General features: G+C 44.6%; 1 protein-coding gene and 1 long non-coding RNA gene across 2 annotated transcripts; both read left to right on the top strand.

Moving 5' to 3' along the window:
• The first annotated feature begins 21323 nt into the window (after positions 1–21323).
• Positions 21324–25171, top strand: LOC142771346 (uncharacterized). The gene is made up of 3 exons (XR_012885874.1): positions 21324–21435; positions 24470–24505; positions 25155–25171. It is a non-coding gene; the product is annotated as an uncharacterized LOC142771346 (long non-coding RNA).
• A 1646-nt stretch (positions 25172–26817) lies between these two features.
• LOC142772270 (uncharacterized) lies at positions 26818–51068 on the top strand. The gene is made up of 7 exons (XM_075874469.1): positions 26818–27038; positions 34714–34870; positions 37158–37270; positions 43602–43740; positions 45253–45420; positions 47332–47454; positions 50874–51068. Exons 1-7 carry the CDS (start codon positions 26818–26820, stop codon positions 51066–51068), a joined length of 1116 nt encoding a protein of 371 aa, XP_075730584.1.
• Positions 51069–72089: the final 21021 nt, after the last annotated feature.

Genomic DNA, 72089 nt, shown 5'->3' with positions numbered 1-72089 from the left:
TGCGTAATGGAAGCTGTCTAAAGTGATTCCACTTCTTAAAAAGCAGGAAAAAGGATTCGCCTTGGAAAATGTAAGGCCGATATCAATCACGTCAAATCTGGTTAAGCTAATCGAAAGAGTTTTGAATGCCCGGGTAATGAAATATATTAATAATAACGCAATATTAAACCCCAGTCAAATTGGTTTTAGATCCGGTTGCTCAATATGGTGTGCGCATGTTGATTTAGAGAGCCGAATACAACTGGCTCGGCGTCGGCGCCAATACTGTGCTTTAGTTACTTTAGATTTGGCTAAAGCGTACGATAGGGTTGAGCATTCAATTTTATTAAAACATATGGCATATCACCACATTCCCAACTACATCACTGCGTGGGTGTCGGAGTTTTTAAGAGGGAGAGAATATTACTGCTTTAAAGTTGGGTACTCATCAAATAGATATAAGCAGACACGTGGCGTACCACAGGGGGCTGTCCTGTTGCCAGTTTTATTTAACATTTTCTTAAGCTCCATTCCATCAACTAAGGATATTCAGTTATATGTGTACGCGGACGATATTGCTTTCTTCGCAAGTAATACCGACCTTCAATCATTATACGAGAGTCTACAAAATTATCTCCATATGATAGAAAGATGGCTTAAAAATATTCATATGACCCTGAACGTAAAGAAAAGTGTGCTCCTTGCATTCTCTTTTCTGCAGCCTATCAACATCTCGTTAATGTACAGTAATGAGCTCATTCCGCAGGCGAATTCCCTTAAATATTTGGGCATCATATATAATGACACATTAAATTGGAGAAGTCACATTGATGATGTGTACTCCAAGGCAACACGGGCCATGGGGTGGCTACGGAAGCTTGCAAACCGTAAAGCGGGTTTAAGAAGAGATGTGCTAATAATGATTTATAAACTTTATGTGCGGCCCATCATGGAATTCGGATGTGTACTATTTTCTGGCAGCGCAGCCTATAAAATGAGACCCCTAATACTGCTGGAAAGAGAAGCGTTGCGTTTGTGTCTGGGTCTACCAAAGTTTGTTGCAAATAACGTGTTGTATATGGAAGCTCGCCTACCTTCTCTGCTAAATAGGTTTAAAATTCTTACTGTGCAAGCATTCTTAAAGATATACAGTTCACACCAAAGACTCTCATTTTACGTTTTCATTCAAGAACCGACTTTATTTTTCGAAACCCATTGGTCGCGACTACACATCCCGCAAATAGTATTTGCACAAGCGCTACTAAAGCAACTGAATGTAAAAATTAGACATATTGGTCCAATACACAACCTAAAGTCAATGCTTAGCATACAATTCGATGATATATTTCCTCATAACGCGAAACAATTGGCATATAGGTATTTAAATGACCAGTTAGCAGATTATCTAGCCCACCTAGAGATAAGCAATATCATAGCGACTGATGCATCTGTGTCAAAAGAAAAGGCTGGGGTTGGCATCTTCTCTCCTTCTTTGGACTGGTCTTTTTCGATTCGACTCCCAGATTATACCCCGGTATTCATGGCAGAATTATTGGCCATTGTTCTTGCCCTACGCAAATTACCCTCAAGCGAATCATTAGCAGTTATAATTACAGATTCGCTATCAGTTTGTAATGCACTTTCTACGGCAGTAAATTCAGAGCTGATGAATACGTTTCGGCATTTAGTACCGAATAACGTTAAAAAACTGCATTTGCTATGGGTACCAGGCCACCGCGGATTATATTTGAACGAAATGGCGGACTCTTTAGCAGCAGTATCCCTGGGTGGGCCCACCATCCCAATTTTGCCAGATACGGCTTACGTAACCGCGCTAAGGTTCCGAAATGCTTGCCTGCAATGGGGAAAAGGTAATTTGGATAAATTTAAAGATTTCGAGCATTTGAGCTATTGCTGCAATAAACAGTGGTGTGTATCTCGCCAGTTAGAGGTCACTTATACCAGATTGCGCTGTGCAGTTCCACAACTAAATTATTACCTTAATAAAGCTCAGCTCAAGGAGTCACCGCTATGCATTTGGTGCAACGAAATTGAAACAATTGAACATTTCTTTTTATTCTGTCATCGTTATTCTTATCAGAGAAAAAGATTTTTAGTAGCCCCATTACAAAAGCTAGGAATACAAGTAAATTTACCAGTAATTTTATCGCTTGGCGGAACTTCATTTGGTTACTGCCACAGGGATGTATGCTCCGCTGTGTTTGATTACATCAACGCAACTAAAAGATTACCATGCTAGTCAACCACTACCTTTTCAGATCTTTAGTTTATAATTCGTAGTTATGTCTTTTAAAAACAAAAGATGGTTTGACCGCTTGCTCAGCACACATTTTTGTTTTTTGGTAGTATTATTTTAAGCTACTTTTTCAGATTGGCTCCATTTTCAGTTTAGTTTCATTTAAGTATCCTGCCGCCCGGTTCTTGGCCCATCCCCCTTTGTGGGTAAGCGCCATTCATCAAAGGTCATCAGCATCAGCATCAGCATCAGTTATGTATTGATCTCCGTTAGTTTACAGCGCGTACACCCGGTGTTTTCTTATCAATCACGTATATTAGGTGCAGGGTAGCAAACCGAATGTGCGTCTGGTTAACCTCCCTGCCTTTCCTTGCATCTTTATCTCTCTCTATATATGTATTAGGTGAGATACCCACCTCTCGGCATTTACGCTGTCGCATGGCATCGAAGGTCATTACGCTGTCGCAATCGAAGGTCATTTAGAGAGCCTCTCAAAATTCAAAGAATGGGCGTTTATTCGATCATGGTGTTTTTCGCTTTTTCGGAAAAAATCGCGACACCAGCAATCCGTTCAGATGACGTCACGAGGAAATAAGCTGTCGATATTTCCGCCTATGACTGACATCACTTGTTAATTGTCTTTTACGTTTCTTTGACACTGTCGCGCGCCCTTTTTAGTTGTCTCGCTTGACTATCGTTAACTATAAATTGATTTTAATTTATTTGAGTGACTAAATCGAGTGCGTTTACCACTAAATCAACTGCGCTTACCACTAAATCAAGCGCGTTTAAACAGCGGCGTTTATTTTCGTGTATCACTCTGCTCATTGTTTTGTCTGATCTTGGAAACCATGCAGAACAACATTTACCATTGCATTGCGCACTCTTAAAAAAAAGTAGTGCTATTTACTAACTTTTCAGGCAGTAAAGTGCTGCCAACGCATTCGCTCGCCAAGAAGTAACTGAAGGTAGTAGACCACAGACATTTACTACCTAAGAAGCCTTCTGAGCCTAATCTGTGGTCTACTACCTGCAGCTACTACATAGGTAGCGAATGCGTTGGCAGCCCTTTACTGCCTGAAAAGTTAGTAAATTGCACTACCTTTTTTAAGAGTGCTTGCTATAAATGCATGCAGTTGCGCTTCTTCTGTTTTGCTACCAGGTTGGCACAGCCTTTTCCGGCGGCTACTCAGTCTTGAGCCATGTCCCCCAAGGCTATGTGTAACCATCTTGCCTTGAATGAACCAAAGAACAAAACCTTACCGATATAACAGCACGTAGACGAAAAAGCGCGAATCTCGATAGCCTCAACGCTGTATGCCGTCATACTAATAATAATAATTGTAGTGGTTCGACGTTTCAAAACCAAGATATGGTTATGAGGGAGAACCTAGGGGAGGGCTGCACCAATTCTGACAACTTGGGGTTCTTTACCGTGTGCCTGAAGTCAAGTACACGGGCCTCAAACAGTTTTGCCTCCACCGAAAATACACCTGCTGCGGCCGGGATTTGATATCGTGATTTGGGTCAGTACGTAGTGCCGACATTGTGCGTGCGTTTTACGGAAAATTCAGCGCCGGCCATGACATTGCCTGTCAAGGTGAGAAACTGCACATATCAGAATCGCGGTGCTTTAGGGACTTTTTATACGTATAACATTATACTGAACGGCTGTCAGCTACAACGATGCATGCAGACACGTGTTGTGAGCTGCAAAACTGTGACAAGATGTGTGATTTTTCAAACAGCTTTGCGAACAAAGATACACGTACAGACCTCTTCAGGTCCTTGGACCCTGGATCACACATCACACCAACTGTAAGTGGACCTGGCACCCATTCGACACCTTGTTGGGATGTGATAATGCTCCTTGAGAACAGTGCTGACTGTTTATTGTTCAGCTCGACCGCTTCCGCGCTAGGCCTAACCGCCGGCCTAGTATGAGTGGAGGCGCCCAGCGCGACGCGGCCAGCGTCGCAGCGGGCGTCGCTGCTGGAGGCGACGCCGCTCGCTCATGGCGTGCTCTACATGCTGACCTTCGTCCCACTGGTTCATCGGCTGACACCTGCGCAGCGGATCTGAAGAAACCATCTTCATGGGAGCCTAAACCTCCACCACTGCCCGATGCGGACTACAAGGTGATTCTTCGGATACGCGGGGGTCTCGACTGTACCAAGTTGCACCCCTGTGTCTTACGACAACTCGTTCTCAAAGCAGTTGGACTTCCCATCAGCAGCCCTGATCAAATCAGGGTCAATCCCACCAGTCACACAGTGCTCGTGAGTACGTCAAGCATGGACCGAGCAGATTTATACCACAACATCCGGACCTTAAAGTTCAACGGAGTCCCCTACGAAGTCGTCACCCACGTTGCCGACCCTGTAGATTCTTGTCGTGGAAGGTTTCATCTCCCTCTGGATTACGCTGACGAGGAAATCCTTCCAACCCTCCAAAGATGTAATCCAGCCATGACCATTGGGGCCGCTCGCCGACTGAGCACCACCGAAACCATCTTGGTTGTTTTCCGTGGCACGCACGTCCCTTTTTACATCAACTACGAAGGCTGCACGCTTCGCTGCCGCCCATTCCGACTGAAGGTGGAAGCCTGCACCCGTTGCCGAAAAATTGGACATCGCCAGGATGTCTGCCCCTCTACTCCCGATGCAATCTGTCACAAGTGCGGACTGAAGGATTCCTCAATGGACCATGAATGTGAACCCGTCTGTGTCGTGTGTGGTGGAGCTCACATCACCGGTTCCCCATTGTGCAAACAGCGTTACAAGACTAAGACACCTAAATACCAGACACCTAAGCCCTCAGAAGTTCCATCATCCCGGACACCGAGCCTTAATCGCTCGCAAGAGCGTGGCCCACAGCGGGGTCGCAGCAAGAGCAAGAGGCGGGGCCCAAACTCGACTCCCAAAGAACTTGACTTCCCGACCCAGTCAACGAACCCCCATTCCACCAGTCATCTGCCAAACCCATTAAAGGTAAGCTGGGCACAGGCAGCTTCCTCTAACTGCTCCTTATCTCAAAACATTAGCCTAGAAAAAGTTCTAGCTGAAAACGCTAGCCTCAAGGCAGAAATTCAAAAGTTAAAGCTCGGGCTACAATCCCGAATGCCCCTTAGCAATCTTTCGCAGCATTCCGAACCACGATCTTTCATTCCTGCTCAATCGCCCCCTGCTGTTGAACCCACGATACCTCTTCCTCCTACTGACATGGACACTACAATGCCTCGAGACACCTCCCAGCTGCCACCCTCAAATAAGCGCAAAACCCCTGCCACACCACGCGAAGAAGAATCTCTCAGCGACACAGTTCTAACTCTTAACGATAGGATAAACGCCCTCGAAAATAAAACACAGAAGAAATTCGCCGTCATTGAAAGTAAGATTTCTCACATAGAGAGCAGATTCACAGCTCAGGAGACGGGCCAAGCTGCCATAAATGACAAACTTGACAAGTTTCTAGATTTTGTACAAACTCAAATGCAGCAGACCACTGCATGGATTGCGGCCGTCACGGCCAATAATCCAAATATAGCCGTACCCGCCTTCTCTCCTACACCCCCTCCCGACAATGGCTGCAAACCCTAATCGCTCGAACTTTGTAGTATGGCAATGGAACTGCAGGGGGTTCCGCAAAAAGAAAGCGACTCTTCAACAATATTTGGCCTCCTGCCCCAAACCCCCTGCAGTCATTGCCCTACAAGAGACCCACGGAAACATAACTTTTCCCGGTTACAGTGTACACCAAACTAAATCTCTAAATTCTCCCGATACTGCAATATTAACGCAAAAACATTTGACGGTAACTCACTCTAATTTCGACGGCGTCGATGTGGAGCACAACTTTTTGGAGGTCCTTCCTTGTAAAACTCAAGAATCGCCTTTATACGTATTAAACGTCTATAGTAGGCCACAGGCGAAACACCATCGCTTCAATACTCTCTTTGCCCGAGCCATTGCGGCCGCGAAACATCACCCTCTCCTAATACTTGGTGATTTTAATGCACCAAATCAAGTATGGGGCCACTCTGTTTCTACACCCAAGGGTAGGGCTTTGTGGGTTCACATACAGGATCACCGCCTCACCCTCCACAACAATATAGACATGCCCACTAGATTAGGTAATAGTGTAGCTAAAGATACATCTCCCGATCTTACACTCAGCCATCGCGTTCACTTTGTCACATGGACCAACCTGAACATTAACTTCGGTAGTGACCACTACATTATTCAAACTACCATACACTTCCGACACAAACCTTTAGCTCCCAAGCGCCTGAGCCTTATTAACTGGAACAAGTTTCGCGAGGCCCGTCACTGCTCGGCGCCTACTGAGATAGATGATATCTCGGAATGGGTACAGCAATTGCACACTGACACAAAAACGCATACCACCATGTTACCACCTGATACGCCTTTTACAATAGTTGACACCCGACTTCTTCACATGTGGGAAGCTAAGCAATCTCTCCTCAAACGCTGGAAGAAGAGGCGACACAATCGCCGACTGAGACTGAGAATTGCGAGACTCGATTTGCAAATTCAGGACTATGCCATACAGCTTGCTTGTCAACAATGGACCCAGAAATGCGAAAGCATGCATGGCCACCTAGACAGCAAGATGACATGGCAGCTCCTGCGGCATTTATTAGACCCTACCATATCACGTACCGCAAATAATCATCACATTAACAAACTACTTCACTCGCACAAAGGTAACTTAAACACTCTTTTTAATGATCTTCGCGACAAACACCTACCCAGCGCGTATCGATACGATGCACCTGACTATATCGGACAACCAAATGATGATCTCAGTAGCCCCATAACGGAGGCTGAGGTTAGACACGCGCTTGCGAACCTTCGCACCTCATCTGCACCAGGCCCTGACCTCGTCAATAATAAACTTCTCCGCAACTTAGATGAAAACTCAATTATAGCCCTCACTAAATTTTTTAACCACTGCTTCGACACTTCTACCTTGCCGGCTGCGTGGAAGGACGCCAGAGTTATTTTCATACCAAAACCTGGTAAGCCCATAAACACAGCCAACCTACGTCCGATTTCCCTCACTTCATGCATCGGAAAAACACTTGAACATGTAATCCTCAACCGCCTTAGCAAATTTATAGAAGAACACAACTTATACCCTCACGAAATGATAGGCTTCCGTAAATCCCTTTCCAGTCAAGATGTCATGCTTCGACTGAAGCATGACATCATTATCCCTAACTCTAGCCTCGATACTCAAGCAATTCTCAGTCTCGATCTCCATGGGGCTTTTAACAACGTCAGCCACACTGCCATATTGAGTGAACTGAGCGCTATAGGCGTTGGTAAAAAGATTCATGATTACATATCTGCGTTCCTTTCGAACCGTACGGCAACTATTTACATTGGGTCTGAACACTCTTGTTCTTACTCCTTGGGGAGTTTCGGCACACCTCAAGGATCAGTGTTATCACCTTTCCTTTTTAACATCGCGATGATGCCGCTGGCTCGAACGCTGAGATCCATATCAGATCTCAAATTTTCACTTTATGCAGATGATATTACCCTCTGGATGACAGGCGGCTCCGATGGTCACATTCAGGAAACTCTGCAGACTGCTGCTGACAGGGTGGTGGTTTGTGCGGGTAACATGAATCTGACCTGTTCACCCACTAAATCTGAACTGCTCCTCCTTCCTGCCCATCGGGGCTCGGAAAAGCACATCTCTGATATACAAATAACACTGAACAATACACCCGTGCCTAAAGTTGACAGACTCAGGGTGCTTGGACTACACATACAACGAAATCGACTAAACACACACACCATTAAAGCACTTCAAACAACTGTGGACCACACTCTACGCCTTATAGGCAGGATATCTAATAAGCATGGCGGGCTACGAGAGGCAGAGCTCCTCCGCCTCATCCAAGCCTTCGTCCTCAATAAAGTGACTTATTCTCTCCCTTATCTGTTCCTTCTGAGAAGAGAACAAAATAACGTAGACACTTTGTTACGTAAAATCTACAAATTCGCTCTCGGAGTCCCCATTCGAACGTCCACCGCACGGCTCATGGAGACAGGCACATTGAACACCTTAACTGAACTTATTGAAGCACACTTAACTTCACAATATGCTCGTCTTTCCAACACACAGACCGGAAGATACATACTCGATACCCTCAGTATCAGGCCAACTCCAACCACTAACGCCAAACACACTATTCCGCGTGAAATACACAAGAATCTACTCATTCCGCCGCTCCCTAAAAACATGCACCCTGTGCACCACGAGCAACGTCGACGACAGCGTGCAAAAACTCTCGAAAAACGATTTTCTACTTCTAAAGAAGTGCTCTACGTTGACGCTGCCGAATACAGTACTCGTCCTTTTTTCGCCCTCTCAGTTGTGAATTCGCTAGGTCAGATATCTGCTGCTGCTTCTATTTCTGCTTCCTCTTCTGAGGAGGCGGAAGAAGCAGCCATAGCTCTGGCCCTTACAGTTCCAAATTATTCACTTATTATTAGTGATTCAAAAACTGCCATCTACAATTTTGGAGCGGGTAGGGTGTCCAAAACAGCCCTCTCCCTCCTTTTGGCCCATCCCCCGCAACAAGACACGGCTTTAATATGGACTCCCGCGCACGCGGGCCTTGCCGGTAACGAGGCGGCTCACGCCAGCGCCCGAGGATTTACGTTCCGGGCGCAGGCGCTGGAAGAGCCAGGCCCCGTTTCGACAACGGCACCGTTTGCTGCGCGGGATCGCCTTTTAACATTTCACGACATCTGTAGTCACTACCGCCTTGGTCGTTTATCCTTACCGCCGCTAACGTCGAAATCCATACGAAGGCGCGAAGTACTGTGGCGACAGCTGCAGACTCACACCTTTCCTTCTCCTTACATTCTTCACCTCATGTACCCTTCTCTTTACCCGTCCTCCTCCTGTAAATATTGCTCCGCACAGAAAGCAAATCTTAATCATATCATGTGGGGGTGCCCTAAGCACCCCCCTCCACCGTCCCTTCGAAAACTAATTAGTAATGAGGAGCAGTGGGAGGCTGCCATGCGCAGCTTGAAACCCGACGTCCAGGAGGCCATCCTGGGTTGGGCAGAGAGGGTTGCGGAGGACTATCGAGCGTAGCAATCTCTCCTCATCTCTCTTCCATTGCACCTTTCCTTTACAAAGGAAAAATAAAGTTTATACCTACCTACCTACACGTACAGTCACGCACAATACTAGTCGCAACACGTCTTCTTTACTCAAAATCGTGCCAGCACTGCGAAATGGTGCCTCCACAGAAATAAAAAGGTGAATCGAACGCTCTCAATTTGTGCTACCTTCTGAACCCATATAACAGTTGGCGGTGCAGCGGTTCAAGCTCGGGGTCAGTTTTGCAACATAGAGCGTGTTGCAGGTCGTATCGAGCAAGAGTGCACGTGTAGGGTTCACAACTGACAAGTTAGCACGAAGTAGGTCACGCACGCAAGTTTGTTTAAACCAGACTTGTTTGGATTGAAACTGCTGCATGCTTAAAACGCACCTGACAGTTGCTGCTACGTGCACTGAACGCGCTTTCTTGTATGCGGAGGTTATTGGAAGGGCAACGGTTTTCTGACGCGCCACTTCATGCTTTGTTGCATATGCGTTGTGCGCACTTAGTTATTGCGTGCGTTCTGCTTAAATAACGCCCGCACCAACTGCGTCATGCTTGTTTAACAGGCGAGTGTAAGTGATTGGAAGATAAAAATTCCGTTTCATCGTTATTTTCAGCAACTTTTTACGAAATTTAGGTGCACTTTTACGATAATCTGTGCTGTTCAACCTCTGCCTTTCCAAACGAGACTAGCACTACTAAAATAAATTAGAAAATCAATTATATCGTACATTTCAATTTTTTCTAAGGATATGTATGAGACTATGGTGATCTCAACTGTATACTGTATACTCTCAAAACCTAGTCAAGCTAATTTGAACATCGCAGGAAAATCCTTGATTTTATTTTCATACCTACTCAAGCATGCTTCTTTTTTTCCTTTTTTTTTGTTCTTGAAGGTGAAGAACATGATGAAGACGACGCTTTCGGTAAGCGTTCGCCTTGAAATACTTTAACTGTATATTTAGGAGTTCCGATAGCTGCAGAATAGATAGATACAATTAGCTACTTCGCGAAATCTTTCCACACAAGAACATTCTCTGGCATCTCGTTTCGCAAGGCGAAACATTCGTGCTAAAGGCAATCAAAGTACATATGGCACCTTGAGCTATACAGCATTGAACAATCAAGCTTTCGATCCACATTTTGAGGAACTTTAAAAAATGAGGCAACATCAGTAGCATTTGCTGCACAATCTTAATACAAAAATATCTGTTTTATGTAACGAAAACCCGATATGATAATCGGAGACGTCGCATTGGAGGGCTTCCGAAATTTTGATCACGGGGGCTCATTCACGTGCACTCACGTCGCACAGCGCACGGGCCTATACTATTTCGCCTTCATCAAAATACGACCGCCACTGCCGCCAAGGAACCAGCAACTGTTGGGTCAGTAGCCGGGCACCGTAGTCTTTGTACCACCGACGTGCACTGCACAACTTTATTACATGTCGATCATAAATCTTGTAGGTCCCAGTAAGGCATACACCGTTTCCTCATTCAGGTGCAATGCCGTGGAAGCCATCAACACTTTTCGATGCGTTCGTATACCAATAAATAGTTCAGTTATTTTACAAATTTAGTCATGCGCTGTGCATTAGAAATAAACTAACCCCATTATTTATACGTTTGTCAATACATGTCTTTCTCGATTTTCGATCGCTTCCTTTTATACCCTGATCTCCGTGATTAGTTCCGGTAGCACGCTGATGCCGGAATCTTTGAGGTCATGTTGAAAAAGACTTAGTTCAAGTGCGAAGCACTTCGGCAAACGCAAAATGCTGGCCGACCTTCCAGCCTATGACTCATAAGTGAAACTGCAATTTGTCAAATGCAGCTACAATGAAAGTTACTCAAATGTTTCATTGCTCCACTGGTAATTTAGTGAACAAGCTAGCCAGGCATATTTTTAGTAGACGCGAAGCAGGTCTTCGATTCACGTTGACAACGCCGTACGTACGTGCGTCAGTACGAATGCGCCACAGCGCGTTTCCCTGGCCGCAGGTGTTGGAGCTGAACGTCACGTCACAGCTGCGCGTTGATGTCACGCTCCTCTCGCACGCTTCTCTCACAGGTGTGCGTTGACGTCACACCCCCTCTCACCCAACGGACGCTCACCGCAGCGTCCGCAGCGGCCGGCTCTTCTACCTACTCGCAACACACTTCTCTCTCGCTTCACCGTCTCCATTGCCCGTAACGCTGGACCGCACATCGAGTGGAAACACCTTTTCGGATCTTTTGTCTACGATGAAACTAACGCCAAACCCAACCATGTTTTTGCGTATCTAACAAAAATTCACTTAAGTAAACGCTACACCAAGTTTCGCTTCAAACCGTTGAACCTTCAATAGTTGAAATTAAAAAAAAAAGAGGAATTGGACATTGGCCGGACGCGTATGGCATCTGCAGTGTAACCGCTGGTCCTTAAGGGTAGCTGACTGCATTTCAACAGAAGATAAACGCATGAGCGGGAGGAAAATAATTGAGATTGGGCCGATGGAATTAAGAAGCTTTTTCATTATAACGTGGCAGCTGAAAGCAGAAGACCGAGTTGATCTGCGAAAGAGAGGACAGGCATTTGCCCTACACGGGGCACAGTCAGGATGATGGTGATAATTTTGATAATGATGTTGAACCATAGCTGCTAGCAATGCAAAACAGGATACGTACTCTGAGCATGTCGATGATTTGCAGATGAACAACCCGACGAACGCCCACTCTCCGAACGTAAGCATTCTGTCACATGCAAATTTGTTATCCAACAATCTATATACGGTAAGTATATACGTGTGTCTCTTTTTCTTGTTTCTGCAGCGGCATCGTAAGTACAGAGCGATGCGATGGCGGCTTCATTCTATCTATTACTTCTTGCGGATAATATCTTGGACAAAAACATGTTGCTCATTCATGTGAAGGGAATAATTTGCTAAAAGTTTAAGAATTTTGAAGTGAAAAGGAAACTAGCGCAAGTTAGGCAAAGGCGCATTGCTGAAAACAATGGCAGTACAATGACAGAGCAAGCAGAGAATGCTTATTGGAACGGGAGGATTATTGCAAAAGAGAAAAAAAAAAGATCAGAAGACAACAAGAGGTGCGTAACATATTAACACCATCTCCCACTAAAGGGAACCTTGAGTAGCATGCGGAGTGGCGCATGGGTCGACTTGAATTACCGTTCATCACGGACACATTGCCCGATGTTAACTCGTCCGTGCAAGCAGAGCACACCATGAATTCGCGGTAGTTACTGTTGATGTCACTCGTACAAAAATGTTAACACCACGCGAGTTCATCGCCACGCCATGCGTGATCACGTGGGTTCATTGCTCCTCTGCACAGTCTCGTACACCGACGCCATCGCGCGATTGCGTAGAGATGGTAATGGGAGACCACAGTCACTAACGCGGGCCCGAACTCACCAGTGCGTGAGTGCGTTCTGGCAGTGCTTGGGCCAGCTGCGCAGTAATGGTGGACACGCGCACCAAACTGAGCTGAAATCTTACGCTTCTTCGCATCTAACAAAATCAGTGCTCATTGCAGTAAAAGCTTTCGATGATTTGCCACCAACTGTTCCTCACTTTTAGGGGCGAAGCTCCTTAAGGCGTGGGCTGTGCGTCCCCTGTATGCAGCCACCTCTCGTTTAGTTCTTGCAGTGTCCACTAGATGGCGGTACCGTCTCCCGTATGTCGCCTCCTCTCGTTTAGTTCTTGCAGTGTTCACTAGATGGCGGTACCGTCTCCTGCATGTAGCCACCTCTCGTTTAGTTCTTTCAGTGCTCACTAGATGGCGGAACCTGTAGCTGATGATGAAAATATGCAAGATGTTATAAACTAGACGGTGGTACTTGTAGTTGATGATGAAAGATGCGAGATGTTATAAAATAGGAATGATGTCACATATGGCACGTGTCATTGGTGGAAGGCAATCGTTCGATTTAGTGCGGCGAAGTACGCTAGGGGGAGCATTGTAATAAAATCGAGTAGGCAAAATGTACGGAAGATTCATGGTTTACCAGGTTTTCCTCCAGAGCTTCGCCCACTCATCATCATTCACTTCGTGGATATGGCGGCACTTTTTTTATATTCTCTCTAGCATCTGAATACAACTTAGCGTAAAGTACGAACTTTACGAGGCAAAAAAGTGGGGGCTAAGTTACTAATTTAAATATAATATAAAAACTGAATAATAAAATGAACAAGAAATAGAAATAAGTAATGTGTCGTGCGTTCCATGAAAAAGAACAATCGTGAGCTCTGCTGAAATGTCAAGAATTGTCGGCGAAAAAAACGTGTTACACAAATGCACTATGTGTATCTACACCTGATTTTCACACGAAAAAAAAAAACCATTGACAGAAGTGTTTTTGCAGCACTTCAGTAGTAAGCATCCACTTCAAGTAAGCATCCACTGACGTAACTATAGGAATTTATAGCTTGACGGATTTTGTTGTACAATGAAAGTTACAAGAGCTTTTGGGGAGCTTCAAACGCTTTCTTTCCTTTCATACAAAGGAGGGGGGGGGGCGCAAAAAACTGCGCTCATATGGCAGCACGCGTCATTAGCTTATGAATTTCGTTTCTTTTTGAACTCATGGGTCACTTCTAGTGTGATCGCGAACGTGGTGGCTTTACTATACTCTACTATGTATGGCTATAATGTGGCAGGAGCTTCTTGGTACACACCCGCTAGGCTAGTTGTTGACAGCATCTTTGTTTTTCATATCGCAGCAAGTGTGGCGTAGTTGTTCGCAGCCCCCACTGGTGTCCGCAAACACAACCGCACAAGACAAAAAATAAGTCACAGTTTCGGCACAACGAATACCAATGAATGCGATAGCAACACATCAGACTTTTATACGAAGTAAGCTCGTCATATGTAGGACTCATACAAAATGTATTGAACACGGTCCATTGTGCTTCAAATAACAGTAATGCCTTAACCACAATATCTAAAGAGATAACGTAGCTTATGGCGTGAAAAAAAAAACCACGAGGACATAATTGAGCTTGTCCTTTTCTCGTGTTTTTTTTTCGCGCCATAGGCTACGTTAAGAATGAACCAACCCGCCCAACAAGTCGCTCATCTAAAAAGGTGTTGTGAATAGTTGACTGCGTGACGTTCGACAGGAGGCGAACTCCAAAATCGGCATCGATATGCGCGACAAGCCAATGGTTTTCACATTAAAGCACATTTACGGTAAATTCTCTACTGACTATCACCGGCACAACCTGTAGGCACACCGCACGAAAGTTGTACAGCAAGAAGTTCATGACGTCTCTCCGCAAGTTTTCCGGTGAGATGTACGTTTCGGCGATGTTCAAGTAGTACAATGTTTTAACGGCGCAATCATCGCCACAACTCATCTGAAGCAGCGAGTTGACTTTGTACGCCTAAAGCGACAGTGGCGTTGTGCATTTTGATGGTAGATGAATTCACAGGCACGACGAGACCATCAACTGCCGGAATAGTCCTGGACATTATGTGAACAACTTTTTATGTTCATTCGGAGTGGAAGTGGCACGAGAGACATTTTGGAATGCTGCTTTCATCCAGTTGTACGTGCTTCAGTGAACCCACCCTTCCACTCATCACACGTCGGACACGTCAACGCCTAGAGAAATCATGTATGACTTGTCGAAACAAAGTACATGCTGTGTTCAAGAATGTTCCTTGTAAGTTCATTGACAGTAAGCCAGTGGGAAATTATGTATATGCATTGGTCGCTGTTAGTGTGATGGACAGTATAAGCGGCATGGCCTAGTTGGTTAAAGCAGTGTGCAGAGACGTGAAAGGTCGGGTTTATTACACTTTTTTCTTCAGAAGTATTTTTATTTATGCACTTTATAATTTTATACATAAATATACATATTCAGGGCATTGCGGTGACGGCAACATTAGCCAAGAGTGTCTTTATTTATTTATTTATTTATTTATTTATTTATTTTACCCTCAGGGCCAAATGGCATTACAGAGGGGGGTGGGTTATTTACAATAAAATATTGAATTTAACAAAAAAAGCAGTGAATACGGTTAAATCGTACAAATAAATTTGGAAGAGCACAATGTTTGTTAATATGCTGTATAATAATACATGTTAGGTAATACAACAACAAGCCTAAATATACAATGTTAGCTGTTGCAACAAAACACAAAAAAAAGAACTTATTACACAATGTTAGCTAAAGCATCACGGAACAAATTGTTATCAGTAATAGCAACAATGTCACCGGGAAGTCTGTTCCACTCCTTTGATGTGCGAGGCAAAAAAGAATTGAAAAAAGTTTTTGTGTTGCATGAAGGGATGCCTACTTTGTGATGGTGGTCAATGCGGTGGGAAATGTGCTGTGGGCGAAGTAGTAGTTGGGCATGCAAGATGGGATGATGGTAGATCTTGTGAAATAGAGTTAGACGGGAGACTTTTCTGCGAGATGCTAAGGAAGGAAGTGCAAGTGAAGTTTTCATGGTTGAAATGCTAGCGGTTCTGTTATAATTGGACAATATAAAACGAACGGAGTTATTCTGAACAAGTTCAAGGGAAGTTACCAGGTTATTATAGGTAGGGTCCCACACGGTTGTAGCATATTCTAGTTTAGAGCGTATTAGTGTTTTATAAAGTAGCAGTTTTAAACCATGTGGAGCGTTAAAAAAGTTACGTCGTAAATAGCCAAGCATGCGGTTAGCATTGATAATGATGTATTCAATATGAGTTGTCCAGTTGAGGTTAGTTGTTATGTGAACTCCAAGATACTTATAAGAGTTAACAGAATCCAAAGGAATGTTATTAAGATAGTAAATAGGTGAAGTAGTGCAACTTCTTGATACACGCATGATTTTACACTTTTTAATGTTTAGGTCCATTAGCCATTTATCACACCAGTTAGATATAGCGTTAAGGTCAGACTGCAATATATTAATGTCATTATCGGTAGTAATTTCTCGAAAAATAACACAGTCGTCAGCAAATAGATGAATTTTTGATGATACAACTGATGACAGGTCATTAATATAAATGAGAAACAACAAGGGACCTAAGACGGACCCTTGCGGAACGCCAGAATGAACTTCGCGAAATGGAGAATTATGACAGTTGGCAGTAACGAATTGTGATCTGTTAGTGAGAAAGCATTCAATCCACATTAGTAGGTTACCGTCAAGGTTTAGTTGGTGTAGTTTGTAAAGTAGAAGTCTATGGCAAACCTTGTCAAAAGCTTTTGAAAAATCTAAAAAAATACAGTCAGCATGGGATGATTTATCAAGGATCTGATGTAAGTGATGAGTGAATGATATTAGCTGTGTTTCACATGAATATGTTTTACGGAAGCCATGTTGTGCTGACGTGAAAAATGAATTTGATTCTAAAAAATTGACTATGTTTGTAAATATTATATGCTCGAGCATTTTACAACAAATACTGGTTAAAGAAATGGGACGATAATTATTCGAAGAGTGTTTATTACCAGATTTATGGAGTGGAACGACTTTTCCGATTTTCCATTGACTAGGAATAGTAGAAGTATCTAGTGACTGTTGAAAAATTTTAGTAACTATAATGGAACTATAAGCGCTAGTATTTTTTAAAAATTTTGTGTTAATACCATCATAACCAGGAGATGAATCGTTCTTAAGTGATTCAATGAGACGTACAACTCCAAGAGTTTCGATAATCACGGATGACATGGGTGAATAATTGTGCAAGGTTGCGCTAGGTAAATCATTATGGCTATCTACGGAGAAGTTTTGGATAAAAGAATCGTTGAGAACAGAAGCGCAAAGGGCTTCACTAATTTCGTTACCGGATGAATCGATCAAGGAAATATGATTGTCAGATAGGGGGTTAATAACTCGCCAGAATTTTTTTGCATTTGTTTGTAACATAGACGGCAGGACTTGAGTGAGGAAGTTGTCTTTAGCGGATTTTAGTGCAGATATGTAGATGGATGATGCAGATTTGTAGGCAGCCCAGCGTGGGTGGTTAGTGGGTAAACATCTTGCTGCACGATAAAAACGTTTCTTTCGGTTAGATAAGCGTTTGATGTACGCGTTGTACCATGGCGCACGTGCGTTAGTTGTGATAGTACGGCAAGGGATATACTTATTGGTTAGTTGTTCAACTTCATCTGCAAACATATCCCAGTTACACTGCACTGAACGGGTATCAAAACTGCTTAGAAATATGTCTAGAAAAGTTGCTAGTTCACTGTTTATCTTGTCAAAGTTGGCTTTTTTATAGTCCCGTATCTTTTTCTTTTTTTTATCTCTATTAGGACAGGGTGCATTAAATGAAAATGAAAGTAAAGAATGGTCACTGATACCTGGTGCGTAGGTTATAGCGGTAACAAAGTCTGGTCGGTTTGTTAGTATCAGATCAAGAATGCTAGCACTGTTAGTAGTTGCCCTAGTCGGTAAGGCCACTACTTGCGTCAGGGAAAACGTTGAACATAGGTTAATGAATTCATTTGGTTGCGGCGAAGACGGGAAAGAGTAGGGTGCGTATGCGTTCCACATTATACTAGGAAAGTTAAAATCTCCGAGGAGAAACAGGGGATGTGATGGAAATCGTGTGCAAACTATATTAATTGCGTCGTGAAGTTCATCGACAAATGTTGAAGGTGAAGAGGGAGAACGATAGCATACACCTAATATTATCTTATGGTGACCAATGGTTACTATAGCCCAGACTAGCTCTAGTTCAGTGTTAATATGAATACAGGAAGAAGGAGTGTCTTTTGAGACTGCCAGAAGAACGCCGCCTCCCCTGCGCACTGTCCGATCACAACGGTACATGTGAAAATTGGTTGCGTCATCAAAGATTTCTTGATCGCGGACATGCGCATGGAGCCAAGTTTCAGTCAATGCAACTATTTTTGCGCTACATGTATCAATAGCTGATGATAAAGAATTATATTTATTTAGTACACTTCTAACGTTAGAAAAAATGACAGATACCTGAAGATTTGATTTGTGGTCACCTCCCCTCGCGCAACCCTATGTAGTCGTGTTCACAGAAGAAGAAGCTCTCGCATTATTGACATAATTGGTACGTTTTTTCACCTCTAGAACTTTGTCCCACTCGGGAAAATACATGTAACATTTGTTATTTAGTAGTAACTTGTTGTAACGCAGCTTAAGTGGTGAAGAACCGGCCTGAGCTTTCCCAAAGTCAATAAGTTTTTTTCGTGCCTGCCTCGTTGCCACAGAGAAATCTTCGCTTACTGAAATATTCTTATCTTTTAGTTGATTGCGCAGTGACAGCACTTTCTCTTTCGTTTTGAAGTCAGTGAACTTGGCGACGATGGGGCGGCACTTAGTGGGTGAAGGGTTACCCAAACGGTGCACCCTTTGAAATGACTCGCTGGAAAAACTGTCAAGAATAGCAGAAATAGAATTCGTCAATTTCGCCTCGGTTTCTTGCCACGTTTCTCTAGAGTCTGGAACACCATGAAAGATTAAATTGTCCCTTCTGGACCTGTCTTCTAGCTCGGTTAGTCTAGATTGCACGTGGTTATTCTCGTCGGTTAGTTCTTCTACGGCTTTTTGCACACTTGCTAATTCTTCAATATTTAGTATCACAGTAAAACAAAATAAAACCTATCTATGGTGCACCGTGGTTAGAACCTGGGCCCCTTCAAGGCAGCCCAGTTTTCTACCACAGAGAAAGGCCCATGTTTGAAACACCTGGCGTCACAGCAGGTGCCAAAGAAGGCAAATTGTGTAACCAGGCTTCACTCAATCAATATAAGGTCTGTAAGGGTCGTTGAATGCTTCCAGCCTACTAGGAAGGGCTTCCAAACACTTTACAATGAATTGAGCCATTATTCTTCCAACCCATTATACATATGACTCGGCCACTGCATTTAGAAAGGTTAAATTGACTTAGCTTGAATCCTGTTTTCTCTGTTTTGGCTCGCCCTCTTTCAAAATGACGTGTATGTCCGCGTGTATTGCAGGTCAGCTGACAGTGCAGAGCATTGGGCCATACCGCTTGGCGCAGTGGGTCTCGTTGGAGGGGCAGTGGTCCTTGCCGTTCTCTTGATCGCGTTGCCAGGTTTGCGTTTTCCACAGCACATGCATGCCGTCGCTTAGTGTAATATAAACCACTTATAAATGTTTAATAGGACCCTGTGATTCTTATTCTCTTCAATTTTCTTCACATGACAATGCGTATACAAAGCAAGGCTCACCATCTCAACAATACCCCGTCAAAAATATAAGCCTGTGGAAAAAGTACTCTTAAGCTAATTTTGTATTTTTTGTGACTCGCTAGAATTACTCAACTGCAGTGTAGCCAGCCAAGCACACCTAAACTCTACATAAAAACTACAGTCTGAGATTCCAGGTTTACTCTTAGTTTGTTCTTGCCCAGTTTCTCGGACGGGTTAAGCGTTGTTAAAACATAAATTGTTGCAATAAGCAGAGCGGAAAATTTTTATAATTATGCACTTTCATTTCATATGTACCTTTATGCACTGGTAATATAAGAGTGCATTATATTATTAACCTTCTTTTATGCTTATATTTTCACAGCCAGCAGTGTGAAAATTCATTTTAAATGCTGCAGCCAACAGCGTACAACAGTACGGTTGAATTGTGCTTTTAATGGTACAGTTTATTTGATGCATTTATCTGCTTTGTATTCGTGCCTTTACGTAAGGAAACTATCGCGAATTCTTTTCAAACGCATACTAAATTAAGGAATGCTAGAACAAACACAATATTGTTATTAGTGTTGTTAATAAAGCAACGACCTCTTTTGAACCTTTGCGCGTTCTCGTACCAGTCACTGCCACTGCAGAGCTGGTCACAGTGCAGCCCACCTAACCTAGGTTGCAACAGGCATGGTGCGTCGTAGTTATGTTAAGCGGTTCTACTTTGAAATAGTCGATCTTTTATTCGGCACGCACTTCTCCTACTTTAGATGACACCGTTTTTACTTCCAGTCTCTAGGTAACTTGGCTTCAACTTCAGGTTTTGAAGTTCAATGCCGCTGGCCACTTACAAACTTGCTTCTGGCTCACGCTTCGGTGACTCGTGTAATCCGGCTAAGGAAGGCCCCTGAACTAGTCTGGTCAGCAGTGAAGGTCAAGTAAAGGACTAGAATACGAAGCCTTCATTGTATTCTCTAACTCTCCTAAACCTTGCGACAGTATATGAAACAGGGCGCGCCAAAAACTGTGTATTCTCTCTTTTTTAATTTTGAAAGCATCGAGGGACACCATTGTTTTTCTTCCAAGCAATTCTGAGTGAGCACATCTGGTTTCGTGGATATTCATAATAATTCCTACAAAAGTACCACTCAATGCTTCTGGTCCTAGTTATAAGCTTTACTGGACATACGTGTTACGATTGCAAACCTCCACATTGTAAGTGCCAACTGAGTATGAGGGTAACAAATAAGTATTATTTGTTGTGGCGTGAATCTTCAAACCAACGTTACGATTATGAAGGACGCCGTAGTGAAAGGATCCTCTCATGGCGATCACCAGGGTTTCTTTAACGTGCGCCTTTGTATAAGTGCATGGGCGTGAAGAACGTTTGCCTCCGTCTGAAGTGGTGCCTCTGCGGGGGGGATTCGATCCCACTACCTACGGGTCTGCTGTCGCGCACCGTAACTACTAGACTCCCACGGTGATCGGTATAATTGACCACTTTCACTCAAGTATTGCCGGCAGCTGAGGTCGTTGTTGCAGCTATAGCGCAGAAAGTATCAGCAGCATGCTCCCCTGCATGTCCTTTGAAATTACTTAGCGCGGTGAAGCAGTAAGTTAACCCAAGAAATACATCAGAACGCGCAAACGCTGAAGTGCAAGTGCTGACACAGAACACCTGTGTAAACGATGAAGGTCACGTGTAATTTATTCGTTTATTTGTTCAACGAGCGGGGCGCGCTTTCCTAGTTCTCGTACTGGGTTTGATTACAGGGTCGTCCAGATCAGCCGCTTGGCAAAGCGAGGATACGCCTAAGGCTGGTTGGGGAGGCCCTGCACCATCGTCGACAGCATCACTGCCCCCACAAAAAACTACTGCATCGCCACCCAGTGTTGGTATGTATATGCCTTAAAAGCAAATGCTCACATAGATTATAAGAGAACATAACTGGCTGTCGCCACTGCTATGCATGAGACATAAGTATTTATTTATGTAGCTGCTCACGTTACAGTTTGACCTTTCTAATTATTGTTCGCAAATCACAAAGGAAGGTTTGTCAACTTATGGAGAATACCTTTCGGGATTTTCTCATGTCATGCATAAAACACCGCAAAAGTTCAAGCGAAAACTGACGATGTACTGGTGTCACTCACTGTGCTTGACATATTCTAAAAGATGCCACCACACCAAAGGGAGCAAAGCAGTCCTGATTGAATGCGGGAAACTTAATGCGTTGCTAGCGCTTTCGAGGGTAAATTATGAAAATAGGAAGAATACAAACACGAGGGGAGGATGCTAGCCTTCAAGAAATTTCACCTTCCACAAAGTAGAAAAGAAAGCACGCCCCGAACTCCTCGCCGCTGCTTAAGTAGGTCTCAAACATTATTTAAACGTTTCTTGTTCGTACGTCTAAATAACACATGAGAGGTGAAACACGATGTGCATGGTTATCGCTTTCATAAGTGCCCTATTCTTAATGTAATCATGCGAATGCTCGCACCTGCGAACGACAGTCCCTTAGCTTGTCGTCCATGGATCACCCATTGTTACCAACATGCTACAAAATTAAAGATGCCACGAAGAACGCTGGTATTGCAAGCAAATAAATGCATAACATGCTGTTTCGAAAAAAAAAAGAGCAATCCTCTTTTGTTAATTGTGTTATTTGCGTCCTGGTTACTTTCTGTGACTTTGTTCTGCTTTAGATATAGCACTGAGATCCCGCATTTAGCATCAGTCCAAAAACTAGGAGACTCTTAAGGTTCGCCTTTAAGAGCTACACGCGATAGCGCAATCCGGCCCCTAGTGCGCCCTTCAACCGCCAAGTGCATACATATTAATGTGTTTTGTTACACACATGCACACACGCACACAAACGCACGCGCGCGCAAGCGCGACATATCTATGTAGTAATGGTATAGAGGTTTTCGATCTATTTAACAGCACATTTATAACAACGTCCTCAAAAATATTGTACAGTGATTTAGCCGCATGATCTTGTATTGTGAACTGCGCAGAGGCGTGAGACTTGTCTTCGTGAATGGTCATATTCTGTCGCCCGTCTAGCATTCGTTATCTGGCAATTGTTCGACATGTTCTTCTGGAGACCTCTTCCGGCCAACCGCAAACACCATCGCCTTATTGTCGGTGAAATGGCAACTGCAGTACTTCACTTCTTTAATGGTGTCATGAAAATTCAAAGCTAAATCTCTGCAAGTGTTATGGTTTGTTGAATTGACATTTCCTTGAAGGAGTATAAAGAGTCTCACATGCCTCACAGATTGCAGCACATTATCTGGTGTTTGCTGTTTGCTTAATTGACGCCTCAGGAAAGGAATGATAGGCTTTTTCGCTAGATGGACATAGTTGTCCATTTTTTTAGCTGTTTGAAAGGTTCTGCGTGTTTTAGCGATGATGGCCGCACTATCCCGGCGTTTTTCAACGTAGCCTCCCGAATACGCCTACAAATCGCCGAATGGGCTCGTTTTCGTCGTGACACCTGACGAACAAAATGCGTTACAAAGACTCCTTCCACTACATGGCATTTATGTAGCTTTTTTTTTCAAAGCACCTGCGAATAACATCGTGGCTTTGTGGTAGGACACCTGCTTGCCACGTGAACGGCCCGGGTTCGATCTTCGATGGGACTAAAAATTTTATCCGTTATTTTATTTGCATTTTTCTCGATTTTTCGTTCACTGACGATTTTTTGCTCACAACCAACGGTGCTGACGCCGACGGCGGAATTTCTGCGACAACACCTCTTTAACGCTTTTGCGGTAATAAAAAAAAGACGCAGCGTTTCGAGCAGTTACGCAAGTGAACAGAAACAGCGCCCATTCTGCTGCGATTGTTTGTCTGTCCAGTAATCGTGGCTACATTGTGGTTGCAGTGATATCTATGTTAATGAGTGGCGCGGTTATGACCGCACAAATTAGTAACAGTTCTCTGATGCCGGTTTCATTTAGATAGACGTCAAACAAATTATTAGCTTATCAATAATACTAAAGGCCTTTTTCTATATTTTGTGCGGGTTTTGATGGTTACTTTCGCACAAACCGTTTTCGCAAAAGGCTAAGAAAAACAACTTGCTCAAGTGTAACGCTTCTTAACGTAGCTATCATGACCGAAAGGTATGTTTGGCTTGGTTTGGCGAAGATCACCCAGAGGTTAATATTCAGTAATTGCATTGCAGTTGTGCGCCATTTTACAGGGAACGTTAGCGGAGTAACACACACTTCATCACCTGAAGTAGGCTCTTCATTGTTTGTTTGTTTGTTGGTTGGTTCGTTATCGTTCGCTATGTGCCGTTCGTCGGCTCATCTCCCCGCATATATGAGTGCTTCTACTCTACGCACCAGGGGAACAAATATCGTGTCCACCCATTATCAGACAGACAGGTTGTCGCTCTGTCTGTTTCTATTGCCAATAGAAACAGGCAGCATCTGTTTTTGCATAGAAACAGACAGCGTCTATTTCTATTGTCATTGAGCGATCTAACCACTCACATCACTGTGGCCGCTAGAACTGGCGGAAAGGCACATGGAAGAGCACGCCGGCGTCTGTATGCGGTTAACCTTCTCCTTGTAACGTGCTTCCGAGGCGGCGAGGAAACTAGCAAGAACAGCTGCGACAACTCTCCGTAGTGGATCACGTGGAACGACGTCACATATGCCACACTTGCCCGCCGCCTGTTCAAGGCCATTGCGACGAGATGAATCACCTTGAGGAACACGGCATAGAAGAGCTCTCGCTGCAAAGTTCTTCTTTTAGGAACACTGAACGCTTCCAAGGCATTATTTATGCTTCTTCAGTATATTTTTGAGAGATAGCTTCATGAAAACTTATCACCTACGGTTTCTATTTCGTTTCTCATGGCTTCGTCTGTTGCGAAATACTCGTTTCAAATTATTGCTTTTTTTTTCACAGCGACCAGGCCAAAGGCCACAACAAAAGTCACAATGGGTAAGCTTTGTATAGTGGACCTTTCTTGCGACCCTTTGAGCGAAGCAATAAGGCTAAGCGTATTTAAAATCATAGATACATTTGTCAGTATCAAAACATCATGAAAATTAGTAAACTCACTCAGTGATGAGAGTTAAGGATAATTGCTTGAGTTCTACTCGTACATCGAGTAAAAAAAAAACGTAAGCTCAAAACTTCAAGATAAAGATTTCAACTTGGAAACACTAAGCATAGGTGTGTGATATCACCAGACGAAAGAAGCAAAATGTTTTATTGTATGCGTAAACAAAGCAATAATACCATCATTTCCTCAACGTGCATACTTCTTTTCCTTAAAAGTGATAATTACCATATTAAAAATATGTTGAAAGACGATTGCAAATTTCTGTTGTCAAGACCATTTTTTCAGTTGTTAAAAACAGTGATTCTGAAGGAAAAAAACACAGTTGTGTTTCCTTTATTCACATGGTGGTGTAAATAAACAATCGGATCGTTCAGTGGATACTTTAATGGCTTAAGAATCTTGTAGTCAATCTAAATATTTCATGTAACGTAAACCTAAGAGTTTAGATGCTCTGGCAAGCAAATGAAAGGGCTCTGATTTTGCTGTGAATCAGCAGATAACAACGTTGACCTGCATTGTTTACAGCCACAACGACGACCACGTGTAAGCTGTGTACATTTTCTGATTTTTAAATTAATTATTGTGTTGCCATGGCTGCCTTTTAAAATAAGTATATGGCAGAGCCATGGAGTTATTTAGCCATTCTACGCGAGAACAAATCGATTAGGTAAACGCCGATAATAAATTAGATTTTGTCCTCTAGCCAGTTTGAAGTTTTAAAAGCTTTGGAAAAAAACTAAATGCAAGTACCAAAAAAGTGCGTCGAGGAAGTTTGTTGATAAATTTCTGCAAAAATGAAAATCAAAAGACATGGTCCTGTTTAGGCTATTGACAACTAGCGTATCGCAAGGTAATAGCAAGCCGAAAAAAGAAGAAGATTGAAACTTGAAGACATAGCTATCACAATTACCTCAAGATATATAAATAAATAAATATATATATATATCCTCCTGAGTTCCAGCTATGGGGATTTGTCCAAAATATTGGACATGAAATACCCCATCACTACAAAGATCTCAGCATGTTTTCTTTCTCAAAAACCACTTGTCCAATATTTTGGACATCTACTGGCGCCCTCCATGAAGTTTTGTCAAAATTGCGCCAGGAGATCGCGAAACAAAGAAGAAAACATGGTGGCGTTCAACAGGGCAATCTTCTAGAAGTTAAACGGCGAAAGTTAAGGTCCACTTTTCTGTTGGTTTTTTATTATTTGTTAAATTTTGAATAACAACTTGCAGTTATTCCGGAATTTGTCACACTTTTCTTCAGTAACTTCGCTTTGTGTTGCTTCAGGCCCACTACTTAACGCTTTAATTAAGTTTCAGCGTCCAATTAGTTGGACATCACGCCATACCAAAAGCACAGGCATCACGGAAATAATAAGCTTCACTTTTTATCTTCGTCATCTACACACCCAGTTATGAATGTTTCAGGAAATTCCGTGGACCAAAATCCAACCCGGAAGCCAGGAGGATATATATATATATATATATATATATATATATATATATATATAAGAGTTCCGGCTGGTGGAAAAGGCGTTGATGGACTACCTGTTTGGCGGATGAACGTAAAATAAGAACAAAACATTACGAAACAACAGTGACAACCATTAGGTTGTTCGTGGAACATGTTGCAATGATAATATTAATCGCTCAAGAATTCTATATGCAATTGTAATGTTTATTTTTGCGCAATCAACTCCCGATTTCATTAACTTAGAAATCGCTTTACAGTCAACTATATATATATTGTCGCGACGTGAAGACAGAGGTTGTAATTGAAGACGCTGAGAAAACAGCAGCGAGTCGGTCCTTTTATTAACCGCGCGCACCAGAGAGTTTCTCGTCTTTCTCGTTGTTGCGTTCTGCATAAAAGCGTGCAGATGCGCGTATGTGCTGTCGCTTTCGTCTTTTTCGCGGTACGCACGTGACAATATGTTTACTGTGCCTTGACATTTATTCGATGAGTCCAAAAAATAACAACTTACAATATTCCGTATAAATACCAGCTATAGATGACGGAGGCGCTGACAAAAATCAAATTAACCGGCCTGAATAAATCTTTATTTCTCATTACCAACACATGGCGAAATGCGCATGGTCAGAATCCGTAAAGCTGTGCGGGCTATGTCAATACATATAAAGAAAGACTCACCCGTCACGCTCTCTCTGTTCCAGTTACTCCGATGTGGAAGAAGCCGCTGATCTGCATGTTCACGGCCACCTTCAATCCGGGCCTCCTGTTTCCCGAGGACGGAGTGTGTGACCTTAGCTTCTTCGGGGCGCTGGAGCAGAAGCACGCTTTCCTGAAGGACGAAGCAGGAGAGTACAACGCGGCGTTGGACGCCTTTTTGGCAGTAGCCGGGAAGCAACACAAGACCGAACACGGAGTCAGCCTCGACCACTCGTGAGACTAATCATTTTACAGACGATAGTCTTTCTTGAGATACTTCAACGAAAAAAAATATTGGCATATCTCTTTGTATTTTATGTCTGTTCAACGATTCAGCCACCTTGCGAAAGTTTTAAGAGGAGATGGAGGGCAAAGACTACTGAATATGCGATTTTTCAATTTTCAAAGCACCGCATTTCCGTATAATTGACAAGTGCTTTGAAGAAGCGGTGAGTCCTTCATGATGTTTCAGAAAGCCTTCAAAAACAACCAGAACACGCTTGATCCCGTGTCTGCACTGTGTGAACTCGAACTTTAATGGCACTTTTCCTGAACACTATCTTTTTCTTAGAAGGGAACGTTGTCTCTGTAGACCCTGAAGCTATGAAATACGGACGTTTCTGTTTTTTTTTTCTTAATATCGTACTCCCTTGCTGAAACAAAGAATGTTGTTGCCACCAGAATTGTATTTTTACTAAAGTTTGCTTCAAGCAAATGGGCCTAATATTCTAGTGAGAAAACTTATGTGGCGAAGCCTTAGAACAGTGGGTCGTCCTCTCCAGCGCCTTCTAGTGGGTCGCCCTTTTAGCAAAAAGAAGAGCAGCTCGTGCAGAGAGTCGGTACCCACATTGACTGTCGCTGTCGAGCATCGTCGACAAGTGTCCGCCAATAAACGCCTCAACAATTTGGTGGAGAGTGCTGTGCCCTTCTAACACCTTCGGTTAGCATTTGATGCCCCTGGAGCTTCGATCCCGCACCGTGCCTTCTACCATGCACCAAGACGCCGCACAGCAAACGCTTCCTCCTGCACCGACGCCATGTTCCGGTGTCCCCCGCATCCGCGACCCTCCTGTCTTCACCGGCGCGGATGGCACCGACGTCGAGGACTGGCTTGCTATGTACGAACGCGTCAGCGTCCCTAATCATTGGGACGAGGCAGGTAAACTCGGCAACCTGGTTTTCTACCTCGCGGGTGTGGCCGGCATGTGGTAAAACAACCACGCATCCGATATCCCCACTTGGTCCACTTTTAAAACCGCCGTCGTCGACGTGTTCGGCCGTCCTGCCGTTCGGAAGCTGCAAGCCGAGCAGCGGTTACGTGAACGAGCCCAGCAGACCGGTGAGTCCTTCACTACTTACATTGAGGACATCCTTGGCTTGTGCAAGAAAGTGGACGCGAGCATGTCAGAGGCTGACAGAATTACCCATGTTCTAAAAGGCATCGCTGACGATGCCTTCACCATGCTCCTGGCCAAGAACCCTCGCACTGTGGAAGAGATCATTACACTATGCCAGAGTTACGAGGAGCTGCGGCGGCAGCGCTCGATGACCCGTCGACCACCCTCACGTGATGCTGATCTCTCGGCCTTGTCAACACTTCCTGACCACACCACCTTGCTCGCTGAAATCAAGTCATTCATGCGTGAGGAAGTTGCCCGCCAGGTCTCTTTACTGGCTTTTGCTTCCCCGCAACGTGCTCAACAGCCGTCAAGCACACTTCTGCCTCTCCTCCGCCGAGCCATTCAGCAGGAAATCGCGGAGGTCGTTCCTGAATACAACCAGCCGCCTCCCGTATCTACACCACTCAGTTACGCCCAAGTTGTCGCCAGGCCACCCCCACCGATTCGTGTGACTGGCCCCCTTGGTTATACCGAAACCATCGCCAGGCCCCAGGCCTTCGGAGAAACTGTGCCGCCTACATATCCCGACGTCATCCACGTGCCCCGTGTGCCGCCCACTATGCAGTTATATCAGCAGCCGGCTCGCCCATCGCGTTCTGCGACATGGATGGGACCCGCGAATCGATGGCGCACTGCTGACAATCGCCCCATCTGCTTTGCTTGTGGTTGCGTCGATCACGTAGCACGCTATTGCAATCGTGTGGAACAACCGCAGGTCGCCTCCAATTTTCCCAGTCAATTGAGCCGCTTTCATGACCAACCGCCGCCAACGTCACCGTAGTCCCACCCCGCTCCATCTAGTCGCCGTTTACATTCTCCGCGACGTCGCTCACTGTCACCGATATGGCCACGTCCACTAGAGGGTGACCAGGAAAACTAGTCGTCGCAGTCCACGAGGCAAGGGCTGCGACGCTGTCAAACTGCAGAAGCCCTCAGGAAAGCCCATCGAACGTGATAGACGTGCTTGTGGATGGTGTTCGTGCATCTGCCCTTATAGATACTGGAGCCGCCGTATCCGTCATGGACGCGAAGCTTAGCCGATTACTGCGCAAAGTGACCATGCCACTTTCCGGGCTCGCCCTCCGTACAGCCAGCGCGCAAAGCACTCACCCTACAGCGATGTCTACAGCCCGCCTCATGATTTAGGTCGTGATGTATGCCGTCGAATTCATCGTAATTCCTTCTTGCTCTCACGACGTCATCCTAGGATGGGATTTTCTCTCCCGCCACGACGCCGGCATTCATTGCGCACCAGCAGAAATAAAGCTGACACAATTTTCTTCTTTGACGCCGGCCGACAGTCCATCTGCTGCAAGCAAGTTACTCGTCAGGGACGACACGCATGTACCTGCAAACTCGTCCACGGCGGTGCCGGTCTACTGCGCAAGTCTTTCCGACACCGCTGCACTCCTCTCGCCATCGCATAGTGTTGTCAGCAGAAAAGGCTTGCTAGTTCCTTTCGCGATCGTGCAAGTCACTCACGGCAGCACCACTATTTTTGTTCTGAACTCATCCCCGTACAGTGTTACGTTGGTGCGAGGGGAATGTCTCGGCAGCGTGGAACCCATCGAAGATGCACAAGTCATGGATCAACCTGATGACACGCACTGCCGAAGTTCCAATACGCTTAGTGCTGTTTCTACATCTGTTTCATCATCCGCTGATGTATTCGGTCCTCCCATTGCCGACAACCTTACGCCGGTCCAGCGCTCCAAGCTTCTGGCCGTGTTGGAAGAATTCCGCTCTTCTTTCGATGTCGCTCAATCTTCTCTCGGCCACACATCCACTGTCACGCATCGCATCGACACAGGCGCACAACCATCACTACGGCAACGTCCAAATCGCGTATCTCCCACAGAACGCCGTGTAATCAACGAGAAAGTGGACGACATGCTTCGCCGCGATGTTATTCGACCCTCTAACAGCCCCTGGGCGTCTCCTGTCGTTCTCGTCGCGAAGAAGTACGGTTCTGTGCGGTTCTGTGTGGACTACCGACGCCTCAACAAGATCACTCGTAAAAACATGTACCCACTACCGCGTGTAGATGACGCCATTGACAGCCTGCAAGGAGCCGAATTTTTTTCATCTCTCGATTTGCGCTCAGGGTACTGGCAAGTACCTATGGCTGAGGACGCTCGACTGAAGACCGCTTTTGTCACTCCCGACGGCTTGTACGAATTCAACGTCTTGCCGTTTGGGCTGTGCAATGCGCCCGCCACCTTTGAGCGCATGATGGACACCGTTCTGCGTCACCTGAAATGGCACAAGTTCCTGTGCTATCTCGATGAGGTCATCGTTTTCGCCCCGGACTTCTCCACGCATCTCCAACGCCTGCGGCATGTTTTAACGCGTCTGAGTGACGCCAGTCTTCAACTGAACCTAAAGGAGTGCCGATTTGCAGCTCGGCAGTTGACAATACTCGGCTACGTCGTGTACAAAGATGGAATTCTTCCCGATCCAGCCAAGCTTCGGTTTGTGACCGAGTTCCCCAAGCCGACATCCGTCAAGGAAGTGGGCAGTTTCGTAGGACTGTGTTCCTACTTTCGGCGCTTCATCCGAAACTTCGCGTCTATCGTATCGCCGCTGACGAAGCTCCTCGGAAGTAACGGGCCTCTCCATTCGTGGTCATCACAGTGTGACGACGCATTCACAACGCTCCGTCGTTTGTTGACGTCGCCTCCAATATTCCGCCACTACGACCCTACTGCCCCTACAGAGGTACACACGGATGCCAGTGGTGTCGGTCTCGGTGCTGTCCTTGCGCAGCGCAAACCAGCGTTCCCGGAATATGTCGTGGCGTATGCAAGCCATACGCTTACAAAAGCTGAGACTAATTACACCGTCACAGAGAAAGATTGTCTGGCAATCGTCTGGGCCCTTACCAAGTTCCGACCTTATTTGTATGGTCGCCCATTTGATGTAGTCACCGACCATCATGCACTATGCTGGTTGTCGTCATTGAAAGATCCCTCAGGCCGTCTCGCCCGGTGGGCACTTCGCCCGCAAGACTACGACATCCGCGTGCTGTACCGCAACGGAAGGCAACATGCTGACGCCGACGCCCTGTCGCGCCATCCCTTGCCTGACGACAATGCCCACGACTCAGCGTCTCACCTTGCCGTTTCTTCCATTAGCATTCATGCCGTTGCTACTGAACAGCACAAGGATCAATGGATTGCCTCACTGATAGACTTGCTGACTGATCCATCCACTTCATCCACTCGTGCGTTGCCTCGTCAAGCCCACCATTTCGCCGTTCGCGACGACCTCCTCCACCGACGCAATTACAACGGTGACGGCTGCCAGTGGCTACTAGTCATACCCCGCAGTCTGCGCTCTGACACATGGGAATTCTTTCATTCTGATCCACAATGTGCGCACTCCGTGGTATCGAAGACTTACCACCGCATTCGCCAACGGTACTTTTGGCGCGGCATGTACCGCTACGTTCAGCATTTCGTTCGATCCTGCATAGAATGTCAGCGCCACAAAACTTCAACGCAACGGTCGCCGGTAGGTCTGCAACCTCTACCTTGCCCTGCCAGGCCGTTTAGGCGCGTTGGCATCGATTTGTATGGGTCACTTCCACTAACATCAGCTGGTATCCGCTGGGCCATTGTTGCTGTGGACCACCTCACGCGATACGCCGAAACTGTCGCTCTTCCCGCGGCTACAGCGAGCGATGTGGCCTCCTTCCTGCTCCAACGATTCATCCTGCGACACGGTCCACCTCAAGAACTGCTCAGTGATCGAGGCCGCGTCTTCCTGTCTGAAGTCGTCGAAGCCATTCTCAAATACTGCAACGTTGTTCACCGCAAAACTGCTGCTTACCACCCGCAGACGAATGGCCTCACTGAACGCTTCAACCGTACACTCGGTGACATGCTCTCCAAGTACGTCGCCGCCGATCACACAAATTGGGATGCCATTCTACCCTTCGTCACCTACGCATATAACACCGCCCCTCAGAGTACTACTGGCTTTTCACCTTTTTTTTATTATATGGAAGGCACCCATCGCACACCATCGACACTATACTTCCGTACAAGCCAGATCAGTCCGAGTGGGTGCCTATTTCTGCTACAGCCAAGCTTGCTGAAGAGTGTCGAGAGCTAGCAAGGACCTTTCCAGCGCATGATCAAGAGCGGCAAAAAGGCATTCGCGCTGACACCACCGCTACTGCGCCCACTTTCCTCCCTGGAGCGCTCGTCTGGCTCTCAATCCCTACCACATCAACTGGCCTATCTTCAAAACTATTGCCCAAATACGAAGACCCTACCGTGTCGTCAAACGCAATTCCCCTGTATATTACTTGATCGAACCCATCGAACCACCTTCGGACATGCGCCGTCGAGGGCGCGACATTCTTAACGTGGAGCGCCTCAAAGCCTACCACGACCCGCTCATAGTAACCAGCTGTTAGGTCGCCAGGCGGCTCCCTCTTCGTACCCGGGGTAGTTGTGGCGAAGCCTTCGAACAGTGGGTCGTCCTCTCCAGCGCCTTCTAGTGGGTCGCCCTTTTAGCAAAAGGAAGAGCAGCTCGTGCAGAGAGTCGGTACCCGCATTGACTGTCGCTGTCGAGCATCGTCGACAAGTGTCCGCCAATAAACGTCTCAACACTTATATTTTTAACTAATCAATGGTCGTGTCTACTATTATTTTTTTGGTTCAGAAGGAACGCCTGGAAAAATGTAATATCCAAAACTGATTTCACTCTTTTACAAGCAAAACCTTTTTCACGATTGTTCTTTTGAAAATAAAAACAATTATTTACTTTTTATTATTTTTAGAACTGCTTTGTAATTTCGTGCCAAATTGACCAAACATATAGTAAAAACCCCATTCAAGCAACTTAAAAGTTTGGTGTGCTTAGTAAAATTCACAACTTTGCGGCAAAGGCGGAGCAATGAATGCGATAGAAACAAATTGAAAGGCCACGCGCAGAATGTCAAGCAAATTAAAACGTTCCCCAGGTTTTTCACGCACAAATGACACACGAAACGTACACACAGGTACACATGAACGGGAATAAGCGTCTCAGTTGTTACTTCGATGTGTTTAAAAGCACGCCCTTTTCACAAACGAAGGCTGTGCAACGATTGCAGCGACCTTTATCACCGGGTAACTATACAACCTAATCGTTCCGATAAAACCCGAAGGCTAGCCAAGATGCGCGATTCTCCGCACTGCAAGATAAGGGTGCGTGATCGAGCTTACACCCCCTTATTCTCTACGCGGGCCAAAGTACGCGTGAGAGGTGAGAGCCGTCGCGTGCTCACTGGGCCATTTTGCAGATAATGCTGAAAACACGATAGTCCCCTCCCCGCGCCCCCCGAGATTCCCACCAACAGCAGTAAGTGGTAGATATGAATAGCTTGCCGTTTGAACTATGAAGGAGGTTCCCTTTGGTTGCTCAGTGGTTAACGTCTTGCATTCACGACTCGGAGGTCCCACGTTCGATTCCGTGCAGTGGACTTTTTTTTCTGATATTTTTTCTTCCTTGCGTTTTCATATATATAGATATACGGTGCATGACATCGACACCGGCAGTGAAGTCCGGCTAAGAGCGTCCATATACTTTCTAACACAATAAAAAGATGCTGAGAATTGAGAGTACCAGGTACTCTACTGTGGCACACCGTAATGCCGTCCTGTGGGCTTCATGCACGAGGACAGAATACGTAAAGATTACTGATCGATAAGCAGTAGGATTTGCACAGCTGCCTGTGCTATCCATCTCCCTTTAAGCCCACGCTCAAGGCGCACCCATCTTGATCTCGCAGTTGCGTTTATACTTGTGAACATTAATAATCAAAAGTCAAATATTGCGCATACTTGAGGCGTACCCTCAATAAGTAAGCATTATGTACTGTGCTTTTTTATTAGGAAAATGCTTACATACGTGATTCTAAACACCGAAGTGTAGAACCCGTTCTTGCTCGCGACACTTATGCCCGAAAACCATAGTAGATGGAAGATTTACTCACTTTCTGTGGGTAAATCCTACTATATTATTGTGCCAATCATACCAGAACTCCCACTATTCATACAACTACTTTCTACGCCCACCACTACGTCGGTCAGTCTCCCACTTATACCTAAAGCATTACTTCTTTACCGCAAGGTAGCCGCGCTGAAGATATCCGACATCGAATGTGTATTGTAGAGGCCCCACTTGATTCCACTTCATTCAACTTCACTGCACACAGCCAGCTTCACTGTTTTATTAGTGTCATCCAAGCATAGCTCCCTAACGCGTAGTGCACTGCCGTTAAAGCTCTGTTTATAGAGCGTCGATTCCGCCATATAAAAGTTGATAGTTGAGATGCCTTCGACGAAAAGATAGTTTTTTTTAACACAATTTCGTTCTTTTCAATTTACGTTAGAACTATCGCACTACACTTGAAAAACAAAAATGTCCCCGTTTGCATTGCTCTGCTTACTTATCTGCCAATTTCATTACCTGTATACGACAACTGTTTTGATTCTTTCGTTTTTGTTTCACTACAGATGTCACTTGAAGACAGCTGAGGTTTTGAAGGATCCTGTCAGCAAAGAAACTGTGAGAAAGCTGTGGGGAAAAAAGATTTACCACTGGGGATTCTTGACAACAGATGTGTACCGCGTGACAGAAGTCAACATGACACTTCTGTTTGAGATTCTAAAAGTGAGCATTTCATAAATCTTTAAAATAGCCACCGCGTCAAACCTGATGCGACTAAAAAATGAGGAAGGTAGAAAACGTGCCATCTCTCTGTGATGTTTAGTATGCATATAAACACGCACTACGACGTTAATAATCATATCGAAATTGTGGTGTCAAGTTGTTTCAGGAGGCACTTCAGAAAAAACACAAGGAAATATTTATCAATAAAGATTGAAGATTCAGTTGGAAAACCTAACGCTCTAAGACGGACATTTAACATACAAATTATCTGCGTGAATGCTTATGAATGCTGCAGTGAGAATACTTGAAGGATCGTTTCTCGTTTCATCGAGTAGTTCAATAGGGAGCAGATGGATATGCAAACATGTTAGTATGTAGTTTTAGCTTTTCGTGGCTACAAATATGAGCCTATTCGTTATATGTGCTTGGTCTTGTTTCAGTTAGTGCCAGAGGCAGCATGTCAAACTACTGCCTTCCTCCTCTCCAGCCTACAAAAAAGATAGAGATTCGGATTGAGGAAATAAGGCTACTTGTGTAATACATAAGGAACTATGGTGTAGTCCTTTTGCAGGAGAGTGTAGAAGAATGAAAGAAGTTAGCGGAAAAAAAAATAGAGACACTCCCTTCTCGAGATGTGAGTACCCACTCGACAGAGCGCTTGGCCAGGATACCTCTCTTCTGAAAGAAAGTATTGATTAGGTTATTTAGCTATATTATTTAGCTAGTTATTAAAAATAATTTAGATTTAGTTATTTAGCTATGCTGCCGGGGAAGAGGAGGGATGACCTACAGATGACCATAGTTGTGGCAGGATGGTGGAGCGTCCGCCTGCAGAGTGGAATGAGATGGTTTCGATTTCCAATGTGGCCCGCCACGCTAGGGCTTTTGTAGGAAAGGTATGTTGAGCCCCAGATCGTTCATGGTACTGTTTGAGCACAGGTACTCATCATGAAAAGCCATATCTTATGAGGTCGTCTCTCCTTTTCGGTTGGTCTTCTTCGTATCACAACCCTCTTCCTCCTGCTCCATGTTATATGCGTTGTAATAATGAGTGTCTTTCCTGACGTCAGAAATGCTCGCTCGTAGCACGCTTCTCATTGAAGCCGCACGCTTCAAAACGGCTGCTCTGTTTTGACGCACGGAAGCTTTCTCGCGAGCTTTTTGTGCGCTTCAAAGAGCAATGCATATTACTTGAATCCCAAACTGGTATAGTTATCAGCTGTGGGAAATCGCACTACACAAGCGTTAAGAGCATTAGTATTGGCGGGTGAATTTCAACCGCTAACAACGTCATCTTGTTTCCAGGGAATACAATATCGGGTGAAAGAGCCGAGTATAAGGAGTAACTGCATTTGTTGGAGACTTCTTCAATTGAAATTGGTTTAGTAGCGATTGATTCACCGGATGTGACAGTTCTTATTGATGTAATAGAAGGTTTAAGCACTGCGCACGCGCAGAGGTCAGGATTTTTTAAAAATCTTCAATCTACTTTCCATCATGATAGGCGTTGCACCGACAGTCCGTATAGAACGCATGCGCTGGCCGACGTTTTGGTATTGGTATTTATGACACTGTTTAGTGCAATTACTCTCGCAGTATGACTTTATAACTTCATTATTCGACTTAGACAAGCCAGCGGAATTCACAATAGCAGTTATCTCTCCAATGGACGACTTTCAAAGTTTAATTCAACTCTTTCAGGATCTCTCTTTTTTCACGTCTGTCAACGTGTCCAGGCATTACGCACTCGCTACTGATAGCGGTAAGAAAATTTACTAGAAGGAAACAGTGCGAAAAACGAGAAACTAAACAAAGCAGGACACACACACAAGGCTGAGACCCCTCCGCCATCCTGCCGATTGGCGGCCTCTTGCATAATCGCATTGAAGGAACAGGTGCTTCGAATCTTTGTTTCTCGTTTCTTTTAATCAAAGACTGCTTGTTTTGCTCACCTCGAGATGACGTGAAATGAGGCTTTCGTTGACCTCGCTCCCACTTTCCATAGAACGTACTGCCAGCAGCCGCCGGAGCATGCAGGCCACACACACCCATGTTCTCTTTCATAAAAATTGACGCTGCACACGGCTTCGTACACATTCATTACGATAAATGAAAACTGACGGCTTACTTGTGCAGGCGTGCTACGCTTCTCAGACAGGATCACCATAGGCCATTTCACGTGGCGTGCCATTTCGCTAGTAACGTGTAAACTGGGTTAGGAGCCCTTTGCATCCTTCGCAAAAGTGACATTTCTCAATTTGTATTGTACGTTTCGCTTTTTTTGCAGAGCTTGAAAACGATGGTGCAAGAAGAAATAAAGCCAAACCGTGCTCACTACTACATCTTCACTGGGGCGCTTGCGTCACTGTACGGGACGACACTTGTAACACGACTGCTGAAGTGAGTATGCTGTTGACTTCGTACGGAAGTATGAGTAGTCTTTAGGATACCCTTTATAGGGTATATCTCAGTTTTTCTTTTGCGTTAACTGACTTTTCAGCAAGTACCAGTAGTATATATGCTACAATTAGCGGGCTAGTCACATTACGTGACGACACGGCCATACTTACCCAACAAATAAAGTTGCGCTACAGAAAATAATATATAACTTGTAGTGGAGCATACGCACCAACGCGTATGCGCCTTCGGAAGACAACGAGAAGCCAGTGCTCTGATTGCGCGAGAACCTGTGCCGCCTTTGCCAGACTTGCTGTTCGCCCATTTTCCGTCGCGACCTCGTTGCGACTCCTCTGTTCTAATAAACATCATCGCATTTGGTGGAGGCTGCTGAGATCCCCAAGCAGACCTGGAGCTCCGCTCTCGCAAGTTGGCCGAAAGACTACCGTACAACATGACCGACGCAGTCGCCAACCAGCCCATCCCAGCACAGCCAGCACCATCGGCTGCCCCGTCGACCTGCCCCGGTGCTACCCGTCAGCGGGACCCACCAATCTTCAGTGGCAGTGGTGAGCAAGACGTCGAAGACTGGCTCTCCTTGTACGAACGCGTGATTGCCAGCAACAAATGGGACAACGACTCCAAGCTTGCCTATGTCATCTTTTACTTGGCTGACGTCGCCAAGCTATGGTTCACCAACCGCGAAACCGCCATCGCCAGCTGGTCCACCTTCAAGACCCTCGTGACCGAAGCGTTCGGCCGACCAGAGGTCCGCAAGCTCCGCGCTGACCAGCGTCTGCGCCTCCGAGCCCAGCAACCTGGTGAGACCTTTACTAGCTATATTGAGGATGTGCTCGACCTCTGCAGGCGTGTTAACTCATCCAAGCCTGAAGAAGAGAAAATTCGACATATTCTCAAAGGCATCGAGGATGGCGCATTCCAGATGTTGCTGGCGAAGAGCCCGACCACGGTGGCAGTCCTCGTAAGCCTGTGCCAGAGCTTCGATGAATTGCGTCGTCAGCGTTCCATCGCCCGACAGAGTGTTCCATCACCAGATTCGATCTCGGCCGTCGCACTCGCCAATGGCAACGTTCACCAAGGAACTCTGTCGAACCAGATTAAAGACTTCATCAGGGAGGAAGTCGCCCGACAGCTTTCCCTGCTGCCACATAGTGACGCGCCCACGACAAGCCTCCCTTCGAATATGCAGCAGGCCATACGTACTGAAATTTGCAATGCACTCCCTACAGTTCCGGCCTCTTACCCGTGCACTTCGGTGCCATCTGATCTCTCAACTGCTGGCTACGCACCAACTGCGCCGCCTTCACCTCTCAGCTACGCAGCAGTGGTCGCGCGGCCCCCACCGCATCCAGTCGCCTTATCGGCTCCACCTCCTCCGGCCTCGCCTCCAGTCTACAGGCCCCCACCTCGCTTTTTCCGTCCATCTAATGAGTGGCGCACCCGAGACAATCGTCCCATCTGCTTCGCGTGTGGCATCGCTGGCCACATTGCACGCTTCTGCCGCCGCCGTCCCACGCCTGCGCACGCATACTTCGGAGCTCCTACCTACGCACCGCAGCAGACCACCACGTCTGCATATGAACAGAGGCACTCCGACTCAGATCGCCACCCATCGACTGCTCGTTTCCCATCACCTCGTCGCCGATCGCCATCGCCTATGCGTCGTCGACCACCTCTCGAGGAGGGAAACTAATCAGTGCAGTTCCGGAGGCAAGAACTGCAACTTGTGCGCAATTCCCAAGGCCTCCATTTTCGCCGCAAAATGTTGTTGATGTCGATGTTGAGGGAGTCGCCACATTAGCGTTAATTGATACCGGGGCCGCCGTTTCTGTGATGAACGCAAACTTTTGTAGGAAACTGAAGAAAGTGACCACATCTCTCAGTGGCTTGGTGCTGTCCACGGCTAGCGCGCAACGCATTCATCCCTCGGCTGTGTGTACGGCGCGCGTCGTCATCCGACACGTTTTGTACGTCGTACAGTTTTTTGTTCTACCATCTTGCTCTCATGACCTTATCCTGGGTTGGGATTTCTTATCACGTCATGAAGCTATCATCGATTGTTCCCGTGCCGAAGTGTCCCTTGTGCCAACATGTGAATTTCCACCACCCGACCGCTCTCCTCTGCGCTGCAAAGTCATCGCTGATGACGACATCACCTTGCCTCCTGAAGCTTCGGTCCCTATTAGCCTTTCATGTCTGGCGCAACCTGACGGCACGGTGGTGTTTACGCCATTTCCGGTTTTTACTGAACGCAAGGGCATCGTTCTCCCATTTGCTGTTCTTACAATTGCGTCTGGTTTAACCGTAATGCTGGTCACCAACCACTGCAACTACCCCATTGGCTTACTTCGTGGTGAAACGTTAGGATATGTGCAACCTGTCGACCATATCGATGATATTATTCTTCCCGACGAAACGCCATGTCACATTGCTGCAATCACTCATGCGTCTGAGCCATCAAGTTCGTCAGCCTTCGACAATGCTATTGACGCAGACCTTCCCCTCTCGCATCGCCGCCAACTTGTTGCTCTCCTTAACAAGTTTCGTTCTTTTTTCGACTTTCAAGAACCTGCTTTGGGCCGCACCACGACTATCACTCATACTATTGACACCGGCTCACATTCGCCTCTGCGACAGCGTCCTTACCGCGTTTCCGCCGAAGAGCGCCGCGTCATTACGGAGCAAGTAGATGACATGCCTAAACGTGGAGTCATACAGCCTTCTCAAAGCGCTTGGTCATCACCTGTGGTTCTGGTCAAGAAAAAAGATGGCACCGTACGATTTTGCGTGGACTATCGCCGCTTAAACAATATTACCAAAAAAGATGTCTACCCGCTACCACGAATAGACGATGCTCTTGACTGTTTACAAGGCGCCGAGTACTTTACATCTTTGGATCTGCGTTGTGGGTATTGGCAGGTGCCAATGGCTGAATGTGATCGCCCTAAAACAGCCTTTGTAACGCCGGATGGCCTATATGAGTTCAAAGTCATGCCATTTGGGCTCTGCAACGCGCCTGCCACATTTGAGCGCATGATCGACACCATCTTGCGTGCCCACAAGTGGAAAACCTGCTTATGTTACCTGGACGACATCGTAGTCTTTTCATCTGATTTCCCGACACATCTTGCTCGCCTCCACGAGATTCTGACGTGTCTAACTTCTGCAGGCCTACAACTTAACTCCAAGAAGTGCCACTTCGCAGCACGAAAACTAACCATCTTGGGACATGTCATCACCAGAGACGGTGTTCTTCCGGATCCCGATAAGCTTCGAGCTGTCGCTGACTTTCCGTTGCCCACATCTCTGAAAGCCCTAAGAAGTTTCGTCGGTCTCTGCTCCTACTTTCGTCGCTTCGTGCGCAACTTCGCGTCCATCATCGCACCTCTCACGAGTCTGCTTTCCAACAGCAAAGGCATATCTGCATGGTCACCTGCATGTGACGACGCATTTCGCCAGCTCCGCCGCCTGCTGACCTCACCACCTATTCTTCGTCACTTCGACCCTGCTGCGGCCACAGAAATTCACACCGATGCAAGTGGCATCGGTCTTGGTGCAGTTTTGGCACAACGGAAAGGCACCCAAGCTGAATACGTAGTCGCCTATGCAAGTCGCGCTCTCAAGAAGGCTGAATTGAATTACTCCGTGACAGAGAAGGAGTGTTTGGCCATAATCTGGGCGTTGACGAAGTTTCGCCCGTACCTTTACGGCCGTCCTTTCGACGTGGTCACAGACCACCACGCTCTATGTTGGCTGTCCACCTTGAAAGACCCGTCCAGACGCCTGGGGCGTTGGGCACTTCGATTGCAAGAATACGACATCCGTGTCGTATATCGTTCCGGTCGCAAGCATGCGGATGCCGATGCACTTTCGCGATCGCCATTAACACCAGATGTGGCTTCTCTGTCTCCCCCTTTTACCACATTGTCACCGCTCGACACGACTGACATGCTTTCGGAGCAGCGTAAAAACCCACACCTTGCCTTGTTAGTCGACTACCTTACCGATCCGTCTGCTGTCCCTTCCACGAGAGCGCTACGCCGGCAAGCAGCCCACTTTTCCTTACGAGACAACATTCTGTACCGCCATAACTACATGCCTGGTGGTCGGAAGTGGCTCCTTGCTGTTCCAACTCATATGCGCTCTGAAATCTGCATGAATTTCCATGCAGATCCCCAAAGTGCTCACGCAGGTGTCCTGAAAACCTACGAAAGGCTGCGCCAGCGCTATTACTGGCGAGGAATGTATCGCTTTGTGCAGAAATACGTTCAGTCTTGCACCACTTGCCAACAGAACAAGACACCTCCGCGGCACCTTACTGGCATGTTACAGCCGCTCCCGTGCCCGGCTCGCCCATTCGACCGCGTGGGTATAGACCTCTATGGCCCCCTCCCATATAGTATCTCTGAAAACCGGTGGATTATTGTCGGAGTCGATCATCTGACACGCTACGCTGAGACTGCAGCTCTACCGGCAGCGACCGCCCACGAAGTTGCACTCTTCATTCTCCGCAGCTTCATTCTACGCCATGGTGCTCCGCGGGAATTACTCAGTGATAGGAGTCGAGTGTTCCTGTCGGAGGTCATCCAAGCTATCCTCGCTGAATGCAACATTATCCACCGGAAATCTACTGCATACCATCCACAGACAAATGGTCTTACTGAGCGGTTCAACCGCACACTTGGCGACATGCTGAGGATGTACACCTCCTCCGACCACACTAACTGGGACGCTGTATTGCCCTTTGTTACCTTCGCTTATAACACCGCGACGCAAGCGACTACCGGTTTTTCCCCATTCTTTCTATTGTACGGCCGCGAACCTTCCCACCCACTCGACACTATACTACCGTATCGCCCTGATGCATCTGAGTGCTCCCCGCTTTCGGAAGTCACCAGATACGCTGAAGACTGCCGTCAGTTGGCTCGGTCTCTGACAAGTGAGGCTCAAGGCCTACAAAAGACTCGACACGACGACGCTCACCACATAGCTCCTACATTTCGTGCTGGCTCCCTTGTGTGGCTTTGGGTGCCCCCGCACGTTCCTGGCCTGTCTTCTAAACTTCTGGCCCGGTACCATGGTCCCTACCGTGTCATTGACGCGACCTCCCCGGTGAATTACGTCATCGAACCATTAACACAATCACCAGATTTGCGCCGTCGAGGACGCGAGACCGTACACGTCGACCGTCTCAAGCCCTACTACGACCCCCTCATTGTGCCTACTCCCTGAGTCGCCAGGATGGCTACCCTTCACCCCGGGGGTATTGTAGTGGAGCATACGCACCAACGCGTATGCGCCTTCGGAAGACAACGAGAAGCCCGTGCTCTGATTGCGCGAGAACCTGTGCCGCCTTTGCCAGACTTGCTGTTCGCCCATTTTCCGTCGCGACCTCGTTGCGACTCCTCTGTTCTAATAAACATCATCGCAAACTCAACATTCAAGCTCTAATCTATTTTTGTAACCATATGGCATTGTAACGGCAACGTTTGAACTGTTGTATTTTGTGACTCATACTCCAATTGAAAAAATATATAAGGTGAACTAGAAGTTTTGAAACAAGCCCCATTTGGCTTCAGGAACGTAATAAATGCAATATTATTCTTTGCACTCCTTACGAAAAGAAACCTTTTTGTTCACAATGCATGAATATAGCACTAATTTTTTCGTTTACATTTGATTGAGAACATACGATTTATTATTTTGGAGCCTTCGTTAATTTTTCAAATTGGAGCGCCGTGAACGAGACAAAAACGGAGAAGGAGACCATTTAAAATCCTAACGTCAACACACGTTTTACTGTAGTACATAGACGATGTACTATAAATAACGAATATATAGGTACCTAAACTATGACGGGCATATTAGTCGTTGCCTCTATAACACGCTCTATAAGACGATACTAAGACATGATGTTCTCTAGCGTAACATAAAGATGAGCACATGGGTGTTTTTGCAATATCGCATCGCAAGATTCCATGCAATGGAAATATTCAGCGATATTAAAAAAAATGGGAGTATAGACTAGTGTGATTATTCCGCTACGCGTCTTTTCTAGTTATCAGGTGATGAAATCTTGTCACAGCAACAAGAAGAAGCAGGACTCATTAGGTGTAGTGGGCTGCACGCCCCTCTTTTAATAATGAATTAGAAATAAGACGATTGGTTCAGTCCGGCACGTTTGCTCGGTCATCTTCGTTGGCTTGTAGTTTTCGGTCCAGTATTTTGCGGTGTGATACTCTCGATAAATTCGACAGCAGTTTTAAGTACTCAAGATAATTTCTTTCCTTTCTGCTTTTCTGCTACTCACTAGGACTGTCGTGTGGCTCGATGGCATAGGGTTCCTGGGGCATATCGTCGAAGACGATAGAAAATGGAGCTCAGGTCGAATGATGCCACCTACATTCTGGGAAGATCTGAACATGCCAGACCACGCGTACAGGTATAACTTGGTACGTTGCCTCTGTTCTATACCGCAGTTTACGTGAACGTTTTCCAGTTGATCGCCAAGTCTGTTGGCTGTTTTCAGAAAGAGAGACGTAACTTCGAAGCTGTGGGCCGCGCTACCATCTGTCTCACACTAGAATACGTCGGTGGCTGTGCTGTTCCAGCAGGTGCTTTGCGCTGTAGGTACAACAGTAGGAACATAAAAGGCTACATATAGTCCGGTGTGTTCTGCGCAATCAGTTCGCGTGTGCCGAGTTCAAATACGCTGAGTGCGGGCAGGCAGGTGACGTCGGCGGCAGAATTTTCTATAGATACTGGCGCATGCACCATGCCACGGTGATGGCTTTGAAGTGGCGCACATGCACTCTCGTCATTGAAGGTGTGCGCGGTTCTGCGTTTTTTATTTGGGGTCTACGCAATTTTTGCATTCTCTGCTTCTTTACCCATGTTTTTTGTTGACACACGTGTTTCTTATCGCTGTGTCTTTTTTTACGAGCACTACGTTGAACGTTCTGGGAGCAAAAAAAATAGCTGCATAGGTTGCATCAAAAACAAAAGTGGGTAATGTAAGAACACATGACGGCGCATTCCGAATGCTTCCAATGACTTTCTATGGCTCTCCGTGGCGCACCAGCCAACACCACGTCTAGTGTACTCTCTATCGGGACCTAGAAACCTTTCAAGCAGACACAGAATTAGGTAGTTCGATGATCAACGCCGAGTAAACTACGGCCGCACTTTCAAAAGGCAGCCCACACACCATCATTTTGTTGATCCGCCACCTTGCCGCTGCCATGCGCAGTGCATCATGATCTAACGCTAGTCGCCCGAAGCGCGTGAAATTGGAACATGTTATATTTCTGCGCCGGCGATACGGAACATTCCGAAATTCGCCAAACGTCCCGGCTACTACATGACGACAGACTATAAGTTTTCCTCTTTTCGCCGGCGTAGCTTAACCACCCCAAACGGGGTCACAAGTGCACACATCTTCAAACTGTATTTAGTGCATGATTTTTTTTCATGTGCAGTACGTATATTAAATTTTTTTGCTAACAACACTTGCGGCTTACAGAATTATGTAAAATTGCAGATAAGATAAAAAATGTCACGTGATAAACAATCGAAGGCGCTGTGATAGCAATGTGACAATACCCATCTGAAAACTTTGTATGTTATGTGACGCTTAGGAAGTTTTGCAAGTTGCAGAACCGCAGAACCGCAAAACCCCTCTCCTTTCCTTCCGCTACATAATAATGCATCATCTCTCTTGACAATATTAGGCCTGAAAATTTATTTTTTGCAGTAGATTTACTTATTTACCTAATTTTTTGTTCAATCTGGATACCACAACGTGTTCAACAGGGGAGAAAGACTAGACAAAACACCTAAGTGCTTATATATGTAAATCAATCCTTGTAAAGGGTGTAGTTTCGTTACGAGGAGTGTACAGAAGTATTTCATTCGGGTTATCAAGACTTTCGTCTGATCGTTTTAATTTTGTTATTTCGGTGCAGAGAACTGCGCATAAGGGTATTCGACATCTTCATGCTCAGCATTTGAATGATACTACCTTCTACATAACCGTGACGATGGCTGCCAAGCGATACATTCCGGACGAAATCTACGCTTACAAAGCGGAGATGCTGCACAGCAAAGAGACGTTAGAGGTTCCCGTCATGAACGTAAGTGGGAGATTTCAACAGTTCAACCGTCAATGCGTTGACTGATGGATATGTGGGGCTTAACGTCCCAAAACCACCATATGATTATGAGAGACACCGTAGTAGAGGGCTCCGGAAATTTCGACCAGCTGGGGTTCTTTAACGTGCAGCCAAATCTGAACACATGGGCCTACAACATTTCCGCCTCCATCGGAAATGCAGCCGCCGTAGCCGAGGTTCGATCCCGCTACCTGCGGGTCAGCAGCCGAGTACCTTAGCTACTAGATCACCGCGGCGAGGCAATAGGCGTTGATAGTTGTCAAGATTTTGGAGATTCACAAATCTGTACATTTATTAAACAATGCCGCATTTTGTTGAAGTTAACTTTGTTACAAGACAGTACAAACTAACAATAAAGCACGCTTTTCAGGCTTACGAAATTCCGTTTTTAGGATCCACAACCCCGCACATCGTTCTATGAACCTTTTTAAAGTTAAATTGAAGAATTGATAAAAACTATAATCGAATATGTTTTGAGTGTTGTTTGAATATTGCAGATTCACAAAAGTCTACAGACATTTATAAAACAATGCCACACTTTTTTCAAGTTGGCTTTGTTGCATGACAGTACAAACTAACAGTCAAAGCACGCTCTACAGGCTTAAGGAATGCCATTTAGAAGATCATAGAATCACTTACATAGTTATACACCTTTTTTAGTTAAATTGAAGAAGTGTTAAAGACTGCAATCGAATATGCGTTGATAGTTGTTAGAATACTGCGGAATCTCAAAAGTTTACAGACATTTCTAAAACACTGCCACACTTTCTTTGAAGTTGGCTTTGTAGCAAGACAGTGAAAACAGCCAAAGCACGCTTTACTGTCTAACGAAACACCGTTTTGAGGATCGTACAATTCCTCACAAGGTTGCATGAACCTCATTTGAGCTTAATTGAAGAAGTGTTCTTCAAAGAATAAAACTGTGAAAAAACAGAAATCACAAAAAGAATGCTTTGGGAGTGTATGCGCACATACGTGCATGAGTTTTCCGCTTAACACTGTTCAGGTTGGCTTTGTTTCAAGACGTTGCGCACTAACAGTGAGAGCACGCTTTACAGGCTTACGAAACGTTTTGCTGCTTGACAGCTGTATGACTGCAACTATTTTACCTGATACAGGTGTCTTACACAAGAAACATGCATAGTATAAATAAACATTTAAAGCATGACCCCCTACATATGCGCATGTAACTGCACCTACGTCACAATCTGCTTACGCAACGTTAAGGAGCAGGAGACACGAACGTTGCCTCTTTGCCTGTTCATTAATCTCGATCCCAATTTTTTGCATATATTGTGCCAACCGTCAGGGCATACGCGCATACGGTATATAACACACAGTAGCGTATAGGCATCCATACTGTCTATTGAATAAAAAAACAAATTCGGCGATTATGATACGCGTTCATTCCGCAATTACTCAGTACGTCTTCTGAAAAACCATTTGTATTCTCTTACATGATTAACGTGAGTTTTCCTCTAATATGGATCACAGCTTATCGCACGTGATCCATGCTCACGGAAGTGGTCTTTTCGCAGATACATACGTGACAAATGCTTGGCACCATACTCTGTTTGTAAAAACAACTCCGAATGATCCCCATTTAAAGCATCTAGATAAGTATAGAGATAAGAAGACACACAAGCCAACCCCGACGTTCTAGATCTCCATATATATTTGTTCATGCTACATTATGACGATAACCAAACACTATTAGGCCAAACGAAAAGTCCTCCCGCGTGATGTCAAAAGTCAGGATAGAATTCCTTGCCAGCTGAATAATCACTACACTGCACCTGTATGTAGCCATCACTGGCGCTGAAAATTTCTGATGCTTAATAAAGTGCATTTCTTTTGTTTACTTTGCCACAGTACTGCAAGAACACAAACTATGAGTTTGGATTCCAAGAAAGCGAACCCATCGCACCTTACTATGTTAGTCAGAAGGAAAGAAGATTTATCAGCTTTGATGATTGGAGGTCTTTGGGAATCAAGGTAAGTTTAGGTGCAATTGCCTAAAAAAATAAACAAATATTGGGGGATTATTAAGCTTCGCTTTCAAGAGTTGAAAAAGACAGCAAAAGGCGGCCCCTAGTGCGTTGGAATGATATTTCCTTGAAGGGGTATGAAGAGTCTCGCATTGCCTCACAGATGGTGGCACATTATCTAGCGTTTGATGTTTGTTTGATCAGCGCCTCTGGAAAGCCGTGATATGTTTTCCCCTAGATGGACATAGTTGTTCATTTTTAGACGTGTTTGAAAGTTTTTGCGTGTTATTATTGGCGATGACTGCACTCTTCAGGCCTTTTTCGATATAGTTTGATGGCATCCTGAATGTGCCTACAAATCACCGATTGGCCTCGTTTTCGTTATGACACCTGTCAAACAAAATGTGTTAAGGCGACTCCTTTCACTACCTGGCATTTGTCAGTGATTTTCCCGAAGCATCTACAAGTAACCTATTGACTTTCTGGTAGAACGCCTGCTTGCTATGCGAACCGCCCGGGTTCGGTCCTCAATGGGACCGAAAATTTTATTCTTTATTTTGTTTGCTTTTTCTAAATTTTTTGCTCACGGTTGATTTTTCGTTCACAGTCAACGGGGCTGGGGCCGATGGCAGATTTTCTGCGACACGAGTTTTCTAATGGTATTGCGTTAAAAACGCCATATAGGGCCATAGTTGATGGAACTGGGTTCCCTATGCCGGATTAACCTTGCAGTAAATGTACACGACACTTGTCTTAAAAGGAACGCATTGGCATTGATTTCTTTTACTGCAGTCGTCGCATAAGTTCCAAAGCATATTGCAATGATTAGTCAGGTGTCGGCTGTGCCAATTTTCGCCGCGATGCATGGCTAACTCCTGTCTACGCACTGCGAGTGTCAGTATGACTCTTTACTCGAACCTTCTGAGACTTGACAACCGTTAAAAGAAAAAAAACACTTAGACAATAAGATTTAGGTTCTTCTGGTGATAGAAAAATAGCGCTGCTCTGTAGGTGCCCGAGACGCATCACCCAAGGTGGTATAACAAAATAAGGGCAAGTGAAAACTGCTGCTATGCAAACATTGGTGATGGACTTGTTAGTCGCTCGAAGAGGAAGTAAACGCTGAATGTTTAGTAAAATCGAGAAAAGCTTACATTTATATATATAGACTCTACAGAATATACATTGTTATGGACAAAATGTTACAAAATGATTATGACTGTGACAGACGCCGTAGTGCAAAGCACTGAAAATTTCGACCACCTAGAGTTCTTTAACGTGCACTCAAATCTGAGCACATGAGCCGGCGGCATTTTCGACTCCATCGAAATTGCAGCCGCCGCTTCCGGGATTCGATCCCACGACTTGCAGATCAGCAGCCGAGTGCCTTAGTCGCTAAACCACTGCAGGGGGGCTCATGCCACATGGGAGTACTTCGGAATAATTTTTACATGCTGTTGTTTTCTAACCGGCTCCTTTATTAAAGCCCATTGGTGTGTTTACACTTGATTGATTTGTGGGGTTTAACGTCCCAAAACCACCATATGATTATGAGAGACGCCGTAGTGGAGGGCTCCGAAAATTTAGACCAACTGGGGTTCTTTAACGTGCGCCCAAATCTAAGCACACGGGCCTACAACATTTCCGCCTCCATCGAAAACGTAGCCGCCGCAGCCGGGAATCGAACCCGCGACCTGCGGTTCAGCAGCCGAGTACCTTAGCCAGTAAACCACCGCGGCGGGGCAGAAGTGTTTACACTTTACGACACTAAAAAGCGACCATCGGATTCAAAAATCAAAGCCTATTTTGGAGCTTATCAGGCTAACACGTTATCCACTGGGCTCTCCTGGCCGGTGTGGCAGAGTCGCTGACGATAATGTTGATATTAGAGACAATTCAATTTTTTAGAACTTGGACGATGCTTTTAATAATATAAACGACTATAGTTGTATCACTTTCCAGGTACAGCTGTGTCTTTGGTCCTTGTAACAGCGACAGTTGCGTTTTCACTGAATCTTGGAAAGCAAAACGTCTTGCATACCTGAAAAAAACACCCGCTAAATGAGGCACTACTGTTCCATTCAGTTCATCACTTCCCATTAACTTACTTTTTCTGAATAAATATTAGGACCATAAACTCACTGAACAAAACACGCAAGATCGTTTTGTGTGTTTTATTCTTTTTTTTGGTTTCAAAATTACATAATCATAAAGTTTTTTAAATATATTTCACTCACAGGAAAGTACATTGTGATTACCATTTTTTATGTTCAGCGTTCTTTGTTGATACTTTTGTGTTATTGCATTATCATGACTCATTTTGTCTGCCTTGTCGGTATAGCCTTGACGGTCCTCTGCATATGACCTAAAGGCACACATTTGATACCGGCCGGGGTGTTCTCATTTCGTTGAAGGTCGATTATTAAAAACCTTTCTACGGTTCAATGTCTAGTGCATGTTAAGTAACATCAGATTGTCGAAATTTCGGTAGCCCTCTTCTAAGACGTGACTCATAATTTGACCGTTTTGGCGCGTAAATCCTGCAACTTATAATTAGGTGTTATTTGCTTCGGCTGCTCCAGTCTAATACGGCTCTATATTCGAACGAGTTACACACGGCTCACCCTTCTTACAGATTCCCTGATTGCCTGAGCACAACATTTATTCCCAAATAAATCCTTTAAGACAGTTTGCTTCATAAGAAACTCAGTGTTAAGCTGGAGGCCTCACACATAGCTGCTGTTTCTGGGTCAATAGACTGATAATTTGTCGTTATTTGTGGGCGCGTTGAGTTGATCGTGTGTGCTTGAAAGTGAGTTTCATAGTATATACAAGAACGTGGACACAAAACAAACCTAGTTAGAGACAGGTATAGGCGCCTTCACCTGCAAAGTATTCGGTAAAAACAATCGAGATGACTCTGGCGCTATATCCTATGGGAGGTGCAACGCATGGCCATTCGGCGAGTGTGGGAATTATGGGTGCTCCATAGATTTGTTTAATCCTAATACTTTGGGTCACCTCATCTTCGCGTGGCTTAGAACTGCTTTGTCACGAAACAGAAATAAGTAAGTGTTCAGCAGCTATGCTCCACCTCCTTAGCCGTTTAGGCTAACTATTTCAAAGTGGGTCACGAAGTTCAAAACAGTTCGTTCTTTAGTTCGAAAGAAACCAATACCAAGAATAAACAAAACCACAAGGGCGTTCAACGCCCGAAAGCTTCAAGAGTAGGCGAATTCATGTACTACTCGTCATTCCCCTATCGCTCGTAGATCACAGCGATAGAGTCCGTACTAGTTAACTTTCGCAAACCCTATGCCTTCACTGGCCCTGCAGGCAGTGATTGCGCAATGTTTACAAATCACCTTACGTATTGAGCATGGAATATTTGTGACAATACTGAAATGTTTTTTTCGCACCGCCCAGCTTTGCAAGGGTAGGAAGAAGCTGCTTGACGCCAACTACGGCCTCATCGTATACAGCACGGAAATGGACTATCCAACAAACCAGTGCGGCAAGAGCGTCTACCCGCGAGTGAAGTTCTTAAGAAAATTGATGAACTTCTTCAGACAGAACTTCACTTCACCAAATTCTCTGGAAACTTGCCACCAACTGACATGAACGCTCGACCGCAGTATATAAAGAATATACGCTGATCAGGTGAATAAATACCGATTATTTTATTGCTCGCTGTTTGTTCTTATCAAACTACTTCATTGTAAAACAACTGAGTAATTTACGCAAATATTGCGATAACTTTGATTTTGGTAAGCACATTATACTGAAAGATATAAAAAGGTAACGTACGTGCGCCTATGGTATCTAGCGGCTGTTTAGGAAAATGTGTAAAAATAAACAAAACATGAAAATGGAATAGTCGCTTGCTTCCTTAAAAACTGTCGTGAAGTGGCAGAAATCTACAGAAATGTTGATAGTCAATAAGTTAGCTTAGCCCTTCGTAAAAGACAGCAGTAGTCAAATCAACAGACACAACAGAAGTCCTTTCATTGTACAGCCTGTCGTCACTTGAAAATTTCGAAAATATGACCACGGTATAGTTATTGCGTACACATCGGGTTTGACCAAATTAACTAAATTAAGAGCTCCCCTATTACATTGAAATTTTATGCACAAGTTCGGCTTAACTAAAGAAGCAATTTTATGAATTTAATGGCCTGCACATCGCCTTGGCAATCGATCGCGTTTCTGGAACTCCACTGGCTTATAAGATACAACGCAGCAGCTCTCAACGTGAGCGTTAATAAGTATTTATACACCAGAAATAGACATCAAAAAGTCAACATTACGAATCTAAGCGTTAAACGTTCAGGCATAATTGCACAAATGATGGCAATTTTAAAAAAAAAGTATAAGAAGCTCTGAGAACTTTTTGCTTCTCGCTATTTTTCTTTCTCTTTCTTTAATAATGTTTATATCTTCTATATTTTTGTATCTTCTCTGCCTGAGCAATTCCATGTACTTATTTTCTCTATATAATCCGTCTCTTTCTCGAGTCCTTCATCTTTCATTCGCTTTACTTTTTTTGCTTTATCACCTTATTTCGGGCTTCCTAATTGTATATATGCACGTCTTTCTGCCTATATATTTACTTTTTATCTCATCTATCTTGCTACGCGTTTCTCCTCTTTCTTTTTGTGAATTTATCTTTCTCTCTTTTCTCCTCCTTTCCACCATTCTTACAACTAACTCCTCATTCTCACAACCTTTCACTACTATGCTATGCAATGCTATGTTCTGTTCTGCTAGCGTACTTGAATAGCACAGCAGTGGCGTTGCTCGCCTTCGGATTATGAGTGGGCAGGTTAGAATCCGGCCCTGTCCAGAAATGCCTTCGTCCAGAATATCTTGCAGTTCCTTTATTTTGGTGTATTTCTTTATCTTCCTTATTTATTATGTCTGGTCATGTTCTCTACCCATAAGAGTGATCATACCCCATAGGGGGCTAACCGGCACGCATGCGGTGATACGAAACTGAGTATGAAGAAGACGAAAATAGCACGTGCTGGTTTGGTATAGACAATAATGAGTCGACCCTAAACGACATATTAACGAAAAGGTAAGAGCTGTGCCTAAAGTAACGCTTCAGTAAGCATATACACTATTTCACAAACGGGTTTCGGTGCTGCTATACAGGGCTATTACCTTTTGCGTTTTTCATCTTTAACAACTTAACGAACAGTGTTACGGTAGGTTAGTGTGCATGAAATTGGTTGAGTTCATGCGCAAGTTGTTTTATGGTCTTGAATTCATTGACGTCAAGTATAAAAAAACACGAAAACACCACCTTAACATCCAAATATGGCGGCGCCCATATGCCTTAGGTAAAAAAAATTGAAAACCTTAAGCTTCGCCTTTAAGAGTTGACTGCAATAGCAAAATGTGGCCCCTAGTGTGCCCTACAACCGCTAAGTGCATACTTAATAATATGTTTTGTTACAAACACACAAACACGTGCACGCACACAAGCACACAAATGCGCAAGGGCGACGTATCTGTAGTAATGAAGTTACTTTGCAGTGTGGCCACTTCCCTCTGCCTAGAACGGCGCTCTGCTGTAGTCGAGACACATTTTCATAATGTCTCACAGATGACACACACAGACACACACACACACACACACACACACACACGCACACGCACACGCACACGCACACACACACACACACACACACACACACACACACACACACACACACACACACTGGCACGCGTGCGAATGGTACATATAGGTTTTTGATCTAAAGCAAGGTCACATGGCCTTCAATATACACGCCACGCGCTCGCTATCTCGGAGGCCATAAAGAGTCTCTCAAAGCCTCACACATGGCAGCACATTATCTAGCGTTTGCTGTTTGCTTGATCAAAGCCTCTAGAAAAGCATGATATGTTTTCCGCTAGATGGATTTAGTTGTTCATTTTTATAGCTGTCTTAAAGTTTATGTGTGTTTTTAGCGGTGATGGCTGCACTCTCCCGGCCTTTTTCGACGCAGTTTGATGGACTCCCAAATGCGCCTAGAAATCGCCGAATGGGCTCGTTTTTGTCGTGACACCTGTCGAACAAGATGCGTTAAGGAGACTAGTTCCACTAGACTGAATTTATCTAGGGGTCTTTCCCGAAGCAGCTGCAAGTAACATCGTGACTTTGTGGTAGGAGACCTGCTTGTCACGTGAACGGCCCGGTTTCAATGCTAAATGGGACCAAAATGTTTATTCTTTCTTTTTGCTTCTTTCTCAATTTTTCGCTCACGGACAATTTTTCGCTTAGAACCAACGGTGCCGGGGGTGGAATTTATGCGACACGAGCTCTCTAACGCTATCACGTTAAAATTCGTTTGGCTCACCAATGACCACGATTCGGTGCCCACTCGGATCGGAAAGACTCCGGCTCTTTCCCCACTCTGATCGAATACTTTTTTTATCATTTATTTTATTTACATCGTTCTCAATTTTTCGGTCACGCACAAGACGGCGATTTTTCGCTCACACCCAACAATGCCGACTCATACACACTGACGCCAAAATTTCTGCAAAATTAGATTTTTAACGCTATTGCGTTAATAGTGTGTACCGAAGTGCGTTGTCCCTAAAGCTCAATACCAAACTCTTACACGAGCGATGGCGACAAACTCAAATACAAAGAAAAGAAAGAGGAAAGGGAGCTTCCCAGCGAACCGGTCAGCTTCCCGAGTAGCCCTGTCGATCGTAATGCGATGTTCGAGCTCTATGCTCAAACCAATTAACAGTTTTAAGTGGCGTGTAAACATCGCTGAAAATATCTACGAAGGTGTGCCAGTACGCAGAATAAACGTTCTGACGCTTCATTAGCTTCTCAAACACCACCTCCGCTTTAGGTAGTTGAGTTCATTGCCACGATAAAATTACGGAACTTTGAATACATGTTGTCTTTGTGTAATAATTGCGTTAATATGTGTTCAAAACTTATTCAAAGCAAACGCGTAACTGGTCTCTCTTTAACTTGGGTGAAGAAATAACAAATGCAAAGACCAAGAAAGCCGATAAAACATGCTTAATTTGCATAATGGATGTACGACAGCCGCTGCAGCTCCAGCGTCCGCAACAACATTGCGTGGTAGTTTTAAAGCGACGGATGTTTTCAAGCTAGACAGCGCTTCTCATCACCCTTGTGGTTTTTTTGCAATGAAAATTGGACCGGAGCCTGGCGGATTCCCGGAATCGGTAAATACGTGTGAGACGTTCACTCCCAGTTTCCTAGCATTAATAATAAATGTGCTGGTCATTGAGCAATATCAGTGCTTGAGAAAACACGATTGTCTTCGAGATATGCGTGTGGAAACAGGGCAATGCCCACTTATAAAATGACTTTTGCGAATGACCTTGTTTATCTTCTTTTAACCACTGCAATCACCAGTTTTTCTAGATATAGCTGAAACGCCCCTTCTGTATGGTTGCCCGCTATATTTAAAAGGGACAGCCGCTACGTTGCAACGTTTTTGCACAAGGGAGGTAAATATTGATTGATAGATATGTATGGTTTAACGTCTCAAAACCACCATATGATTATGAGACGCCATAGTGGAGGGCTCCGGAAATTTCGACCACCTGGGGTTCTTTAACGTGCACCCAAATTTGAGCACACGGGCCTACAACATTTCCGCCTCCATCGGAAATGCAGCGGCCGCAGCCGGGATTCGATCCCGCTACCTGCGGGTCAGCAGCCGAGTACCTTAGCCTCTAGACTACCGCGGCGGGGCCAAGGGAGTTAAATAAAAATGAAATATTTTTCGGAAGACATCTACCTGGTTAACAACAAATAAACTGTGGAGACTATTCAACAACGATGTTCAAGCTAGTTTTCGGTAATGGAACTTGTGCCTTCTAAGAAGCGCAAAGAAACCATCACAAAAGCAAGAAACGCGCGCCCATTCTGTTTTCAGTCTCTCTCTGTGAGGATTGTCTTCACGCTTCTTAAGACGCACACATTTAATTAAGAAGCATGTAACCAAAATTATAAATAATACTGTTCTTAGTCGAGCCTCTCATTTTAGAGAAACGTCAGTGTGCGTCATAATCGCCTATCTGGCACAAAAATTGGGAAAATCTCACAACTAATCACTGAATAACAACAAATGGCGTGCTACTTACCATAGTCTCATGTCTTAGTCGTGACACTGTGTGGTTTTAAAATGCGGTGGCTATACTACCTCCTCAAATCTTAAAGTGGTTTGGCAACACTCTTTCAGGTAGCCATAAAATGGTTTCACTAAAGATCTTATTGTCTCACGTATTCACCGCCGCAATGTTCTTTTTTAGACTTTGTTTAGTACGAGTGGACTTACATATATTTGTCACACGCTGCAATCGCATGCTCTCTTCTCCTGTCCCGACGAAAGCATAAAGGTATCTCATGGGCAAAGAAAATACATCACGCTCGCTTCGTGATTTCCGAACTTTTTTTTGTTTCTTTTTCATTCGGGTACGCGAATTTTTCAGTGCGATCGCGTGCGCACGCAAGGGCAGGTTGCGGCCTCGCGCTGCGATACCTGTAAGTACCGAGAGTGTTATGCTCAAATACACCAAATTGCAAATCGAACCGTTGTGGCGAGTGATTTTTGAGATCCTTCCTTCACTTGTAGACAAAGAAATCAATTGTCAGCGGACTTTGAGAACTTATTGTGAATTTGAGGCCACCTGCTGCACTAAATATTTCGCTCACGTGTTCTCGCGAGCCTCTGTTACCAAGTGGCACCGCATGGTGACCATGCTCAAACATTGTTGCAGGGCCCCTTTAAAAGTGTTCAATAAATAGCTGTGATTGAACATATTCGGAATATGTGCAGAGTGTAGAAATTCGAAACCCTGATTCTTCCCAGTTGGAGCAGCGTCTGCCAAGCAGATTTAGTTGCATGTTTTTCAAATATTCGGGTTTTATAAATCTAACCGGCCCCTTTCTCAGGATTTAGATAACGCGAAGCCAAGCCGTGACTAGGTGCGCTTTTGACGAGCCTATCAAACAACACGTTAAAAGTTACCTGCGATTTCTCCATAGATTCTGCATGTGGCATAAATTTCCACAAATTCCGCCGCATGAACTGTACACATTCATTTGCATACGGTATAGCCACTTCGGGTACGCACATGAAGTACCCGTAATATGCTGGTTTAAGTTTACATATAAACGTGCGGTGCACTTTCAAATGCTAAAAGAATTAAATAACAAAGGCCTTTATCTATTCGCTTAAGGCGAAACGATAATGAAAGCTATCTAATGCACCTAATTTACCATCGGCCTCATATAACGCCAAGGACGCTTTATATTGCTATAAATTTTATGATGCCACATTTTCCCTACTTTTTTTCAAGCTGATTTTGTTGTTATTGATAAACAGCTAGATAGAATGACTGGATGACTCAATAAAATTCACATATAAAAGTCACAAAAGAAATTGACAAGGGTTCCATTAGAACATGATCTTCAAACTATTTACTTCGAAAGGCTAACGCATAGAGCAAGTTCATATTGCATTTCGATGTCATTAAAATTCTGGCATTAAGTAAAAAAACAGAAACTTCAGCGCATAGAAAGGAGTGACATGCTCAGTTGTGTTCAAAGCCTGAGTGGTGTTTTGAAAGTCATTTCCAAACTCATAAAGTCAATTCATCGGCTGCAAAATATAGCAAAGCGTTCGCGCTTTTTTGTTTTTTCCAGAGTGTGCAAAGAAAGTTCAATTTACCTAGTGTGTCTTCGAGTGCCACGAAATTCAATTTAGCCATGGTGCATGCAATGGTATGAGTTAAAACAGAGAATGAAATCGAAGATTACAGACCATAAATAATGAAGTTATAATATGCGTCTCATACATCCTGGAATGCTGTTGATATGGCTTGGGCATCAAGTCTCAGTATAGCATGAGTAGAATAAATGTTCAGGTTTTTGCTATCTGCGTCAGTGTTTTACCTTGCAATGGGTACAAGTTTTGGGCTAATTATGGTTATCCACTTCTTATGCCTTTCGCGCAATAACATACATTTGAAGTCAACAGATGTATGTATTTGCTTTTGTAAAAAAACGTTCTCAATGAATTATTATATTGAATGCTTTGTGTTCTTGCTGGATAAAAAATTAGTGCATAAAATTGAGAGTATGTGATGGAAATATATAGCTTCAAGAATATAACATATCTTGAAAAAATGGTATGGTAAATATGGTGCGCAAAAATAATTAGGTAGGTTGAAACAAATAATTAACTCGAGGCCAATAGAGACTGTTCAATCTTCTTAAGTAATATCATGCGATAAAAAATATGTAATAAGTGGTTGAAGTATGCACAAAAAAACAGAATATCACTATCCCGTTCAGCTCCGAAGCTGCAGGATTAGCCTGATTTTTTTTGTTGTTGTTGTTGTGGAAAAGAGTTTTTTGTAGCCCCGGAAACAAGGGTGCGTAACGGGAATGGGCATTCCTAATTTTTGATGCCCACGTGCGACTGGCTGTGTTGCGCAACGGTAAGACGCAATGAACGTGCAGATGCAGTTGTCTTACTACAAAAAGCGAAAGTGAGAAAATTAACAAAGGCAGCTGAATGGCCGCTGCGCTAGCTTAATTAGTTGAAGACCATGTTGCCATGAGGAGAAGGAAAGCGTCCGAAGTTGTCGCTCATGAAGACTTAGTGAACATGAAGATCAAAGTTCAGTTTTTGGTTTAAAGTTATGCGCAGTTACCTTTAGGGATCTACTCATGGCATCGGTGTTGACATAAAAACACTTGATCTGGGTGCTTCGCGAAATTTGTACGACCTGCACGGGACATCAGCTTGCATAATTGACCCCCTCTTCTATTGGTGATTCATTTCTTTCGCGCGCGTGCGTGTGTGGCGCGCGCGTAATTAATTAGACTAATTATTCAAAGGCCTTTCGGTGAGTACGGGGGAGTGTTGTCTTGCGCTGATGCATTTAATTACTTGATGAGGCGGAAATTCAAACAGTGAGGTTGAAACCAAAGCAGCCAAAGTACAATGCCATTTTTTTTCTTCTGATTTTTCGCCAGTTTCATCACATGCGTTTGGCACCGTTATTTCAAAGCACTTCTCTTTCGAAATTCAGCCTATAACACCGCTTTGCAGTGATGCTTATTCTAGTGCGATAATTAAAAACAAAGTATTATCTTCCAAGGAAACTCGGAGCAGTGTTGAGAATCTATGTTCGGTTTTAAGTGAACCGTTTGGCTGTACGTCCTCATTCTTCTTGACATATATTACCTACAGCACACAGTAAATGCGGTGCATTTTTAAAGAAGATATTGGGTTTATAATTTTTGCGCGAACTAATAATAGAGCAATTTAGAGTAGAAACATTGAGATGTTATACAAAAAACTTGGGCACAACGCACAATGAATGCAAACACCATGCGATCTTGGGAGAAATATTAAAGAGCAATATAAAAGGAAACGTATGGAACACATATTTGTGAATATATGTGTTTTTTGTCATTTCGTGTAGATAGCGTGTTCAGACAGTTGAACTGATTGGTTTCTGTGCCACCACTTTGGCACTACAAATGAAACTACAGGGCCACAAACGACTGGCTTTTCTTTTATGAAACTTTTATCCTTGATCATTCCGTTTTTTCTTTATGGTGATACACAAAACATGTGTTTCACATACTGAAGTAGCTTGCCGTAACTTCAACGATAAAGTCTGTAGCGGTGGATTTTCCTCAATGGAAGAGAAATCCTCCATAAGATATAGGAGTCACGTTGCTTGCACAGCATGGAGATTGTTTGCTGTAGTCCTTTTTTAGCTCGGTTTTCGACATTGCGATTTGAAAGCTGCTACTCATGTTGCTGTCTGGCAAGTTCTAACTGCGTAGCACATTAAGGATCCGGCTTGTCATTAATCCACCTACTGTGCCGTAATCTCGCTCACAGTAGAACTCTCAAGTGAGGCCATGAGAGGACTGGCAATCTTGCCAGTGATCATTGTGGCAGCGATGGAACATTATACCACGTTCTTTGGCGCTGCCCTCGCTGTGGTGTGCACAGACTGCCGCTAGCTGCAAGGTTGGCCCCCCTAGATCACAGAGCGTTGTCGCAACAGTCAGTATTCGAATGGGACAAAAGCTATTATCTCGAAGAAAATCCATCAACGAATTGATTTTTTTCGCGTGGTAGGGGCCTATTGAACATGCTCTAGCTCCCCCGCTCTAGTTTTTTTTTCTCTCGCGTGTCTAGTTTTCTTTTGCCTTCCTATCAATCTTTCCTCCACCTTTCCTCTCCTCTTAGTGAGAGGTAGCGAACCGGATTCTACAATTATGGTTTCATTCAATCCCATTCCCTCAATTTATTCTCTCTCTCTCTCAACTGAGGGTACAAATAAATGTACAACGCTAATAGTTTAATTGACAAAAATAGCCAAGAATAATTTGCTATAATAAATTTGATATCGCTATATATTTCGCAAATGTAAGGCTGACTCAGGCGGGGTGTGAGATAGCGCACTTCCACATCGGCAAGTGAGCGAATGCCCCTCCACCTGCGCCTCTGTGTCAGCGCTGCGTTGATAAGTGACTACATTTCACGCGGGAGGCTACCGGAGGCACCTCGCTGAACACGACGCATATATCACCTAATATTAAGCAGGAACCCAATAAAATTCAACATAATGTAGTGCACACGTCGCATTGCAAGTATGTGAATTTACCTTGGCAGAATGTACTCATGTAAATGAAGCCCTACTTGCTCATCTCTAACATTGGTGTCATTAACGCTTTGATGAACGAAAGAATGGTAACTACATGATCGGGATTTCTTTGGTACCCGTGCCATGCACTTCCTCAGAATTCACAGTATGGAGCAGCCTTACGTTTCTACACAATTCGACATGTTCGCCATTACACAAAAGAAATGATTGTATTCAAAAGTGCATGACCACAGTCTTGATCCGATATGTGGGTAGGTTGTGAGATCGAAATGATGATGTTCCTGCACCAGACAAATATTTTCTATATTGTATGCTATGAATATGTTGTCACAATGATTGCTTCTTTCGTACCATTGCAACGTTTTTCAATAAAAAATCGCGGGTTAAAGCAAGGTGAAAAGTCCAACGTCCATGCATACTGAAAATGGCCACGCTGAAGCTTTTGAATGTGATTACAGATTTTTAGATGAGCACATATACCATCTCCTTCTACAATGCCCATAACGTGGAACTCCAAAACGTCGCCTTAAATATTCCTTAACCACTTCAATTCGCAGACCATTCAGTTTAAGAAAACTACTGGGATCGTGGCCAACAAGAGCTTTACAGAAATACGCAGCAAAAGCATTGAAAGCTTTTCTTGCAGACGGTGGTATTCTTGGACGAAACTAGCGCATTTAAGCCTTTCTCGCTGTTCTTTTTTACCGTGACACCGCCTATTTATGAGACTGCAAACTAACCTCCTTGCTGCCGACAAATATGTTAACAATTATGCCAATATTGACTGTATTCAGTAGATGCGTTAACATATTGTTAACATCCATGCATACGCTGATATACGGGATTGTACAAGAAGACGTTTGTTTCAAACCTCGTGCCCTATCTATTATGCCAAATTGTATATGGTCTGTGCTGTGTTTAGAAAAAGTTGTCAAAAAAATAAAGTACAAAGTACTCTATTATGGGAGAGCATAAAACCGCCCCCTTGGGCCTCACATGAGCAATCACACACAGCCGTCGATAGTGTGCACGCAACACCCAGAACGCTTGAATACCTGGGCCCAACGTGTGTCACGTTAGGTACCTCTCAAGAATAAGAAGTAGTCGGTGCCCACGCAGGCAGAATCTGCTAGTAAAAACAGACAGTTCGAGCTGCACAACCATTCAATGACACCCCGTATATATAGACACAACATCGCACATATTCGTCCCATCACTCATTGAAGAAAACGCTTCTCCCTCATTCAGTAAATAAGAATTATAAAAACGAAATAACAATTGAGCATCATGAAAGCACATCTCGCCTCACAAAGCCGACGCAGGCAGTGTCTGCTAGTAAAAACCGACTGCTCGAGCAGAACAACTGTTCATTAGCCACCCCGTAAAGATGGTTTCATGGTTTCAAGCATTGTACCTCCAAAAAACCTTTGGTGCTCTCATTTACCAGCTCCTAACATCAAAACTGAAAGCACGCCAAGTTGTTTTAAGAACGAAGCTTCTTATAGTGGCACCCGTTCGTATCCGTAGTAAGCAACAAGTATAACATTTTGACCTCCAAGGTGGTGCCGGTGAGAGATTTCTTCTGTGCGTTGTTTAACAATAAAAAATAGTGCTCAATGTACATGCCAATGGCTGCTAATGGGGAATGAGAGACAGAAACGTTCGGCTTTTAGTCAACGCGCACGCTGCGATCCCCATTAGCAGCCATTGGCATGTACATTGAGCACTATTGGACAAGAAAGGGTTGCTACGTTATACTCGCTGGGTGCAACCTCCTTAGTTTTAGAAAGGTTTAGCGAGCGTTGAGCCGCAGGGCCATGAATACAATGAACTAGTATATACCATGAATCAATTCGAGGTGATTAAAGGGGGAAATCAGTTACGAAGCGCAAGCCGTAAGAAATTAAAAGCTGAATCCTCCTGGCTCTCATTTCACATTAGCAGCCACTGGCATGTACATTGAGCACTATCTGACAGGAAAAGGTTGCTACGTTATACACGCTGGGCGTAACCTCCTTGGTTTTAGAAAGGTTTAGCGAGCATTGGACCACAGTGCCATGAATACAGTGACCTAGTATATACCATGAACTCAAGGTGGTTGAAGGGGGGAAGTAGACCCGAAGCGCAAGCCCTAAGAAAGTGTGCGTGTGCCACCTCTCGTTTAGCCCTTGGAATGTCCACTGAATGGCGGTGCTTCTATATGGGGAATACATGATAAAAAAATGCGAGATGGTGGAACTTGGAGTGTTGAATAGATGGACGAACGGACACACAGACAGATGCATGGATGGACGCATGAACGGACGCAGGGGCGGATGCATGAACGAACGCAGGAACGGGCGCACGAACAGACGCATGGACGGTCACACAGACGGACGCATGGATGGACGTATGCTTCGCCCCACTCTCCATCATTCACTCCGTGGATATGCTGCCATTTTGTTGTAATGGAGGTACGCCGGACGCGCTAAAACGGGCATGCGTCAAAGCAACGCAGCGCGGCGCACGCCTGCGACCATATGGCAGGACCGGTGCCTGGCATGGCAACGCCGGCGTGACGCGAGTAAATGAACGCCGGCGAGCACGCGCACCGCGTCCCGTCGAGATATATTGGAACCTTGACTGTGGCATATAGTCATGTTCTCACATGACACGCATCTTATGATTATCATATTTGCACCAGTCACATACCTTTGTCATTCATTGGTGACCCTTAATACCAAATTTGGCAGATGTGAAGGTAGTGAAACAGCCGTGAGCGCATCATTAGCGTGGCATGCAGTCATGTTGTTACATGACACGCACGTTATGATTATCATGTCTGGATGTGTCATTTGCCTACGACGTCCGTTCGCGTCGCGTATTACCGAGTTTGGTACATGTGAAGCCAGTGAAACAGCTGCGAGCGCATCATGAGCCATGTGAACGAAACCACCGCAAGTCCTGCAGGACCCTGACATGTTAATCATGACTTTTATGACGTACATATAATGACCTTCATGCTGTGACTAGTCAAATATGTTATTCATACAGTCATGTTATGCGATGCCAAGTTTGGTATCGATACCAATATCGAAACGGCAAGGAGAGCTAAGAGTCGTAGGTGGCTAGATAGATAGATAGATAGATAGATAGATAGATAGATAGATAGATAGATAGATAGATAGATAGATAGATAGATAGATAGATAGATAGATAGATAGATAGATAGATAGATAGATAGATAGATAGATAGATAGATAGATAGATAGATAGATAGATAGATAGATAGATACGCTTAAAGTGGCCGAAGTTCACTAAGAAATGCTTCGTATTTAAAAGTCTTCAAGGTCCCGAGGCGTGCGTGACGTTTTTCTGTGGCCCTGCCATCCCTCCCTGCTTAGCTTCCAGCGCTTTTGTCGGGACGAGAGAAGAGAGAATGCAATGGCAGCATGCGAGAAACCTTTCTAAATTCACTCGCACTGGACAGATTCTTAAAATTTTTGGGCCGTTTAGTTCGGGACGCAATAAGCTCTTCCAGTGAATTGATTCCATGGTTACTTGAAAAAGTTTTTCAGGGCCTCTTTAATCTTCAATAAAATTTCCCCCTAATGTGATGCTTACTACAAAAAACTAGTTTCAGAAGGACGCACTGAGCACAATCTCACCAGAAAGTGTTGCCACGTTCAACTCTCTGGGCGTTACCTCCTTGCTTTTAGCAAGGTCTATCGTGAGTTGGGCCGCTGTGCCATGTATTAGAGGCGGTAAAAGGTGGGAACTGGACACGAAGCGCAGGCCGTAAGAAAGTGCGCGCGTGCCGCTTCTGTAGTTTGGCCAGGCCACCTCTCATTCAGTCCTCGGCATGTTAGATGGATGGCAGTACTTCTATATGATGAACATATTGATAAAAGATGTGAGATGGCGGTACTTTGAGTGTTCACTAGATGGACGGATGAATTAATGGACAGACGCAGACGCATGGACGGAGAGACAGACAGATGCACGGACGGACGGATGGACAAACGCATGGATGGATGGACAGATGTATGGATGTTGGTGAGAAAACAATGACGTCGTCGAGGTATACCAGACACGTCTGCCACTTAAGGCCTAATAGGACGGTATCCATCAGTCTCTGAAATGTTGCTGGTGCTGAGCACAATCCGAAAGGCAAGACTTTAAACTCGTAAAGCTCGTCAGGCGTAACAAAAGCAGTCTTTTTTCTGTCCCGCTCATCAACCTCGATTTGCCAATACCCGCTTTTCAGGTCCATCGACGAGAAGAAGCGTGCATGCCTCAGCCTGTCAAGCGAATTGTCAATACGCGGTAGTGGGTATACGTCTTTCTTTGTCACGCGGTTCAGCTTGCGGTAGTCCACACAGAAGCATAAGCTGCCGTCTTTCTTCTTAACTAGCACTACCGGTGATTTTCAAGGACTTTTTGACGGCTGAATGATGTGATCATTGAGCATTTTCTGCACTTGCTCTTGGATTGCTTCGCGTTCTTTCGGTGCCACGCGGTATGTGTTTTGTCGAATTGGTCTTGCCGTCTCTTCCGTTATAATTCGGTGCTTTGTCAGTGGCGTTTGATTTACCCTCGAGGTCGACAAAAAACAGTCTTCAAACTTGCCGAGAATATATAGAAGACTCTGCCTCTGCGCTGGCGATAAATCTGTGCTCACGTCGACAAGCAGTGGTGTTGAAGCGGCCGGCGTCTCTGCCTGTTGTACTGCGAAGCACTCGCGGAATTCTACAATTTCTTCGAAGAATGCAACTGTGGTACCCCCTGTAATGTGTCGACGCTCGTTGCTGAAGTTTGTCAACAGGACCTCTGCCTGCCCAGACACTACACTGACGAGACTTCTGGCAATACCGATTCCTCGAGAGAGTAAAAGCGTCGTTATTTGTTCCGGGACACCTTCTCCAGTATGCTGCGTGTTACACGTGACAGATGACGAGGCGGCATGACAACGGTGGCATGGTCACGTTGTAAATCACGCGCTTGGGCTTGCGCTGCAGCGCTGCGCTATGGTCCGCTGATAAGGTCAGCACACCGTCCAGTATATTTATGATAGCACCGTACTCCCGCAAGAAATACATACCCAAGATGGCCTGTTTACAACACTCAGAAAGAATAACGAAGGTTGCCGCGAATGATGAATCCCCGATCTTGATTCGTGCGGTGCACTTTCCGGTAGGCGTCAGCAGCTGGCCTCTGGCTCCTCTAATTTGCGGCCCCGTCCTCATTTTTACCTTCTTGAGTTTGTCGGCCAGATTCGCGCTCATTATTGAAAAGTCCGCACCAGTGTCGACCAGTGCGGTTACGTCGTGACCATCAATTGAAAGTGTAATGCCGGCGGGGACAATCTGGTTTTTTGTCGGTTCATTCGAAATGTGCGGCGCTTCGTGCGGCGGTAATGAGGGATTTTCAAATCTTCGGCAATTCGCAACCTTCCCCCTTAAGGTCACTGCTTTCAGTTTCCCCGGCGTGAACTAGGAGATCCTCCTCTCGCCATGTCCGTGGCACGGTGAATCTCTCAGCAGCATGCCTTGCTCCTCTCACCACACTGGTGCGTAGTGGTTTATTTACATTTATTATTAGCACTTGTTTGTTTCCCCTCACTATGGGCTCTATTTATGATTTCGCGTTGTTGCTTTTCCATCCGACGTGTAGTTGGGTCGGTAGCAGAGGCCATAGAGTTTTCTGAAATTACCTAGAGGGGACTCTGGCGCTGAGATCGTTCAGCGACCATGGAAATGATGGGTAGTACACAGATTTGTCTAGTCTTCATTTTTTCGGGTAGTGAATCACATTTGCGCCTTCGTCTATTGCTGGTTTCGGCTTTCTTTTGAAAAAAAGAACACTTTTTAGTTTCACTTTTGTGACCCGATTCGAAACGGTAAGCCTAAAATATATAGGTGGTGAAGCGAAACCACTGAACATTTGTTGATTTCTTTTTCGTGAGAAAACAACTCCAAGCCGCACGAACTCACACTGAGCCAGAAGCAGGTCAGAAGTGCAAAGATTAGACAAATCTGTGCACTATCCATCATTCGCATGCTCGCTAAGTGCCGTATATTGCAGCTCCCATAGACACTAGCGCCAGAGTTCCATCTAGTGTATATTAGAAAACTCTACAGCAGAGGCAAATTGAAAGCAGGAATACTAGAACAATGAAAGGTGTTAGGTGTTGCTTTAAGTGTCATCATAGTCATTCTGTGAGTTCTTCAAAAAACTGTGTGAACACCAATGATGCTTAACTTGTAGTTGTAAAATCAATGAACGTTGCGCAAACTGACGGCTTTTAGAAAACAAGCCATAAGAATAAGTAGCCAATTGAACGTATTTGGGTGTTCAGAAAGTACTTATTTCTGTAATGCCTGTTTAAACACAAATAAATTGCAAGTTTTATGAAGATGAATAAGAATCACGGATTTTGATTACGTACACGAACTGTGCGGAATGTGTTATTTTTGTGCAAATGTCTATTTATAAAAACATTAGGTAAGATTTTCTAGGTTTGAGGTTGCAACGAATTCATAAGAAGATAGATCAAACCAGAAAATACAAAAATACTGCAAGGTTTACCATTGTCAATAAAAGGAATAACTGACTTTGCCTCCTGACGTGCCACAATAGGAAAACCTTTGTTTACTTTAGCATCGCTATCGTAGCTGAAATTCTGTCAGTTTCTCTGATGAATTACCTCTTTTAGAGAACGCATTCACAACGGTTATTATGTTCCGTTTATTGAACACTCTTGCAATCGTATTGGCATTGTAACAATGTCTCATGAATTCTTGTATGAATTACCTGCAGGCACCTTTGTTTGTTAAACTGTGTTGTGAATGGGTTTCCCCGACCCACTGTAATTCCCATAGTGTCCTCTCAGGCTACTTGAAAATTAATATATTACTCAATAAAAAAAAACGTGAGGCCTGCGTTGAAGTCGCAGCACAGTCACAATGAAAGCTAGAAGTGCGGCCTTTCAGAGCCTTTTCTAAACACTCCTTGGGTAACTGACTTGCTTGATGCCCGCTAGGTCATTATATTAAAAATGTTTGTGCAGTAGGCCGGCATTGCTATACTATTTCTCGTCACTTTTCTGACAAGAGTGGTATCCGCTGAACTACTGCAAGGAATTTTGTGCGAATGGTTCATGCAGTGAGTGACGGCGATGAAGAATTATGCCTGAAGTGGGTCTGTGCCACACAGTTAATAGCTGTACAAAAACGAGCTTTTGCAATGTATTGGAGCAATGGACGACCCACTCGTTACGCCATTCACATTGTGCGACGACTGCTTGTTATTTCGCTGTTTTAAAACCGCTTACAAGTCGCAATAATGCGATTGCTTTTACGACATCAAGCCTGCCTAAGGCAAGTTTGGCAGCAAGTCGCAAGCACCGGAGTGGCTCAGCGGTGGTATACTGAACTGGCACCCAGCTGACTCGGGTTTGAGCCCCACCGTGTCTTTAGTAGCCTTTTTTTTTCGAGCGATGTGGTTACAGACACCAGCGGCGGCGGCGGCGGCGGACAACTACGGCGCTGTGCGAGACCCGAGTTGTGATCTCATAAGAGCTTGCGCTGTAATATATAAAGGATACTGACCTCACAAGACATCCGTCGTGTAGATGTATTTTGCACAGCTAACTGAAGAACAATACAAATGCCAGTAAATACTCCTTTTTTTTTCGCAAGCAGACTCACGCAAATGTTGCCCGATTGCAGGGAGGATGAACTGGCGGGGACACTGCTTTCGCCTCACTCGACAATTGCCACATGTTTGTGTATGGTGTCTGCATGTTAGGAAGGCCTGATTCTCCAAAACACATCACCGACCTCTTCGGAGACTCCCTCGCATGCGTTCATTGGTGTTCATCATCGTTTACTGGCCGAACCTTCGCAAAACCGGCGCTTCTCATAGAAGCACAAATGCCGGACCTTGACGCGTGTGGCCTGCATCTCCAGTGGCAAGAGATACTTAGCTGCTTTCTGTCGATGCCTCGTTGCAGAAAGCAGAACCTTGTTCCCGTGGAGCCGTCTTTTGTTTGGCACTAATCTGGGCCAGTCACAATAGCTGTTTACGGTAACGCGTGGGCCATGCAGTGAATGGCAGAGAAGCTTGTTGAAACGACAGGTGCTCGTATAGCAACAGCTATGGGTGCTATTAGCTGCTCGAAGCAACAGCTAAGACACGTGCTTTATTTTCTTCCACTGGGCCATAGCCCACCTCCCGAGAGGCTCATGACACGGGTGCATGGGTACTGGCAGCGAACCTAGGAAAACGTTTTCGAATGATCAGTCTGTAAATCGGTTGATCACAGCACCTGCCTAAATTTCTTCACACAAGAACATAATACTGTGCTTGTTGGTGATGGTTCACGTCTGTTGCGTTTTTTACAATATTATTTGTTAAAGCTTCATTAAAAACCTTCATTAAAGCACGCCGGTTTGGTTGCCAATATCACTTTTAAATATGGGTGAGAGAGGGAGGGGTGTAAATGCATCCCCGCTTTCAGAAATTGTAAGGATCACCAGTGTATTAATTTGTAGAAAAAGTATTTCCTATCTTTCAAAATAACAGAGTGTCTACTGCCACGTGCCTCAAAACCACAACGTTGGTCCGGCACATAACTTGTCTCAAACACGCTCACAATGCATGCATGTTTCTGCTTTCAGCTATATTCTTCAGTGACGTTGATAAAAAAACACACAAAAGCAGTACAGCTTTAACCATTCTATCCTAATTTAGTTACTCCAACAATACTTAATTTGTATCTGTTTAATGACATCACGTAATATTAGTTAGCGCTTCTGAAGTCATATTTCTTTCTGCTTTGGTCTTCATAGCAACGTTGTCAATCTCAGCATTTTATTTGTCAACTTAGACATCGTAATGTGCCGAAAATGAGAAGTGAATATATGAGCGCTGGTCATTAACAGTAACTGACTGGTTTTCCAGAGAAGGAAAACGGGTCAGGGTTACACAGAAGGTCAGCTTGGCAGATGAGATAAAGAAGTTCGCGGGTATAAAGTGGCAGCAGCAAGCACAGGATCGAGTTGACTGGGGGAACATGGGAGAGGCTTTTGTCCTGCACTGAACATAGTCAGGCTGATGATGATGATAATATGAGCACTACATTGGAAACACTAGGAGCAATAGGGATCTCATTTGTATGTCACAGGCCTCGCGCACCAAAACATTGTTCAACACTTGGTGGCGAGTTTCCCAAGCCCGACCTCGGGGTTAATGAAATTAGTGTACGCATATATTGTGTTCAGCAGTTCATCTTCAATACTGAAGACCTGTGTAGCAAACACCACTTCTTAAGAGGTATTAGAATGTCTTAATTCAGTAACATAAAAAGGTTTTTTTTTCGTCCATCGACAAAGCGCTAGAGTCGTGAAAATTTGCTTTACACTGAAAGAACTTCATAACCTGGGGGTGCAGCCACCTTGTGTTAAGTTGTTTTCGCCTCATGGCACACGCGCGTTCGGTAGGTTAGCGCAATTGGCTTAAATGCCGCCCAATGAATAATGGCGCTGGATTTCGGAAGTGGCACCAGTGGCATGCACCGCCTGGCAGAAGCGGTGTTACATGGGCTCACACAAAGGGTAGCTGATTCTTTCATGGACGCTTGGCATGGTCAACGATGGTCGGCTCTCGGTGAAATTCATGGGTGCAATGCCACGGCTCGTTCCCGCGGACTTCTATTCTTAGTATAAGGTCGGTGACGCCACATACGTGTACATCGCAAGCGTCGTGACATTTTTGTGCTATGCTTTCTGTGTGTCTTATTGACATTATATCGAGTGTTCGACATAAGCCAAGCTATTTCTAAGGTTTGGCTAGAGAGCTCACAAATAAATAATATCTGTTAATAAACGTCCTGATGTTCTCTACAATGGCGTATACTATGTCCGTTCGTCGCAACAGTAGCGCTCTTTAGACCCAACAAAGGCTAGCCTAAAATACAGAATCGCAAAACCGGCACACACTGGGTTGGTGACAGTGAAGTGTGGTCACCTGCGCCTCTCTCTTTTATCTCGTGTATGTGTGCCGAGAAACCTCTTAAGTGGCTTCAAGTGAGCGTATTTTGAGTACTGTCGTTTTTATAACGAATAGCTGAACTACAAGTCCATGCCGTGACTTTTGCCACACCGTGACGTGTTTGCAGAACATCTTCGTTCAGTGAAAAACTTACGACTTCCTCACATACGAACACGGAAGAGCTCGCAACCGAGGCCCAGTCCTGACATTAAAAGAAAAGCTATCTTTCTGGCATTCTCGTCCGAAGAGCGAAAACCTCTGAACTTTCCGGTGAACCTATATATTCAACAGGATTTTCGTTGTGGTTTAACTGGCTTGCGATAAAGAGGTTGATAATTTTATGACCTCGGCTACTCTACTTCTGTAAGTTCCGCTGCTTGAATCAAAACAAAAAAAACAATAAAGTAAACGGCTGCACAAAATTTGTTTGTGTGTGTGTGTGTGTGTGTGCTTGCGTTTGATATAGAGAGAGAACAGTTGAAAGCGAACTGTGATTCACTATGTCACTTCATTCAGTATATGGTGTTTCTTTCCTTACCTTGTAGATTCACTAGGGTAGCAACCACACCTTTTTTCTAAAAGCATAATATATAAAATTAAAGTAGTCTGGGTGATCTAAACTTCATTCTCTCCACAAGAAGCCATGCAGAAAAAACAGAGCAAAAAATGAGCACGTGAAAGAGGTGCTCAACTTAATATATATATATATATATATATATATATATATATATATATATATATATATATATATATATATATATATATATATATATATATATATATATATATATATATATAATACGGGACGGTTAATTCACTTGCACGAGTACACTTTGGTATAAATTGTAAGAAAAACCTTTCGCACGGTTTTGGTAGAGGTATAAAAGTGTTCTAAGGCTTTTATAAGGCGATAAATGAACGTGGGAGAGCACATGACAATCTCAATTTCTAAAACGATGCTTTCTGAAGAAAATAAATTTGGGAAGCTAAAAAAACCTGAGCTGATATTGTTGGTTCCATTGACGCATACGTTCTGCAACAATAATGTAGATGGTAATGCCTGGCATTTGTTCGGGAAAGGAAAATTCGATGGTACACAACGTGCTTAGATTTAAACACGTACATCTGCAGATGAGACGAAGCTATTTATAGCCATCTATAGACGAGGACCATTAAGGTATGATGGAACGTTAAGGCAGTTTCCTAGCAGCAAGTACCAGTTTGCTGCCGTCTGTCTAGTGCGGATAAATTTGTTATGAAACCCCGGTTCGTGTAACCTCCTTTGATCGAGGTACTTGAAAGAGTTATTTTTTATTGACTGTTTTTATGATTCCGATGCCTATTAGTCACATACTAAGCGTCTTATATTAACTTAATTTCACCATTTTTTAGATAAATCGAACAAAATCAAGTTTTTCGTAGCTCCATACGCCACTTAGCGCAAGGACAAGTGGGTCATACATGAAGCGTCTTCTCTTTGCGTGAAGCTTGTAATAAGTTGCAGATTTCAACGGCAGCAGTGGACATTGTACGCGAAAATCCCTGTGCCTGAATGGGGATTTTCAGAATGGGTCTGTTTGCTTGGGCACCATCGAGGCTGAAGCCCAGATCTTTCTCCTATATAATTCAAGACATTCCAATAATTATGAGAGAAAAAGAGAGAGACTCAAAACGGGGGAAGGCAGATATGTCAATATGAGCTATGACATCCTGTTTGCTACCGTACACTACAGGCAATTCAAAAAGGAGATAAAAAGATGAGCGGAGATGAAGCCAAGCGCTCGCATACAGATAAAAAGGAAGTTTAGAAACGGGCGTACACTAAGGTGTCCTTAGGGCGCGGCCACGGCAGGAAAAGAGTTCATTGGCCCTTAACGGACTTAGGATGCGCCAAGAGTTTCAGTCGACATT

This window comes from Rhipicephalus microplus, chromosome 9 (assembly GCF_043290135.1).
Source record: "Rhipicephalus microplus isolate Deutch F79 chromosome 9, USDA_Rmic, whole genome shotgun sequence".
In the NCBI taxonomy this organism is placed as follows: domain Eukaryota; kingdom Metazoa; phylum Arthropoda; class Arachnida; order Ixodida; family Ixodidae; genus Rhipicephalus; species Rhipicephalus microplus.
The sequence above is the reverse complement of the archived record's forward strand: the minus strand, read 5'-3'. Positions and strand labels throughout refer to the sequence as shown.

Bases quoted from the DNA above. Each gene is read 5' to 3' on its own strand.
- LOC142772270 (XM_075874469.1), top strand. From the start codon at position 26,818: ATGTGGAAGAAGCCGCTGATCTGCATGTTCACGGCCACCTTCAATCCG. The intron at 37,271-43,601 runs GTGAGTATGCTG...GCTACTCACTAG, and splicing joins CTTGTAACACGACTGCTGAA to GACTGTCGTGTGGCTCGATG. The intron at 45,421-47,331 runs GTAAGTGGGAGA...ACTTTGCCACAG, and splicing joins TAGAGGTTCCCGTCATGAAC to TACTGCAAGAACACAAACTA.